Source organism: Camellia sinensis, chromosome 9 (genome assembly GCF_055761805.1).
Source record: "Camellia sinensis isolate YWXY chromosome 9, ASM5576180v1, whole genome shotgun sequence".
Classification (NCBI taxonomy): Eukaryota; Viridiplantae; Streptophyta; class Magnoliopsida; order Ericales; family Theaceae; genus Camellia; species Camellia sinensis.
The window spans coordinates 187031051-187103139 of NC_138969.1; the positions used below are offsets into that span (position 1 = coordinate 187031051).

A 72089-nucleotide genomic window follows, 5' to 3' on the forward strand; every position below is an offset into this window, starting at 1 on the left:
GAACCACTATTTGGATAACTGTTTTTGGCTGTAAAAGATTTATTAGAGCTAGCAACCTTTTTACGCTCCTAACTTTTCACCATAAAAGCAGAAGGTAAATCCCTATGGATCTACTTATTCAATTCTCCAACGAGAAGTTGGGTCACAACGTCCACAAATCAATGTTCCGAACTTATGTCAATTATAGCATAAGTCGAAATAACCTCACTCCCCAAGAGGAAGTCTTCTCATGGTCTACACTTTTCTCAATGGTGCAAATTTTCGGTATCTAGCGAGCCTTATGCCTCAACAATGACTATCCAAATTGCGTATAACTTTAGAACAGTTTCGTGTCATAATGGAAAGTCAACCAAATTATAGAAATGGTTAATTCACAAAGACTTTGTCTTAAACTGTGCAACGTTGATCCACTTTCTAAAAACAGGGGACTAAAACCTTTGGCATTATCCTAGGCTTTTTATCATCTTGCGGAGCAATCATGAATGTTTCCCTCTCAATCACCCAGTGATGATGTGAAAAATTTTTACATTCGCTACCACACAACAAAGAATGTAGAGTATTCTTCTCTAATGGAGTAATCCACTAGTAGGCACATCGCTCCCACTATCCCTAGGATATTGGAAATTTCTCTCAATTCTCAACTAGGCTACATAAAGTGCTATGCTTAGAATTCTCTATCTTATAGAGTTCCAAAACTCTATTCACGACACATTTACTAAGAAAACTTTAAGTGACTTAGTTACACTACCACAAAGCTACTTACCCATATGCACATGACCCGGAGGGTTTACATGACAGCATACAATAATGCGCCACATAACCCTACGTGCTTACAAGACAGCATACAATAATGTGCTACAGAACCCTAGGTCTTAACTTTGCAACCTTATGAGAAGTAAAATAAAGATAAGCTGCTTAACGGTTACAGATCGCCTATAGATGGCTCTCTGCTAACTCATTACTCAAATAGAGTGTAAAATCTGATATGGAGGGCACTTAGTTAGGGATATAGACAACAAACTAAAGTGCAATTCCCAATTGGAAAACATTTTGCGCCATCATCTACCTAACATTAACAATACTTAATTCCTTATCTCTACTACACCATGGTGTTGCCGAGTACTAGAAATAATCAATTTTCTAAGCATCCATTTCTCTTCACAGAGATTTCTAAAAAATAACTTAAACAGATACTCGCCACCTTGGTCAAAACTAAAAACACGAAAGCTCTTTTCTGATTGATCTCGACCTCATATGTGCAATGCCAAAAATTATCTTAAAACTTTTGACTTATGAAAGATCAAATAGTCTTGACTCAGATACGTATCGTAATCTATAAATGTGTCGAGATTGAGGCTAGCTATCATACCCTTACACATATCCAGTCACAAATATCATAATGGACTAAATGTGCTGATACAAATGCCCTTTTGCAACTTTCCTACTTACTTGTGCACAACCATTGCGAACAAATTTACACATTCACATGAGAGCAGGATGTCACAAGCGAGTGGGCCCGAGAGGGCCTACTCAAACCATCTATGTCATCTTCTCATTAATGTGATTAAGTATAATAAGCCACCAGTTCATGACCAATGTCATAAACTAATTCCAATCATCCTAATGTGTGAGTTCTCGAAGACAAGTTTAAAGGTTTAGGCCCAACTAGGTAATGATTCACAACTAATTCATATTCACTAGATCATAAAAGGATGTCATGGAGATATCAAGTGCGCCTAAGTCACAAATTTAACTAGTAAGTACTAATCCCCTGTACCTTCAAGTCAATTTCATTCTCTATACACTTTACTGCATCTAGTTGAAAGATGACGATACCCCTCTTGCCATCTCTGTTTCTTGTTTCATAGCTACTTGCAATTAATTCTACTATCCACAAGAATGAGAGAATAAGCTATCAATCTATAACAGCTCTTGAAGTAACTTAAGGTTGAATTAGGCTAAAGAGTCTAATTCAACACAATACTCTCACAAGCGATGTATCAAATTCTTAGAGTCATAACAACCTTATCGGTCTTCATCTTTTCATTACTATGCTGCAACGTCTGCGCTTAGTGTTAAACGTTATTCAAAAAACGTTAGTGTAGCTAAGGAATCGTACAAATAAGCCCCTCCTCATGTCTGACACTCAAGTGTGGAAACAGTAAGTGTCCAGACTTAGACAAGTTGGCAATGCTAATAGATTTTGCAGTCACTTAGCGCTAATCGTTTCACTTAGTGTTAATAGATTTTTCTGCTACTGCGCTAATCTTTTAACTTCAAGTGATACTTTAATGCACACTATTATAGTGCATGAAATTTTGCTTCATCATCCACTCCCAATAGTTGGATAGAGAGCAAAACACTGCTCATACTAGCTACTCGTCTTACACTTAATGACTAATTCATTTAAGCTCGCATTTCTTGGATGACGTGACTCTTGAATGTTACTTCATCCAATGACGCAACATTATTACAAGTCACATTACAAAATCAATCCGCCCAGCTCAATAGTCAATATCATATATAGATCTATTGAGGGCTTACTAATTTCATAACTCCAAAATTCACCAATCAAAACTACGTAGCATGCCGTTAACCATAGCGCACACATCAGTTTTTTTTATTGTGCCAAAACAAGGCAACAAAACCACAGCGACTTTGAGTCATGTTTCCTTACTTTGGCTCAATTAAGGTCTGACCTAAAGACTTCAAGACTTTTTGCTCATCTAAAGAATAGGATTACATTGTTCACATTTGAACATCTCTACTAAGTCTAGGTCAACCAAATTAACTTCCATAAACTAAGTCAATTTAGAGAGAAATTCGCATTGAGATTAATTTGATTAGCACAATATAATTTTGCCGCAAAAATCTAAATTAAATAGTGATAATATTACACAAGTCGCAAGATCGAAAATCCGCTATGCTCGTAATCATCTCTTGCGCCATAGGTGACAATTATCCAAAATTCAATTTAATTCATACGTAAAATATTAGTTTTCGGAAGTAAATCTACAAAGATTTCTCTCAACTGAACAACCTCCCACTGACTATAGCATGTCTAAAAGCATGATAAAATATTCTAATTCCATACAATAGCATCTTAATGTAGATTCACAATCAACTCATGCTATGTTACATTTAATAATGGAATTTAAATAAATAAAAAAAATTAATCATGTTATTCTAATCACAACATATTAGAAACTCTAGGCAAAAAGTAACAATATGTTGTGTTTAATATTCAGATTATGCCATAACAGAAAGTATATCACTTATGAAATTTTTCTAGAATTTTCTGGTATTTTTTAGAATTTTAAATAATTAATAAACACACAAAAAATCATAAATAAGCATTCCAAAATCTAAGAAAATGCAACAATCATACCAGTAAATAGTAAACCATTACAGTGGTCTACAGTAAAAATTTCAGCTCTGGAAACTTAATCATACAACACCGTATGTATTTTAAAGTAGAAATAATGAATTATTATTTTAGGAAAAATATTTTTTACTTTCATAAAATTTTGAAAATTTTACAAAAGATAGAAAACTTAATTTTGAGTCTAACAGTACCAACCACGCTTAAAACAAAGCTATAACGAATTATTTATGACCATTTAAAGCAATTCTGAATTTTTAAAACAGACAAACAGAACCTTATACCTAGCTGCCAAACCAGCCAAGCCGGCGCAAAAAACGGCGCGGCTCGGGTTGGCGCGCGGCGTAACGCAGGGCGCACGCATAAACAACGCATAGATGGCGCGTAGAAGACATGGACAGCGCGTGTAGAAGACGTGGACAACGCGCGCATAGACAGCGCGACTGACGCATTCTTGGCACGTGATGACATGTGGCGCGCACGTGGCATCACTGACGTCATTAGATGGCATGTCCGGCTCACGCGCCGCCTTCCAAGGTATTTTCTAGTCCGATTTTGGTATTATCGAACTCCATTTTTCAAAATAAAATCAATGGTGGTATCAAAAATTACATTTAACAAACCCTAATAATATGGTGTATTACACTCTCTCTCAAATGAGAGTGGAAGTGCAGAAACTCTGCACTTCATCTTCTTTCTTAAACCACCAAAATATAAAACGAACCCAAATTAGGGTTTACTTTTTCTCATCAGCCGTAAGTTAGAATCAGACCCATAATATACTATTTTGAAGGTATCGAAACAAGGATTCCAAATATGTAATTTTCAGAATATAAAAACAAAGCATGTAAAACCAGCATGCAGTCAAAATTACGAAAAATTAAATATGAATCTCCATTGTTCTCAAAATCCGACCGTTGGATTTTTATAAAACTTGGCAGATATATTCTACATGAAATATACTACAACATATGTAAATTTCAAGTTGATCGGAGAAAGTTAAGAAAAAATATTAATTTTTCATGCATATATCATGTGTATATATATAATTATATACATATTTTAATGCACAAAAAACAAGCACGAAAAAAACCTATTTAAAACTCTGATACCAATGTAAATCAAGTATAACGCAGCGGGTAAAAATTCTGATCATACTTAAGGTGATAGAACCTGAAGTGAAGAACCTTGTGGGTAAATCATGTGCTTCTTTGATCACGAACTAAGAACACACAACAATGGAGTGATACCACAGTATAAGTACCACCCATCTAATCACAGTGCAAAGGCTAGATCGTTCTCTGATATGAGAGAGGGTTAGAGAGAGAGTATGGGAAAAACGTTATGGGTAAAAAATCACATAACGTATCTGATATTCTTATATCATTCAGATACATATTATCAGATATATAACCATCTGTCCATATCTCCTATGAATAGGATAAAATCAGATATATAACAATCTATCCATATCTCCTATGAGTAGGATAAATGTAGATAGATAGAGAGTTATCCTAACAAATAGGATAATCAAGAAATCAAATTCAAATTACATGAATAATTTAAATGGGTCATGAGTCATGTCACATGAACACCCAAATCCGAGTTCAATATCTGGCCCAATTTTCAACCGTTATTGCCATATAAGATGTCACCTCAATCTCAAGTGATACCTAAATATAATCGGCACAACATTACTCTTCTTTGTAATAACCGCTATCAAGTTGAGCGGATTATAGTAACGAGGCTAATTCCCAAATTATCAAGTTCAAATAAATTCAAATCCCACAATGAATCCAATTATATAAAGGAAAATAATACACACAATCCGTGGGACGGGTTCTGCTGTGATGTTTTTGGGGTTCATCCCAGGCTTATTATGAGAAACATGTAACTTGTTGGTCCATGTAACTTGTTGGCCCCATGGAGCAATTTATTCATGAAAAAATTTAGATTAATTGGACATTCACAACCATATGCTCATGTTATATTTGTTTTTGAAAGAATGAATGACGGACATGATTTTTGATAATAAATCATTTATTTTTTTTAAAACAATTAGGATTTGATTATATAATTATTAATATCCGATCAATTTGATATTTTACATGAGTAATATGCATAATAGATTCTATAAATTGAACGATTCAACTTATCAAAATAAATTCGAAATGAAATCCACCAAAAGATCATAGCAACGGCACAACCGGATCCCTTTTCCCAACAATCCGTAGGGTTATTATTAACGTTAAAAAATGTGTTAGAAAATATATTAAAGTATAAAAATATATATATATATTTTAAAATATGTAAAAAATATATTGAGATTATAAATTTATTTTTATTTTGTGCAAAGTACACATACAAATCCAATTATAATATTGAGGCTACCTTATTTATTTAACCCAAAGCCGAGGGACAAGTCGCTGTCCCACCCTGAACAGCCCATGACTTCAGTTTGCTTTACCGCTCCTACCCTATAGATTAGGGAGTAATAATTTGAGGTGAAACCTATTGCGTGCACCCTTTAAAGACGTACACGATAAGAAAATTATTATTTTAATAATGTTTAAGAGTTTTAATTTGAGAATTTTAATATAATTTTACTGATATGGAGAGTGTTAATGTGAAGGTGAAGCTCACTCTCCTCTCTCTAGTCTCTCTCTTTTATCTCACTAGAGCCCTATTTAAAACTCTTAAATTAAAGTTATGTATCATTACTCGTATTATTTTTTGGAATAATGCTATATGAATATAGCACCACTATATTTTTTTTTGATAAAAGTTATGAATATTTATGGTGTGTTATGAGAGTTTTGTGGTAAAGTCACGAATAGTGAATTTATGATACGCATCTTAAAATTATGAATAATAAAGTTATGACACTCTATGATTTTTGTTATAGCAATGATTTAAAGCACTAATTTTAGTACTATAAGGGTGTGTTTGTTTGAACGGACTGGATAAGGAGGATTGTAATCTATCGAATTATTAGTCCCGGGATATATTGTCCCGGGACTATTTGGTTGTATTGGATTTGTATCCTATGTTTGTTTAGTCATGAGATTAGATATCTGGATTGGACTATTTTTAGTGAATCTAATGTTTGGTTAGACGGACTAGATAAAGATAAATGTTCAAAAGACTATTTTACCCTTGTAATCTATAATTTATAATTTAACAACACTAAAAAAATTTAATTTATAAGGCCATAATTTTTAATTTATTATTTTCAATTAAATTAAATTTATAATTTATAATTTATATTTTTTATTTAATATATAATTTTAGATTAACGACAATAAAAAAATAATTTTATTTAATATATAAATTAAATTTTCAACAACACGAAAAAAATTTAATTTATAAGGCCATAATTTATAATTTATTATTTTTAAATAAATTTAATTTATAATTTATATTTTTTATTTAATATATAATTTTAAATTAACAACACTAAAAAAATAATTTTATTTAATATGTAAATTTAATTTTTTAACAACACTAAAAAAATTTAATTTATAAGGCAATAATTTATAATTTATTATTTTTAATTAAATTTAATTTATAATTTATAATTTAAGTTTTTTATTTAATATAAAATTTTAAATTAACAACACTAAAAAAATAATTTATAAATGTTCAAAAGACTATTTTACCCTTTTCTAATTGTTTACTAAGTAATAGCATGGGAGGTAAAATGGACATTTCACAAAATAATCCCATGGGATACCAATCCCATGATTTCTATCCCACAACCCCCCATGGGATAGTATAGTCCCATGTTTGTGGGACTAATAGTCCGGGGGGACTATTAGTCCGGAACAAAAATTTTCAAACAAACAATGGACTATTAGTCCGGTGGGACTAATAGTCCAATCCCACCTCCTTATCTTTCAAAACAAACATGCTCTAATAGAATACTAATAACATGGCAAGGAGGGGGAAAAAAAAGTAAATAAACAAATCAAGACCAAAACATCATATCACAGTAGGTGAGACTCATTGCCAACTCACACTACAAGAAAAATCACTTTTGGCGACTAAATTTTTAGTCGCCAAAAGTCCGCTTTTAGTCGCCGAAAGTCGAGTTTTTACTTTCAGCGACTAATTTTTTTAGTCGCCCCTTTTGTCGCGCATAAATGGTCGCGAGAGGTATCGGCGACTAAATTTTTTTTAGTCGGCAAAAAAGAGCTCTTTAGCGACCAAATGTTTAGTCGCCATTGGTGCATTACACATTTTAAAAGCTCACATTTAGCGACTAATATTTTAGTCGCCAATAGTCCATGAATCGCCGACTAAACAATTTTGTCGCCCAAAATAACACTTTTGGCGACTAAAAGTTTAGTCGCCAAAAGTTCTTCCGTAAAAAAAAAAAAAAAAAAATTCTTTGGTTTTTCTGAGATTCGAACCGTGAACCATTCCAAGTGCCAACACCTTAACCAACATGCTCCCTCCACTATGCCACTTGAACCTCACATGATTATATATGCAATATATATTATTTATATACTATTTTGACCGGTATTTATACAAAACCATATCTGTAAATATAATTATTTTTATTGAATATAATTTATGTAAAAAATAAATTATTTATTAAAAAAAATGTAGGCCACTTTTGGCGACTAAATCAATTATTTAGTCGCCAATTCTATGATTTTTGGGCTACTAATTAATTTGTTGTCGCTAAAAAAATATGTTTAAATTAAAAATAGCACTTTTCGCGACTAAATCTATTTTTAGTCGCCAAAAACGTCCCGTTTTGGCTACTAAATTGAAATTTAGTCGCCAATTCACTGTTTTTAGCTACTAATTTTTTTTTTGTAGCCAAAAACCTTCATTTTCAGCGACTAATCTTTTTTTAGTCGGCAAAAGACCTATAATTGGCGACTAAAATGGTTTTTAGTCGCCAAAACCATAACTTTTGGCTACTAAATTATTTTAGTCGCCAAAAACCGTCGCTTTTGGCTACCAAACAACCTTTAGTCGGCAAAACTGCTACATTCGGCGACCAACAAACAGTTTAGTCGCTAAAACCCTGGTATTCGGCGACTAATTCATTTTAGTCGGCAAAAGGCTTCATTTTTGGCGACTACATCGAGTTTAGTCGCCATTTGGTCAACTTTCAGCGACGAAATTTTGAATTTTAGTCGCCATTTGTGCTTTTTCTTGTAGTGTCATTAGAGGTGGCTTTACAGCTCAAGAATTAGAGTTCCAAAGCATTTTTCTTTTTGTTATGACACTTGATGGTTTTTGTTAATATTTTGTAATGAAAAAGTTATGATTTTTGTGGTCATAAAATTATGACATTTTTGTGATTTTTGTTACGAAATTTTGTGAAAAAATTATGAAGTTAATACTATATGCACTATTTTGGGAGGGTACATTACTTGGTATTCAGGGTATTTCATATTGATAGTCACTGGACCAATAGTAAGGAATTAAATGAGTATATGTTCCTAAAGTAATGGAGAAGGTGGACAAATTATAAATATGATTAGCCAAGCACACGAGCAAGTAATTTTGCTGACCTACTAAATAAATTTGGGGGAATTATACTAACAGTCCTTATGCCTTGGGTTCATATCATTTTGGTCTCTGACTTTTTAATTGTGACACATTTGATTTTAAATTTTGAATCTTATTTTAAATAAGAACAATTGAAGATACTATTACTTAATTTTTTGGGGTAAAATCGTCAGTTTGATAAAATTTAAACTAATTTGACAAAATAAATGTCAAAAAAATATTTTTAAATTTTAAAAAATTATTTCTATCCACCAAAGATAAAATTATGTAAAATTAATAAATTTTTTAGACATTTATTTATTTATTTATTTTTATTAAATTAATTTTTATTATATGTTTGGATGATAATCATGTAATGGGTGATTGGTAGGATTTTAATGTGTAATCGATATATTTGATATATGAAATGCTTTTAGTTTTAGATCTTTTGATTTAATGAATTGGTTTAATAATGATATCAAAGTTGTTAAAAACAACCACCCAGTACATGATCATCATCCAAACACATAATAAAAATTAATTTGATAAAATAAATAAATAAATAAATGTCTAAAAAATTTATGAATTTTACATAGTTGGTAAAAATAATTTGTAAAAATTCAAAATATTTTTGGACATTTATTTTTTAAATTAATTTATATTTTATTAAATTAACGATTTTGTCCTTAAAATTAAATAATGATATTTTTAATTATCTTTATTTAGAATAATTTTCAAAATATCTATCATAATTAAAAAATTAATGATCAAAATGACACAACTTCTAAATTATATGGCCCGTTACTGTAATTGGCGCAATATTTTCTGGCGTAGGTGTTGGTTGTTGTGCTTCATGACGTATCACTTTCTTTTGCTATCTAATGAAATCTATATTGTGGAAAAGAAAAGGAAAAGGATAAAAGATTATAAAAAAAAAAAAGGTACAGGCTGCTACCACTCTCTTTTGCTATCTAGTCTAGGTCTAATGAAATCTATCTCGTGGAAAAGAAGAAGAATATGAAGAAAAATGTACAAGTTGCTATAAAGAATGCAAAAAATATATAGCGCCTAAGAAACCAACTAGCTAGAATTGCCGAACAAAACCAAAGAAGCCGAGATGAAAAGAAAAAACAAATACAGAACAGAAACAAAAAGACAAGTAAAAAGAACTCAAAATACCCAGGATCACTGGAACAAGTAGGAAGGTAATGGTTGAATGCTCTAATATAACCGCGAGACCTAACATTAAAGTCCAACGATTGGGCTAGACTGTTACGGGGAAGCCTCTAATGAGTAATGACCACTGCACCCTTGAACGGTTAAAACTTTACCTAATACTACATTATAGGATTAGGGGTTTTGGAATGTGAGGATTCTTTCATGAAATGTGAAAGGGGTTGGAAAATGGAGATAAAAAAGAGGAAAATCAAGTATTTGTTTTTTCAAGAGACCAAGTGTTCTGGTATTTCAATTGGAATTGAGATTGCTAATATAAGAACAATTTGAATGCAGTATTTTATTCACTTAATAAAATTAAATAATCATTTTTTAGCCTCTTTGTAGAATGATTATTCCCTAAAAATAGTGAATGATGATTTCATTGTAGTATATTTTTCATTATTTTTTTTTTCCCAGTGAAGCAAACAAGAAAGTAAACATTATGATGAAATAATTATTCACTTTATTTCATTGAACCAAACATAGATGGGTAAAGGCGAAGAATAGGTTGAAAGACAACTCCGTTAATGACTTTATTTATCATTTAGATGTTGAAGTGTGCAAGAGATCAGTTGTCTAAGAACCAATTTTTTTTTTTCTTTTTCTAAACCAGATGGTGGTTTTTGTTTTGTATTTCACACCAAGAGTTATAAAGGAGTGGTTGAGGGTTTTTTTTTGTTTTTAAAGTTGAATGTGCGTAGGGTCTCTGTTTCATACCAGGAGTCGCAAAGGATCAATGAGTGGTTGAGATACTTTTTCTAAAGCTGAATGTGTGTAGAATCTCTGTTTCATTCTAGGAGTCACAAAGCGTCAAGAGGTGGTTGATGTATTTTTTTTAAAGCTGAATATGCGGAATCTCTGTTTCATATACGAGGAGTCACAAGGGTCAAGGAAGGCTTGGTTTCTGTTTTTGGCGATATTTATGTTGTGTTTGATTGGAGGATTGGGAGATTTGGAAATGTATTTGGAAAAGAAAATAGAAAAGATGTGTGAAAGTATGTGAAATATAAGTATGTTTTATTTACATTTCGCTTACCTTTTTCTTTTTCCTTTTCAAATTTCTTTCCAAATCTCCTAACCAAACAAGTAATTTAGTATGCATCACCAAAATTAACTAAGAGCAACAAAAATGATTATGTTGAAAAAACTTAAACATAAACTTTTAACATCGAATTTCACACTAGTATGCATTGTTTTCTAATTGGGAGTTGTATCTGAGTGTTGTCTGTTCCATTTAATTTGTTGAGAAATGTGTTCGTATAGCGATTCCGGGTTTTACCCTTGTTGAATAGTGATCCGGACATGTGTCCGTGGATGTTAGTTGTGGTTTATTGTTTTGTTTGCATCCTCTTTACTTCATATTTGAGTTATGGGATGTGTTGGGTGGGTTTGTTTCAGGTTGGTTGAGTTTAGAAACCAAAACTAGTTGCCCAGATTTTTGGCCTGTCCGCTCGAGCGGAGATGTTGGCGCTCGAGCGGGGAATACACCCATCCAGTATTTGTTGTGCAGTGTTGTACGCTCGAGCGTAGGGTTGGGAGCTCGAGCGGAGGTCTGGTTCTGCAAAAGTGCTGAGCGAGTGCATTCTGCGCTCGAGCGGGAGGTTAGCCGCTCGAGCGGAAGTCTGTGAGTGGCCGCTCGAGCGGGGTGTTTTACGCTCGAGCGGAGACCTGGGTTAAAGTCCCGAATTTGTGACTCTTCAAATCACTTTTTGCTTTCTCTTCTCTCTCTTACTTTTCCAAAAAGTCATTTTCAGAGCTTCTCACTCTAAATCGGCCCTTCTCTCTTAGATTTGATCTAGTAAGGATCGTTTACTCACCTTTTGTCTTCACAAAAGTTGTGTTGATCGTCGAGAGCTTCCTTTTGATCTGAAAATTTCGAGGTTTGGAGCATTTTGATTTTGGTCTTCATCTCCTTTGGGGCTCCGAATTTGAGGTAGGGATATTCTACTCCTCTCTATGGATTTTTGTCTTTAAATTTTGGTATTTTGAGATGTTGGGGTTGGTTTGGTCATTTTGTGAGAGTTTGGGGCTTTTGTGCTATTTTACAAAAGTTGGGGTTTTACTCATAATAAACCTAGATGCATGTTTGGCTTAGAGAAATGGAATGAATGTTAAATCATTGATGAAAATGGGACCTAAGGGTTGAAATGTTAATTATGGGAATTGACCTAATTACATTGTTTAATTAATTGGGATAATTAATTGAGAAGAATAAGGAAATGAAATGTTGATTGAATATCCATTGTGCATTTATTTTCTGTTTAGAAATAACTGCTTGGGCTATCGGTGGAGGATAGTCGTGATTGTTGTAGACAATGCATGATGATTAGGCAAACTGAAACTAATCAATGGAATGTGTCATGGAACTTGACGGTTGATAGAATACATTAATTGTATGTATTGGGTGATTGTATATAGAACCATTGTGTTTGTATACGTTATGTGTAGAGGAGGAGATAGGGGATGTACTCCGCGGTTTAGGGGAAGATAGGGGATGTACCTCTAAACCGGATAGTGTTGGGAGAAGAAAGGGGATGAACTCCGTAGATACAGCTCATATGCTTGTCTAGAGAAGTGAAGATAGAGCTCATATGCTTATCTTTGTGAAGTGTGGATATAGCTTATATGCTTATCTGTGGATATTGTTGTTATACATATCTGTTGAGAATGTGGATATAGCTTGTATGCTTATCTGTATGTGGGATATAGTTTTTATACATATCTGTGGAAATGATGATAGAGCTAGCATGCTTGTCTATTGAATAAGGGAAAATGAAAAGTGACTTGGACTCATTAGTCAGTTGACATAAATGTGTGATTTATGTGATTGTATCAGTGTTGGCCATCTATCAATTGCTAATATTTTAGTCATTGTTCATGGTTGGTTTAGTGTATTTCTACTGGGCTGTGGCTCACCCTATATGGGAATATCATTTTCAGGTGCAGGAAGCATGCCACCTCCAAGGACATAGCTTGGGAGGCTTGAGGCGGACATAATGATGTCGTTTTACTTTTTGATGTATTACATGTAAATACAAGCCAAGGGCTTAATGTGTATGAGTTAGTACTCTTTTGTTGTAACCAAGTGTTAACTTGGAAAGCTGTAAGCCCGTAGGGCATTTTGCTTTTATTGTTAACATGTAATACTTTTTGTAATGAAACACTGATGAATAGAAGAATGTGGTTATTTCATATGTTAATGAATGTGTTATTTGATGGGTTTATTGTTATTATTTTGAGAGCGTTACAGTTCGTCTAGACTTTCAAGCGTCCTGTGATTATTTGACATTTTCGCCAACTTTAAATTTCAAGTTTCATGATTTTACAATTTTACTTCTAAAATCTCTAATTCTCATGGTCCTTTCAAGGGGTCTGTCTATTGGTAAAGTTTCATTGGACTCAAGTGAGATTCTCAAGCCTGTGTCCAGGCTAATGTGACCCATTTTCAAATCATTATAACATTAGTCCTTAATAATTAGAAATCAGGTTGTCTCCGGTCCTTTGTGGACTAGATGGTGTTGTTCGAGTTCATGAGACTCATCACTGATCCTATTTTCAAATAGAGTGAGATTCTCAAGCCTGTTTCCGGGCTAATGTGACCCATTTTCAAATCATTATAACATTAGTCCTTAATAATTAGAAATCAAGTTGTCTCCGGTCCTTTGTGGACTAGATGGTGTTGTTCGAGTTCATGAGACTCATCACCGATCATATTTTAATAATTTAAATCGTTTATTTTTTATGCTACAATGTTTATATCATTCATAAAAAATAAAATAAAATAATTAAATCAATTCGATAACCATAGCCACGTTTGTTTATGACATTTATTTGCAAAAAATAAACTATTAATTTTTTAAAAAAAAACTAGACTATCAATTTTTTATGGCACAAATGCAATAAGCTAACATAATTATGGTTATCAAATCAACTTAATTTTTTTTATAAATAATATATACATTATAAAATAAAAAAAATAAACAATTTTAATTATCAAAATAACACCCGTAATGAGCCCTACATGCCCAAACAACAGTATCTAATCCAGAAAATAGATGGAAGACAAGCTCAGCCTAATGATGAGGGTGACTTATGAGTAAGTTCCATTAGTTAGACTTAATACCAATAGGTCCTTTAAAGAACTAACGTCATTTTTCATCAAATGTAGATAAAAAACGTCACTAATTGTTATTTTTTTAGCGACAGTATCAATAATTCCTCACAAAAAAATGCCATTAATGGTTGTTCTTTAGCAATAATTTTTCAAACAAAACACTAATTATCAATTTTTAGCGACAGTTTTTAAAAACGGTCACTAATTGTTCGTTTTTAGTGATATTTTTAAAAATTCGTTACAAAAAACATTTTAGCGGTGATTCTTGCAGGACCTGATGAGAATTAAGTTCAATTATTGAGATCTATTGGTAATATTGCTTAAAAAGTAATTATTCATTTTCAATTGACGTCTAGAATATTATAAAAAGTCAACGACACCAGGGTCTTTGTCTTATGATTTTTCTTTTTAATATTCTAAAAAAAAATAATAATAATTTAGAGAATTAACCTACTTTTCAAATTATTTGAAAAACTAACTTGGTTTTTGAAATCGTATTTTGAAAATGCGATTTTAAAATTAAAATTATATTTTTAATTTTGAAATTGAAATTACATTTTTAACATGCAATTTCACTTTAAAATTGCATGTTGAAAATGTAATTTCAAAAGGTGAAATCCATGTCATTATAAATTCCATTTTCAACATGCGATTTCAAGTGAAATTGCATGTTGAAAATGCAATTTCAATTTCAAAATCGCATTTTCAAAATGCAATTTCAAAAAGCAAGCTAGTTTCTCAAATAGTTTGCACAGTTGGTCAATTATCTAAATTGTTTTTTTTTTTTTAGAATTTTTAAAGAAAAAAAAAATACTCTTACTCTTTGTCTTATATACTAGGTACCTCTTTGATTCATCCTCATGAAGGAAGAAAAGAAAATTATTCGAGGAAACAAGCAGTGGCAGTGCCCAAACCAAGAGGTGCGTTACCTTTGCTCGTCCCTGATCTCTTTCCAATACTCATATTTGTTACGTTGTCCATTCTTGTGATAGCTTTGATTTTCATCTCTCTATCTCTCTCTAGAAAAGACTTGGCTGTCTCTTAATTTGCAGAGTTGTTGTAAGGTAAGTGGTCCTTTATTTATATTTAAATCTTTTGGGGTTTTTTGTTAAATGAGGAGATATTGTGCATATATAGTAAAGTCAGAAAGTGATTATGAGGCATTAAGCTTGGGAAAGGCAAAGAGCTTAACTAATGTTTAACCTCGATTAGTTGTTTGTTCCATTATCTTCAGGGTGATTTGCTAGGGATATGAATACTTCGATTAGTTGTTTTTTTATTTTATAATCACAGATTAGTTTGTATTTATTCACCAAGGAAAGCTGCCACTACATCTTGTTTATTTATACAAATAAAAAGTTAAAAATATAAAGCCTTTTTAGTTGAGTTTTAAAATACTGTTTTTAGGAAAACTAAAAACTAGTTTTGTAAAAAAAAAAAAAAAAAAAAAAAAAAAAAAAAAACTCATGTTTTTGTATAATTTTCTGTTTCTTGGGGCAAAAATATATATTTTTTAATTTTCAATTTTTTTTTTTTGTGCGTTTATTTTCATCAAACTAGTTTATATTTTTTTAAAAATAATAAAACATAAGATAGTTTATGAAAATTCAACCACACAAGGTGATAGTCATTAAAAAATGTAGAAAAATATGATTATTAAAAAAATGTCCCGTTAAAAAATGTCATTGAAAAATTATAGTTTTTGAAAAAAAATATGATAGTTAATTGTATTTCGGAAATAAATGGTGAAAGAAATATTAATTTAAAGAAAGATAACTAAAATAGAGAGCATTTTTAAAGAGAATATTAAAAAAATAGCTAGCTAAAAAATATTTTGACTAGTATTGTTGGAGATGCTTTGTTAAGTAAAATGTTTAGTATATCTCACTTTTTAAATTCCAACACACTAGGTATATAATTAGTTATTTCGTTTTAATCCAGATTCACTAACTAAATGTAGTTAGCTTTCAAAAGCTAAACGAAATATTTTAGACCCTTATAATTTTTCCTTCCATCTTTATTGCTATTAAGGCATTTCATGAAGCGAATATTATTTAGATGAATAGTTAAAATAAATACCAGTGTTATTCTGGTCAGTTTACTACGCATCCGTTTTCAAAACTGTTTTATTAACATTATGGATGACAAAGACTGTAAAATAACACAAGTTTTGCAACTTTTTTTTTTTTTTAAGTGACTAAACACTGTGCTGAGTTTACTATCCTATGTGCTTAGTTGCTAAATGTGTGGTGTTTTAATGGAAGTGTTACTTGCAGGAGTGTCGATGGCAAATGTACCACGTCCAGAAGCGGTTTGTTTCTTAATTTTAGACTGATTCTTGAATTAAACTTTTACTCAATTTGGTTTCGTTTTCAGAATTTTTTTTGTTTTTTAAGTTTAAAAAAAAAATTACTAAATAATAGTTTGGTGGGGAAAAAAAAGTGAAAAGAAATCCAAATAGTGTGTTTGGTGGGGAAATATCATTTTAGTGTGTCTTTTGTTTTTGTCCAAATAGTTTCTATTTATTCAAAATAAATAAATAAATAACTACAGAAAACAGATTCTCAAAGTTAAATAAAGCATAAAGATATATCTTGTGCATTTATTTTTGCTTAATTTAATTTAATTTTTTTTCTCATTAATTTACAGATTGAAGGTGAGGTAGCTGAAGCTAGGTACCACATTGACAGGACTAGTTTTGACGTTAATGCTATTGAGCATGGTTGGATAAGATTAGGCGAAAATCCATTTGAGGTTGATGCGTCCTTTTTGTACTTTGAAACGCTAGAGACGGCAACAGAAGTTCACCGTAATTTGTTACGACTCAAAGGTGAGAGCTTCCTCAGGTCACACTTCGTCATTAAAAGTGAAATGAACATTGAAGATAAGACAGACGCCTTTGCACGGAAAACCGTCTATAAACGGCAAATCTGCTTCTGGGTTGCTGTGGAAAAAATTGACTGCACTTTAGAGGAGTACAAACGTTCCAATCAACCATTTTTTAGAACACGAACACGAACACGCCTCTGCTCACAGTATCAAAATATCATCCGGTAGGTCTTTTTATAGACTTTGTACAACCGGTAAACTGTTTCCGTTACACAAAACAATACGTCTTTTCTATAATCTTTAAGCAAACTATACAGCATTTGTTTATGTTTTTGTCGATAATTATTTTAGACAATTATATAAATTGCAGTGACACTATAAGAGGTATGTGTCAAATCCGACAAGAAGGCCTCACTCATGGAGTCTTACAAAGCAAACACGTTGTGATTATCAAAGCCCGGGCGAAATTTGCCTATATAACAAACAGAAATGCCGATACGCCAGCAACAGATTTTACAAATTTGAAGAACTTGTTCAAGATTGTTCTTGGTCAAGTAGGAGATATTCCCGATGAGTGGAAGCATTTTCCCGACATTGAAAACGTTAAAGAGGAGTTGAAGCATTTTCACCTCTGTGCAAACGTTAATGATGGGTAAGAAATCTTGCACTTTTGATCTTGAGAATCGTATGAATGTTCTTTCATTCCTTTTTTTCTTTTTTTGTTTTAATCCACTTGTATTTGAGATTGTTGGGGATAGAAGGACGATTTGGCCCAACCTTTATGCTGTGTTTGGTTGGAGTTTTTGAGGTGGGATTTGGAAAAGGAATGAGAAATGTAATCCTATTTATGTTTGGTTATAATAAAAAATATATGGGAAAAGAAAGGGAGTGAGAAATAAATAAAGAAATAGGATACCTTTTAGGACATCAATTCTATTTTATAACCAACACAACCAAACATAGTTGGGATTTGGAATTCTATTAATTCTTTCTCCTTTTCCTTTCATTTCCATTTCCCTTTCCATTTCCCTTCCCAAAACCCCCAACCAAACACAGCGTTAAGGTTTGCCGTTAGCGTTAACAGATTTGAGTCATAAAAACAATTGACAATATTACCAGTATGATCCAACAGTTAAACTTAATTCTAGTAAATCCTGTCAATTTGGCGTTGAAAGTCTTGTTAGTTCATTGCTAAGAATCATGGCCAAAGTCGTTTTTTCTGTTTTTTCTTTTTTTAACACAAATTGTAAAACTGTAGATAAAAAATGAAAATTAATTACGTTTTCAATGATGAATTATTGATGAAAAATGCCGTAATACTTCTACCGGACCTATTGGATAATAAGTCCAACTATTAGAACCAGCTTATAAATCTCCTTTTTATTTTTATTTTTCCACTTGTATCTGAATTATTTATTAGTAGCGGCCGAGCACACGTGATCCGTGTGCAAATCATTTAAAATTATGATATGAAATTCACATGTTTTGAAGTTCATATTTTTCTCTAATAGAGAAGCACCATAAATTATTTACTCTAAATAGCAAAAATCATAGAACAACTTGTAAAAAAAAATAAATGAATAAAATACATATGTATTTGGCAAAATAATGTATGATCTAGTTCGAATATTTTTATTTTTTGGTTTAAAATGTGGTTAAGCATAAAAACACTAATCCAAGCCTCTTAATCACTTACAATCAAAACAAATTTGAAGAACACTGAATTTTTTCTTAAAAAAACACAAGAAAAAAATTAAGAAAATAAACAAATAAATTTAAAAAAAAAAAGAAGAAAAATAACCCAAAAAAAAGATTACTTTTTTTTTTCTAGAACATTGAAATGTTTCTTTTTTTAAAAACTCACACACCAAAAAAAATAAAGAACATAAACAAACAAATTTTATTTTTTAAAAAAACAAAATTTATACACAAAAAACAAACAAAAGCTTAAAAAAGTGAATAATGAAAAAAATGAATATGAAAATACAAAAGCATACAAAATAGAAAAATATAAATCCAAAACTCTTAAAATATTATAATCAAAGAGACTTGATATACGGAAAAAAAAAATAATAATAATAGTGAAATCTATTAACATTAAAAAAATAATAAAACCAAAAACACAAACCAAAAGAAAAAAAAAAAAACTGTTTTTTTAAGAACACTAAATTCTTTCTTAAAAAAAAATGCACAGCAAAAAAAAAAAAAAAAAGAAAACAAAGAATTTTAAAAAAAATTACAAATTCAAAATTTTTAGAACACTTATTTTCAAAGAGATTCGATATACACAAAAGAAAACAAGCAAACAACTTTTTAACAAATTACAAACTTAGGACTCTTATACTGTTAAAGAGATTTGAATATAAAAAAATTAAAAATTAAAAAATAAACAAAAAATAGACCTCAAAAAAACTAATTTTAAAAAAATAAATAATTTGTAAGAAATATAGAATTATTTCTTATATTCTACTTTTTTTTTTTTTTTTGGTCAAAGAACTTGATAACATAATGGAACTTTTCAATGAAGAAAACAAAAAGTATAATTAATAAATATATAAGATTGCAATGTTCTTGAATAACCATAAGATTATGAATATAAAAGTGATATTTTACTATGAACAGATAGAAGTGAAGATAGTGAAAGTGAATTAAAATTATACAATAAAGCACGCATAACAGAAAAATATGAAGCCAAGACTCTTAGCCTCTGTTTGGAAAGTTTAGGTTTGGGTTTTGGCTAAAATAGTTACAAAAAAACAAAAATAGACTTTTTAGCTCAATAAGATAAAACATTATATTCAACCCATAATCATTACATTTTTTCTCTCACAAAAGTCAAAAAAGTCAAAATAAACTTATCCCAAATGAGACTTTTTAGCCCAGGCTAAAATAACAAAAAATAAACCAAAAAGCCAACTCACTTCCCAAACGAACCGAATATTATAATCAAAGATATTTGATATACGCAAAAAAATATAAAAAAAATAAAAAAATTTAATAATAATAATAATAATAATAATAATAATAATAATAATAATAGTGAAATCTATTAACATTAAAAAATAATAAAACCAAAAGAAGAAACCTTTTTTTTTTTTTTTAAGAACACTAAATTCTTTCTTTAAAAAAAAAACACACACACATAACACAAAAAAAATTAAAAAAACAAATAAACAAATTTTTAAAAAATCATAAATCCAAAATTCTTAGAACACTTATTTTCAAAGAGATTTAATATACACAAAGAAAAATAAACAGTAACAGTAAAACATATTTGATAAAAAAAAATTAAGAAAACAAACAAATAACTTTTTAACAAATTACAAACCTAAGACTCCTATATTGTCAAAGAGATTTTTAATATAAAAAAAATTAAAAAAAACACACAAAAAAATGATTTTTAAAAAATAAATAAATTTTAGGAATTACTGAATTATTTCTTATACTCTATTTTTTTTCTTCCCAAAGAACTTGATAACATGATGGAACATTTTAATGAAAAATTAAAAAAAATTAAAAAAAACAGATAATTAACAAATCTTACACTTAATAAGATTGTAATGTTGTTGAATAATCATAAGATTGCAATGTTTTTAAATAAAGAAGTGATATTTTACACAGAATAAAAAGAAGTGAAAATGATGAAAGTGAATTGAAACTGCACAATAATAATAATTATTTTTTAGTTAGGAACTGCACACTGTTTTAAGAAGAGAAAAAAAAATCAAAATAAATAAATGATGAGAGTAACTAATTGTGGCAGAAAATAAAGTCGAAAATAGTATGGAACTATTGGTTTGAAGAATGTGTTCAGTGGAAAGAACGTGAGTGCTTAATTTATTTTATTATTATTTTTATCTAAATTTTACGTGGCATAAAGTTTCAAAATACCAAATTAAGGGTGGGCTTTTAATAATACTCCATTCGTATTAAAATAACGATCTCTTTTGGGGAATTCATCTTTTTTTGATAGTATAATTATTGCCTTTGAAAAAAGTTGATTTTCCAAAATTATCCTTTTGATAGTATATTTTTTAGAAATATCAATATTATAATTGTACTTTTTATATTGTTTATTAATTTAAAAGAGAGGCAAAATAAGAAATTTATATTATTTTTGTACTTAATTTTTGAAGAGGGATTAATATTTTGGAACAATGAAAAATGGAATAAGGGACTAATATTTTGGGACGGAGGGAGTAGTATGGATTATTATTACTCCCTCCGTCTCAAAATATTAGTTCCTTATTCCATTTTTTATTGTCCCAAAATATTAGTCCATCTTCAAAAATCAAGTACAAAAATAATATAAATTTTCTATTTTGCCCTTCTTTTAAATTAATAAACAATATAAAAATATAATTATGACATTGATATTCCTAAAAAATATACTATCAAAAGAATAATTTTAAAAAATTAATTTTTTTTAAATACAATAATTATACTATCAAAAAAAAATTAAATTCTCTAAAAAAGACATTTATTTTGGGACGGAGGAAGTATTTTGTCCGCGTGTTTCACAAATTTAAGTCATTTTTCTGTTTGTAACTTTATTTTGGTTATAAAAATAGGACTAATCTGCGAAGACTGTACTTCCATCCCCTTCTAATGAGTTGTGGGGAAAGATTGCTGCTAGTCGTTACGGCAAACACCAGATTACGGTACAGGACGCGTCCAATTGAACATCAGATGTTTCTCTATGGTGAGGAGTTTGGTAAAGATTTGAAATGGATGGAAGACGTTACAGAAGAGGATGGTTACAGATTAGTTCTTGATGAAAGGCAAGAAGGAAGCGCATATCAAGATAAATCCTGGGATCAGTTCGTATTTGGGAGGAACACTATTGTCCACATCAATGAGAATATACGCAAAGAGAATATACGCAGAGAGAATATACGCAGAGCAAAAAATGGGCAAAACGCAAGGCTTCAGGTTATATTTATCAAATATTTTTGGGTTTATTATAGATTTTTTTTTTTTTTTGTTGTTGAACTGCAACGGCCATTTCATTAGTAAAAACTAGCCCTGAACGGGGCAATCAGCACTTACAATTGACCGAAGCTGGGCAGGGGTTCTAGACACCCAGTCAAGTGGTAATTCTCTATTGCTATTTTTGTTAGCTAACCAGTGTGCAACTCTTTTAGATTCTCTATTTGTCCAAAGAAACGAAAAACTATACAGAGAAGGTAACCAACGGATGTCTTGGATCACCGCCACGCAATCCCACGGTGAGACTTTCTTGGAAACGCTCAGCTGGATAACCGTCCGACTATCACTTTCAATTTCCATGTGAGGAAGGTTCAGCGCTTGAGCCATCTGGGATGCCAATCTTACCACATAGGCTTCCGCCTGGAGACAGGAAATTGCCTTGAAGGAAGCTGTCCTACCATCAACGAGGTTACCCAAATGATCCCGGAGTACAACCGCAACAGACGCTTTAGAAGAAGACTTGCTCCAGGCGGCATCACAATTAAATTTAAGCACTCCTGCTTGAGGAGGTCTCCATAAGCAGCTGCTACTCTTTCCTGGAACGCCATCCTCCAATGAAGACTGTGGATCCAACCTCAAAGCCTCAACGCTCTCCTTCCATGCAAAAACGACTTTGTGGATTATTTCTGCTGGATCAACTGGCTGATGATTAAACACAAAATCATTCCGAGCTTTCCAAATATTCCAACCCACTAAGGCAACCTTACTGATACAAGATTGTTGTGCTTCACTGAAGCTTCCCTCTCCTATGAGTTCCTGAAACCACTTGGCCACATTAGAGATAGATCGATTCTCAATTCTTAAATGCAGATCGCATCCGAACCAAATAGCTCTAGTCCAATCACAATCAAATAACAAATGTTCAACAAACTCCTCCTCCAAATTGCAGACGGGACAGCTCGCTGAAGAAGAACATTTCCTTCTATACAAGTTGGATTTAGTAGCAATGGCATTTTTGCAAACCCGCCACCAAAAACGTCTGATTTTGGGAGCAATCTTTAGACGCCAAATCATCTCCCACAAAGCATAAGAAGGAACAAAAAATGACGAAGGCCTGTTATGAGAGGAAGCACTAGATTGGGAAAGAGATACTCAGTAACCAGACTTTACAGTATAAACCCCGGTTGGAGAGTGATGCCACACCAATTGATCCATCCGTCCTTCAAAAGAGGCTGGAATAGCAGAAATTGCCTTTTGCTCTTCTGCAGTCAGGATATGCTGCAGCTTCCATAACTGCCAAGATTTGGTAATAGGATCGATCACATCTGACACCAAACCAATTGGACAACCCCGAGGTTTAGGCACACTCACCATGAAATTTGGGGATGTTGGAACCCATTTGTCATCCCATAAACGCACCAAAGACCCATTATGAATTTGCCATCTCAAACCATTAGATAAAATATCATGTCCTTTGAGTATACTGGCCCAAGTCCAAGAGGCCCAAGCCCCCTTAGCTACGTGCTGAAAACCTATGTTCGGAAAGTAGAGACCCTTATAAATGTCTGCCCAAAAAGCGTTTGGATACATCAGTAACCTCCACCCTTGCTTCGCAAGCATAAGCTAAATTAAAAGCTTGGAAATCACAAAATCCTAAACCACCTAGAGTTTTTGGCTCTGAAAGCTTGTCCCAGCACACCCAATGGATACCACTAGACTCCTGAGCTGCACTCCACCAGAACCTACTAACCATGGAATTTAACTTGGAAGTAAAGTTATAGGGCAATAAAAAACAAGCCATGGCATAGCTTGGAATAGCCTGAAAACTGCTTTTATTAAAACTTCCTTCCCTGCTTGCGATAATAACTTCTGTTTCCACCCATGCAATTTATCCTTAGTTCTTTTTAACAAAAAGTCATGGGCTTCCCTTTTTGATTTTCCCCACATAGTTGGCAGACCTAAGTACTTGGCTGTAGGATTGGCCTCAAAAATTTCCAACTCTCTGCGAGGATCATTCCAAACTGTACTAGGGACATTTGTAGAAAAAATGACTCTCGACTTATCAAGATTAAGACGCTGTCCTGAGGCAAGGCTATAAACCTCCAAGGGTTTCATCATATTCTTGCCTTCCTCTAAATCCGCCTTAAGGAAGAGTATGGCATTATCAGCAAAGAAAAGATGAGAGAGAGTAGGGCAGGTTCTAGCCATTTTAATATCAGAGTAAAGATCATTCCAAACACCTTGTGATATCATCTTCGAAAGCACATCTGCAACAATAAGAAAGAGATATGGTGACAATGGATCTCCCTGGAGAAGTCCACATTAAGGTGCAACTAACACTCTTTTTTCCCCATTCACGACAATTGAAAACTGTAATGTGGTCACACACTCCATCACCCACATGGAAACCCAGAACCGCTTCAAGGAAATCCCATTGGACTCTGTCATAGGCTTTATTGAAATCTAGCTTGAGTACCATGCTTCCTTGCTTGTCCCTCCTCTTAGTATTCAAAAAATGGAAAGCTTCATGGGCAACCAAAATATTATCCTGAATTAGCCTCCCAAGAACAAAGGCTGACTGGCTTGGTGATATGAGGTTACCAAGAATCTTTTTCAATCTGTTAGCCACGACTTTAGTGATGACTTTCACTAAGAAATTACACAGACTGATGGGGTGATATTGAGTAAGCTGCTCAGGATATGCCACCTTTGGTGTTAAAATCAAATTGGTTTTGTTTAACTCCCAGAGCAAAATACCACTAGAAAAGAAACTCTAGACAATTTCACAAATCTCTTGACCCACAATCCTCCAATGCTTCTAGTGAAAAAATACCTGGATACCCATCAAGTCCAGGTGCTTTAAGCGCTACAAGTTGAAATACTACCCTCTTGATCTCTCATGTGATACTGCTCGGATAAGTTCGCCATTCATGTCACTAGTAATTTTCAGCCCCACCATCGCTAGGGCTTCCTCCATATCTCTCCTTGGAAAAGCCTCAAACAGCTTGGTGAAGTAGGAAGCTAAATGGTCATTTATCTCTAATTCTAAAGAAAGTCGATCTCCCGTGCTAGATCTAATTTTGACCAATTGGTTTCTTTGTCTTCGCTGAATGACAGACTTTAGAGCTTTTTGCACCATTTTTCATCACCTTCAAATCAAACTTTTTGGCCCTTTTTACCACTGAAACTCAGAGGTTTTTTAGTGACAAAAACCATGTTTTGGGATCCAAAATAAGAGGGGTTGGCCTCCCCTCCTTGTGTCTTGATTGCATGAGTAAATAGCCTAACATGTGAGCATGATTTTCTACCATTTTGTGACTTGATCTCAGCATGTTTGTGCTATTATTTTGACTTGTTTTAGCTCAATTTTGAGCTAGTTTGGTCACTTGAGGCTTGCTTTGTATGCTTGTAGTGTAATGGTGCTTAATAGTCTAGTTTGTGCTATGTGTTGGCCTCTCATTGTAGCTATTTTTTAGCTTACTTCAAGCATGTTTTAGGACTTCTTTTAAATTGTTTGCCCCTTTTGAGCTTTGTATTGCATGGTTATAGTGTAATGCTCTTCACTAGCTTAATGAGTTAGGCTTTTAAGCATGTTGTGCATGAGTTACTTGCATGTTGTAGCATCATTTTACATGTAATTTCAGTGTATATAGCTCTGTTACATGCTCATTAGTTTCACTCTTTCATTGCTTTTTAGAGTTGCTTTTGAGCCTTGTTTGTAGCCTAACATGTGAACATGTTTTTCTACTCTTTTGTGCCTTAATCTCAGTAAGTTTCAGCCATTGTTTTGACATGTTTAAGCTCTGATTTGAGCTGGTTTGGTCAGTTGAACTTTGTATTGCATGCCTCTAGTGTAGTGCTCTTCACTAGTTTGTTGTTTTTAGCTTTTGAACATGTTGTGCATGTGCTGCTTGCATGTTGTAATATTATTTTTCATGCCATTTCAGCACTGAAATTTTGCAACCTCCCTCATTTCTTCACTTTTTCATTTGTTTTGAGGGTTATTCAATCTTAAGGTTGTGTTTAAGCTTGAGATAGAGCTTGTGCTCAATGGTTTTAATCCTCTTTTGAGGGTTCCTTCTAACCAAAGGCATGATCTCTCTTATGTCTTAAACCATCCTTTGGTTGACCCCTCTCTCATTAGAGGACACTCATTTTGGACTTAAACGGTTAAATAATGGCTTGGTAATCTTAAAATGAGTAAACACGAATTGGACAAGTAAAACATGACCAAGATAAGCATGTTGTGTTTGCATTGCATTGTGTTTAATCGGACGTTATATTGAACACAAGGTAGATTGGTCCATTTCATACTTGAAGTGATGAAATGAGTCAATCTCCTTTGTCTCCATCACCCTTGATCATGGATGATAGGGTGATGGTCCTTTGAGTCTTGTTTTTGTGCATTTATTGAAAGTTTACAACTTGGATCTTTGGCCATCATGCATTGAAAATGCTTGATTGGTGGTTTTGGATCCAAGAGTATCACTCCTTTGATGTTTTGAGATGATAAGGAGAGACACGATACAAACATATTCTTGGAAAACCCTCAATTTTCCTCTGTTTGTGCTCTGTTGTAGTGTGGTGATTCAGCACACCAGTGGCTGGCAGTGGCTCACTAATGGCCGGCAGTGCTATATCCTTGGCCGGCAGCAACCAATCATGGCCAGCAGGCCACTGGTGCAGTCCTCAGCATTGAATTGGTAAGGTGGAGCGGAAAGTTCTTGGTCAACCCTGCAAACAAAGCCTCTCAAGAGCAAACCGATGGGCTTTTCGGGACGAAAACCGAGTGCATGCATATTTAATTTCCTGAAGCATGGTTGAGATAGTGTAGTTAGAATTTTACATGCTTAGTTAGCATGGTTTTGTAATTTAATTAACTAGTTGTTAATTAGTTAAGTGTTGTAATAATTAAGTAGCTTAGCTTAACTATTTCTTTATTTTGTTGTGTAATAATTAGTCTAATTAGTTTGATAAGATTAGTTAGATTAGCTTAGCTTAGTGTAGCTTAGTTTATTCATTCGGACGCTCCTTCGCGAGGGAGCAATGTTGTAATAAGTGTGCATGCATGTGTGTATGTCTTCCAACCCCACGTCTTTCTCCTTTTTATTTAACCGCTTTCGATGATTAGATTAGGATCATTTTCAATTAGCCTACCTTGTACTTGCATGTTTGCATCATTCATTTGTCTTGCATGCACTGAGGCTCGGCGCATCATGCAAACTGCATTGCAATTTCAATACACTTCTTTGAATACGTGTATCAAATTGTTGCATTCATATGCCATCTGAGTAGCCGAGCCTATTTAGTTGTATTATAGCATGTGTTGCATTAGACATTTTGTATAGTTAGGATCATGTATTGTTTCTAAGTAGATTTTATTTTGGCTTAGAGTACACTGTAAGTTTTATGTTTTAGCATACTTGCATGAGTGTGAGTGTTACCATGATAGCATGCTTGCCATGAGGCTATTTGCTTAAATGATTAACTGCATGAATGCCTGTGGATGAAGGCTTTATTACTTGAATTGGAACAATTCATCAAATGTGAGTTTTAAGCCCACTTTGCGAAGTGGCTAATCATATGTTTTAAGCCCACTTGAGGTGGCAAATCCGCGCTTTAGCCTACTTGAGGGTGGCAACTTCAAACCATTTTCGAAAACAAACATGAGTTGTTTTGTTTCAATTCTTGCGATTTAGTCTATACTTGTTTGCGCGCGCGTCACGTAGTAAAGTTAGCTAATAATCGGATAAGAACACATGAGGTTTATAAAACAACATATCATGCTTAGTAGAGGCCGATCCTTTGATCGGGCGAGCGAGGGTGCTCATTTCATAACCTTCCTCCCTCGTACCCAAGTTCCCAAGCCGAGGTAACTTTGGTGATGACGGACACGCGGCCTTTGGCACGAGTCAGGATTTCTTAAATTTCTCCAAAATAAAATATTTAGGTGGCGACTCTGTAATCTAGCAAAGCAGTCCTGTTTGGCATTATTTAATTTAAAATCTAATTTTCCAAAATGATTTGTCGAATTGGACTCTTTGGTGTTTATCAGTCCCACATTGCACTTTATGAGATTAGATTTAGAACCGTGACAGGAGTCCGAACTGTAGGACCAATTCACGCCTCTCTAAAAGGGGGGTGCGCGAAGAAAGTCGAGTCTACAACAACTCAATAAAGACACCACCCTTGTTGTTGTATTTTTGAAGACAGAATACTGCGAAACTGTTGCTATACTTGCTAAAAAATGATCAATCTCTGTTCTGGAGATGCGCAAGGTGCTGGTTTGCACCAGAACTGATTTCTTCAATGAGTGGGCTCAGATTGAGAAGGAGCTCTATCGATCTTTTAAAACTAATATTTCTCTTAGGCCTTTTCAATTAAACAGAGCTCTGTTTGTTGCAAAAAGTAATAAGGAGCCTGATTACTATGGTGGTCGGGGATGCTGTTTCTTTGATAAGAGCATTGTAGTGAGTTTGGACAGCTGGTCTGATGAAAAGCACAGTAAGGCCGATGTCATTGTTTCAAATGGAGGATGGGTCTCTATTTGTGATTTACTTTTTAGTCTGTGAAACAATACAATTTTTGAATGGATTAGGACAAAGTATAGGGGGGTTAGTAGAGGTGGATAATAGAACCAGGTCTTTCGAAAATCTCTTTGAGGCAAGATTGAAAGTCAAAGGTTTGGGTAATGGGTTCTTACCTGCGTCTATTGAAGTTCAAGTGAGGGGCTATTCTGTCGTTGTTTGTTTAAAGGCATTAACAAAGTCTATTGGAAGACGAAAAGGTCACCGGCAATGGAGTTTCCAACCAGTTTCAGGCGATTCTAGTACCGGAGATAGGAGAGGTGAGGGGTCTCAAGAGACAGATATGACGCATGGCAGAATGGAGGTGAGAAGTCAGAATAGTGGACTGAACAACGTGGATAATGGCAACAAAGGAAGCGTAAGAGATGAAAGGGGCAATCAGTTGCATTGTTTGATTAAATTTGGGCCTGGCCAAACTATCGGCCTAACCCACGATTTGTTATTTCAAATAACCATATTAATTTTGTCTTTCTAACCCGATGGAGGTTTTAGGTTTGGGTTTAGGTAGGAAGGACAACCCGATTCTTTTGGCCTCACGGGTTAAAGATTCTTAGTTAGTCGGTGTCCAAGGGCCTCGCAGAATTTCAGCGACTGATGAGAGGGAGAGGGAGTAGAATCCTCACTTCTAACGCATCAGAACCAGTCGATTGTGCTCATCCTAGGTAGTCGATCATTCGCGAAGTCCTCAGCACAGAGGAAGCACAGCTAGGGTTGACCGATATCATGGATAGATCGTGTCAAGATTTTCAGAGATTAACTGTGGTGGCTGAGGACTTGATGGAGATTAATTTGGCTTCAGAAAAACTGGTTCAGGACTTGGAAGGGGGTCGTTTTGAACCGCATGAGGTATTGAAAGCTCTAGATGAGTATGGATCATTCGAGAGTTCAGATTCCTAGTCTGAAGGGGAAAGTATAAAGAATGAGTGTGATAACTCTAGTCCGTATTATGCTAATTAATCTTAATTATGATTGTGATTATGTGTTTGATATGATCCTGTGTGCCATTTATATGAATATATGTGGTTTTGAATTTTTATCTGTTCACCGTAGGAATATCTATTCAACTTACTGTTATAAACCGAAAATTGAAGGCCTTATCGGCCACAGAAACCAAAATTGATTACGTCTTTGTGATTAGCGTAATTTTTGGAGCCTACGGTGAAATTTAATTGGAAATTGATTCGGATTAGATTAAATAGATTAAATTGATGGTATAGTGTTCAATTATTTAATATTAATGAAATGTGTTTGAGAAGGAGCTTATAAAGGGCCAATTTACACCCTCATTCACTTGCTTTGAGCAAAAATCAGATTTTGCTCTCTAGAGAGAGAGAGGGGGCCGGATTTAGTGAAAGAGAGGGTGGAAGGATTGAAGCTTTGATTTTGAAACTTGGAAATCTTGAAGATTAACTCAAAGAACTTGAGTATTTGAAGCTCCTAGGTGAGTAATCAACTCTTAATTTATGAGTTGAGTGTGTAATTTTGTGAATTCAAGTAGTATGGTAGCTCATGGCAAAGATTGAGTTGAATATGAAGTTAGAATGCACATGCATGCATGAAATTACTATGAATCACCATGAATTGCCATGAAATTGCATAAACTAGCATGAATGATGTTGAACATGGAGAATTGGGCACCAATCCTCACATGAATGCATAATTTTCATGGGTTCCATAATGATAAGTGTCATTTGTATGATGTGAAATAGAAAGGAAGTCAAAAATTGACATGCATGTTTGATTATGGAAGATATGGAGCTTATATGAGGGTTGAATGCATGAGCCTTGATTCTACAAAAGAAATGTTGATTAATTTTGAAGATTTGACCACGATTTTGAGCAATTGGCCTTATATTGTTTGTATGCTCATGATATATAATGTGTTTCCCTATTTTGGTACCTTAATTCGAGCTTTGGAGCCTTTGAATATCAAGTTTGAGCCTCAAGAACAATTCTGGATTTTTCAGAATTTGGCATGTCCACTCGAGCGGGGAAAGCCCCGCTCGAGCGGGAAATGCGAGCTCCTAGAAGTTTTACAGACATGGGTGTCCACTCGAGCGGGGAGCCATGTAGTGGGACTTTCAGCTCGAGCGCCCGACTTCACACTCGAGCGTAAAAATGAGGCAACCAGTATTTTTACAGACCCAAGGGGTTCGCTCGAGCGGCCAAACCCATACTCGAGCGGAGACCCCTGTTTCAGAAAATTTGTAAAGGTGTTTTGTGTTTCATTTCCCGTTCTCTTTCACTTCTAAGTACTCTTAGGCATGTATTGAGCATTATGAATGAATTAAAAGAATAAGAAAGAGGCCTAAGAGGGATGTATGAATTAAGAATAGATTGAATCGTTTGTGACCCATATGTGTTGTGTAATGTGTAGGGTCGAGCTCAGGGGTGAATCCACTAGCAAAACATTGTGAGCAATATCTTAATAAAGATATTTGAAGTATGGTATTTATCCAATTGTCTACTCCCATGTAAGTCTTATAAGTTTGTCAAATTGAATTGGGGACAAATATCTGTTGTGCCATATGGTTGGGCCAAAGGCCGTTGGATACAATTGGTTGGGCCAAAGGCCGTGTGACCTGAATAAATGGGCCAAAGGCCGTATGAACTGAATGAATGGGCCAAAGGTCGTATGACATGAATGAATGGGCCAAAGGCCGTTTGACACGAATGATTGGGCCAAAGGCCATCGGACAGGAATGGTTGGGCCGAAGGCTGTCGGATATGAACGAATTGGGCCCGAGACCGTTTGATATATTTGGAACAGCAGTCACTTGACCTATATATATGTACATACACTAGATAGAAATATGAATTGGGCCCAAGGCCGTTTGATGTATGTCATTCTAAATATTGTTCGTGTATCATCTTTATTTGATATTATTCACTAGGCTTTCGCTCACGCTCATTCATGTGTCTGTAGGTGAGCCAAGGGAGGTCCAAGCCCAGCCTCAGTGAAGTTTGTGTGAACGGTCAAGGTTTTGAAGAGTCAGCCCATATGTCTCACGTACGAGACTTGTTTTCGCTGTTTTGTTATTTTGTTATATTTTGTCATATTGGCGAGAACTTTGGATTACGGTTGTATATAGTTTTGGTTGGCTGACCATGACTTGAATGATCCTGTTGTGTAAAGCTTCTGTGTTAACTTTCCTTGATGTGAGTTATTAATGTATGTTTGTAAAATGTTATGTCGTGCCATGTAAGCACAGCTCTATTGACAAAAGTTTGAAATTTCTTCCGTTTGGCCCCTTTACTCTGATGAGTTATGTCTTGTTTGGTTTGAGGCCGTAGGTAATCCCTTGATTACTGGCCGGTTATGTCCTTAACCCATAATATTAAATAATTGAGCACTATACTATCAATTTAATCTATTTAATCTGATCCGAATCAGTTTTCAATTAAATTTCACCGTAGGCTCCAAAAATTACGCTAATCACAAAGGCGTAATCAATTTCGGTTTCTGTGGCCGATAAGGCTTTCAATTTTCGGTTTATAATAATAAGTTGAACAGATATTCCTACGGTGAATAGATAGAAATTCAAAACCACATATATTACAAATGGCACACAGGATCATATCAAACACATAATCACAATCATAATTAAGATTAATTAGCATAATACGGACCAAGGTTATCACAATGAGCCAGCTGACCAAGATTAGGATGTCAATAATCTTTTCAATGCTGATTGTACTGCTGATGGTGAGGATATCGAGAAGGTTTCCAACTCTCTGAATCAGGTTAGTCCTTTATTTAACCAAGTTTTATCATCTTCATCTTCGCTTAAGGATGTACAAGCCATTCCAGATTCTTCTATTTCTGTAGAAAGGGCTTCAGATGGGGTTTCATTGTTTCATTCTTCTAGACCGATTTGTTCTGTTCCTCCGATTTCATCAGGTGATGTTCATGAACAAGGGGTTACCTTTGATATCCCAAGGGCCATTGTGAATAACACTACTGTTGTATCTAAGTCTTTACAAGCTAATATTACTCTAGGTCAAGTTGATGACAATCAGGGAGGGATCTCAGGTAAATCATGTTAACAAAGGGGGACAAGTTTCTAGTAACGGGGTTAAAGAAACGGAGAGTTGGTTGAAGGAATTAAGTAAATATGAGACTTGCCCAATTGAGGAGGAAGAGTTGCCTCATTTTTTGCAGTTACTTCAAGTTATGGAATTGTCATTAGTTAAAATCAAGGGGACTTTTGGATCACTTAGTCAAAATATTAGGTTCATAAGGGAGAAAAATAGTAGAAAGGTAAGAGAGAGTAGCGAAAAAAGGGTACGGGAGCTTAGGAATTTAGCAAGTTCAGTTAGTTATGAGAGGCGCCGGGAGGTATTTAAGGGTGAACAGGTTTCCCAATGAAGATTATTTGTTGGAATGTGAGGGGGTTGGGCGCTTGGTGAAAGAGGGGTGTTATTAAGGATTTGCTAAGGAGTCATCAACCGAACATAGTTGTTTTTCAGGAATCTAAAATAGAAGTGTGTGATAGGAGATTCATGAAGAGTCTTTGGGGAGTTAAACATAAGAGTTGGGTGCCTTTAGTTGGTAGATTGGGGGGCATTTTGGTGATGTGGGATGAGAGAGTTATTTCTCAGTGTGAAACTATAGTGGGGGACTTTTCACTATCAATTAGGTTTTGAAATCTAGACAATTCGGAGTGGTGGCTGAACAGGGATTTATGGTCATAACAGACCGTCTATGAGGCAGGATTTATGGGAGGTGCTATATGGGTTATTTTGACTGTGTTCTCCTAATTGGTGTTTAGGGAGAGATTTTAATGTGGTTAGGAAGAGCTCAAAGAACCTCAATGGAATTAGAACTACTAGAGGCATGAAGGACTTTGATTTGTTTATCACAAATTGTGAGTTGGTGGATCCTTCTTTGTGCAATACTCGATTTACATTGTCTAATTTGCAAGACAATTTGGTGTGTTATAAACTGGATAGATTTTTGTACTCCTTGGGGTGGGAAGGTTTTTTCCCCAATTTAAGGCAAGAGTCTGTATCGAGATTCACGTCAAATCATTGTCCTATTATGATCGAAATTTGCCCATTACAATAGGGCCCGATGCCTTTTAGATTTGAAAACATGTGGTTGGAGCACCCATCTTTTAAAAGAAAGTTTAGGGAATGGTGGGCCAATGCTAGTTGTTATGGATGGGAGGGTTTTAAGTTTATGAAAAAGTTGAAGGTGGTCAAGGAGAATGTGAAGTGTTAGAATAGGGAGGCTTTTGGAAACTTGGAGCTTTCAAAGAAGGAGGTGATGCGCAGAATCGAAGAGTCAAATAGGTTCAGAGAGGTTTAGCTGAGACCTTTAGGAGGGAGCGATAGTTGAGATTAAAATTGGAAGAGTTGGTTTTTAGGGAGCAAATTTTCTAGTCTCAAAAAGCAAAGGTTAGATGGTTGAAGGAAGGGGATGTGAATTCAAAATTTTTTCACGAGGTGGTAGATGAGAAAAGAAAGAAGAAGTTCATCAAGAGATTAGAAGTACGCCCTAGGGTAGTGGTGGAACGAGAGACTCAGATTGTCACTGAAATTTATGACTTTTATTCTAAGCTTTATTCGAAGGAGGAGATGAATAGACCAGGGATTGAAGGACTTGAATGGGGACCTATTGATCAAACAGTTGCATCATGGCTTGAAAGGCCATTTGATAAAATGGAAATTCGGGAGGCAGATTTTGATTGTGGGTCAGACAAAGCTCCAGGTCCGGGTGGTTTTTCTATAGCCGTCTTCCAGGATTGTTGGGAGGTGGTCAAAAAGGATTTGTTGGGAGTTTTCTTGGAATTTCATGGGTCAGGGGTTGTTAATTTGAGCTCAAATGTCATATTCATTTGTTTAATTCCTAAGAGAGTGAATGTGGTAAGAATTGGAGATTTTAGACTCATTAGTTTGGTTACATCACTTTATAAGGTTTTGGGGAAGGTTTTATCAAAGGGGCTAAGAATTTCATTGGGGGAGACTGTGTCAATGGCGCAGACGGTTTTTGTGAAAGGAAGACAAATGATCATGTGGACTTGGAGAAGACATAATCACGTGGATTGGCAATTTTTGGATTTTGTAATGGACAACAAGGGTTATGGTGGGCGGTGGAGATCTTGGATTCGGGGATGTTTGTTGACGGGCAATATGTTTGTGTTAGTTAATTGTAGACCAAGGGAGTGTTTTAGGGCTTCGCGAGGATTACGACAAGGGAACCCATTATCTCCTTTTCTCTTTATTTTGGTGGCAGATGTACTGGGAAGGATGGTTGATCAAGCTAGAGAAGTAGGCCTTTTTACGAGATTGGAGGTGGGGGGCATAGAGTTAGTGTCACACATATACCATATTTTTCTCAACAGGGAATGAGAGTTAGATAGTTAATCTTTATTCGATTTTGAGATTTTTTGGGGTAATCTTAGGCTTAAGGTTAATTTGGAGAAAAGTAGTGTGGTGGGCATTACTATGCAGCAAGACTTGCTTCGGAATAGGGTGGCTCTTTTAAGATGTGATATAGAGGCACTCCCGTTTAAGTTTTTAGGTCTTCCATTGGAGGGTAATCTGAGATGTGAAGCTTTTAGGAATCCGTTGTAGAGAAGATTGGTAAGAGATTGGAAGGATGGAGTAAGGCTTTATTGTCACGTGGGGGTAGATACATCTTGGTTAAGTTGGTTTTGAGTAGTATTCCTATTTGTTTTTTATCTTTCTTCAAGATACCGGTTAAGGTGGCAAAGACATTAGAAAAGTTGATGAGGGATTTTCTTTGGGAGGGCAAGGATGAGGGGAAGAAAGATCACCTGGTGAGTTGGGGTTGCCTAAGGAAAAAGAGGGTTTGGCTATTGGTAACATTTTGGCTAGGAACATGGCCCTTCTTGGCAAATGGTTATGGAGATTTCTACTTGAGAGTGATTCACTATGGCATTTGGTTATTAAAAGCAAGTATAGGACTCAAGACAATGGTAGGGATTCACGGGTGGTTCTGAGGGGTAATTGTCGTGTTTCTTGGAAATCCATTTTGCATATCTACACATGTTGGTCTTGTCATCTTTCTATAAAGGTGGGCAATAGGGAACTTGTTCGTTTTTGGAAGGATACTTGGTTGGGCCAATCTTCTTTTGCTTCTGATTTTTCACATCTCTATAGAGTGGCTCGATCTCATAACTCTTCTATAGCTTCCATGGCTTGTTCACATTTGGCTCCAATTTCCTGGAATTTTGATTTTTCTAAAAATCTTAATGATAGGGAGGCATTACAGTTGGCGTCTTGTTGTTCAGAATTGATAATTTCTCTTTGGCTCATCTTTTAAAGGACAAGAGGGTTTGGGCTTTCCATTCATCTGGGATATTTTCTTGCAAGTCTTTTTTTTATTAACTCATCAATACTCCGCATGTTTCTCAATTTCCTTTTTGCAAAAGAATATGGAAGGCTTGTGCTCCTCTTAAGGTGAAGGTGTTTATGTGGGCCTTGGTTCATGGAGGCATTTTGACAAATGATAAATTGCAGAAACGGAGACCTAATGGCTTTCTAAATCCTCAGTGGTGCATTATATGTTGTAAGAATGGGGAATCCGTGGATCATTTATTTCTGCATTGCTCAGTTGCTTTGACTCTATGGCACAAATTTTTTTTGTTAGGGAATATTATGTGGGTAGCGCCGCAAAGGAGTGCGCATATGCTCCAAGTTGACTTTCGCGCTTTCGGAAGATTGAAGAGAGCCAAAGTGCTATGGTCTTGTGCGATCTTTGCAACTTTTTGGGTTCTTTGGTTGGAAAGAAATGCGAGGGTGTTTGAAGATAAGTCCCGAGAGATAGACTATTTGTGGGATAGAGTTTGCCATTTAACTTTTTTTTGGGTTTTGGGAAATTCTTTTTTTAAAGGAGTCCCACTTTTTTTTGTTAGTTAGAGATTGTTTGGCAGTGTGTAATATGTAGGTTTTTGCTTTAAGAGGTTCTTGTTAGGCTTGTGTTTTGTGTTTTTCCTTTTCTTTTGTAAGAGGATGCATTATCCTCGCTTACTTTTTGATTTATCAATAAAATTCTTTGTTGTTGGTAAAAAAAAAAAAAAAAAGTAAAAGGCAATGATCTGACCCTGTAAATATCTCATGATGGACTTGGCCAAAAGGAAATTTCAGTCTCCACTCAACCGTGGCAAAAGCCTTATCCAAACGTTCACGAACGTGCGAAAAATGCCCCTGATTGTTTGTTCATGTGTACAATGCTCCTTTGAACTCAAGATCCATCAATTCACACTCAGACATAAGACTCCGGAACTACCCCCATTCTGCATGGATTGCCACTTACCACCCCCTGCTTCTCTCAAGCCATACCAATGTATTTTGACGCCGCCCCCCCCCCCCCCCCCCCCCCCCCCAACGGAGGGGCATAGACAAACGTTGCTAGCCAGTCTCCAATAAAGCTACTAGAAGAAATAATACATCGAAAGATATTAGGTGATTTATATCAAACCTGTAAGTGAATCTCTGATAACCACCAAACAGTAAGAACCCCTGATGCCCTAATTGGGTCTACATAACAACTATGTTGATACTGTAAGCTTCTCTGAATTCTCTTCAACCTTGATTGCTTATTTTTAGTTTCCATAAGGAAAATTATTACCAAACGATGGGCTCGACAAAGCCCTCGGAGGATCTGGACTGTCAAGGGTCGTCTAAGCCCCTAACAGTTCCAGTGAGAATTAACATGAAAGGTGTGGCTGTTTAGGGCTAGGCACCAAAGCCCACTCAGCATCAACAACACCCATTTTAGGGTAAGTACTAGGAATCTGTGATATAAAATCCTCACCATCGCACAAGATTGAGCTGACCTGTATTGGATATGAAATCCCTGCCTCTTTCTCCTTCTCAGTTTGCTGTACATGGATATCCACAAGTGCGAGATCACTTCCAAACTCCTCCTCCCATTGCTCATTTCTCTTAGTTGCTCCACGAGTTGATCTCCTCGGAGGAACTTCTTTTCCTTACCTTTAGATTAGCCTCTTAAAGACGACAGTCTCTTCTGTTGTTTGTGCACCGACACCTACTCCAATCTCTGGACTTTGCACAATCGCTCTAGAGAGATCTCCTCTTCTGGTGCTTTCCGTACCTCCACTGGTATGCCTCTGAGTGCAGCTCTTTTGCACGATCTCTCCTATGCAGGGTAGTGGGTTGTATGATTGTTGCAGGTCTACACCAGTCATTCCACTCTCCTCGTCGTAGTCACTGAATGGTACTTTGCATATTCCCGGTGAGATTCAAGAACTACATTAACTTCGTGCTCCAACTAATCCACTCTCATCCTAAAATGTTCAATTAGTAACCCAGAGCTCCTAGCAATACTGGTTCTCAAACTTGGCTCGTAGCTAGAAGCTTTCCCCTGCTCCTTTGAGACAAATTTACAAGTGTTGGCTTCATGTCCAATTCTGCCACAATCGTAACAGAAGCCTGAGAGCTTTTCATACTTGAACGCAATCCAAATGTCATTTCCTTCCTGATTCCTTTTCGACCATAAGCACTTAGGGATGGATAGATCAGTATTTATTTCCACTCGCACCCGGAGAAAACTTCGATAGAGAAATAGCCCCTCAGAATGGGCTTCAACCAAAACACAGCGATCAATCTTACTCCCAATCACTTCCCCACACCGTTTTGTCATTTTTTGAAATGGGAGTCCATGGATTTGAACCCAAAAAGGGCATGAAAGTCAGTCTCCTCCACCGTTTGCCCTGGGGTTAGAGGTTTCAGCACAAGCAAGGCTCTCATGACTGACCAAGGGCACTCCTTATGCTGTGTTTGCTTGGGGAATTTGAGGAAAGATTTGGAAAAAAAATGAAAAAGATAGGTGAAATATTTTATTCACATTTCACCTAATTTCACATACTTTTTTTCTTTTTCTTTTCTTTTTCAAATTTCTCAACCAAACACAACATTAGTATTCACTTATAGTCCTCCTCATCAGAAAACTGAAAAAGATAGTTATGCTCTCTCCAAGGGGATATCGAGAACTCACCTCTCACTTTCCATGCTCCGCGAAGTATGGTAGAGATCACATTCCGGTTGAGCAGTTTCGGGGCCATATTTTTTATCCTAATATTTTGATTTTATTGCACTTTTTGTGTGTGTGTGTGTGTGGTTCTAAAAATAACCCTCCTACTATTGTTGATTTTAAAATGTGATGCAGCCAGCACATCACCAGCACAGCAAGCAGCCAGGAATTTCGTGACCAGCACTTCCGTGACCAGCACAGCAATTCCGTGACCAGCACAGCAAGCAGCAATGGCTTTAGTTTATTATTATGTTCACTTTTAGCAATTGCCTTATTATTTGTCTTATGTTAGCTTTTCCTTGTTGCCTTAGTTTATTATATTTTATTACCTTTGTTGCCTTAGTTTATTATATTTTATTGCCTTAGTCTATTTTCAAACCCGTGTGTTGCTTTGTGGAGTTAGCCTCTGTTTTCTTATAAATAGTGGGTGTAAAGCCTTAGGGCTCTAGAGTTTTTTGATTAATATATTTTGAGTTTTATTACTCTTTGTTCCAACTTTGGTTAATTCTGTGTGAATCAACTTTGGTTGAGCCTTTAAACTCGGTATTCTTGGGGAATCAACGGGTCTAAAGAGGAGTCTTATTTCCGGTATTCTTGTGTGAATCAACGGATCTTAAGATTGTTACGATTATTTCGATTAGCACTGCATCAAAATGACTTTGAAACTAGTGATTAAAGTGTAACATGTCGTTTAGTTTGGGAGCCAAAAATTTTTTTTAAAAAAAATGGGAACTGAAGTCTGACAAATCGTATACTCATTAATGTAATTAATCCTACATTTTGAATTCATTATTAAACAAGGTTTTAAATAGCAGTCGAGATAGTCGTATTGGAAATCATCTTTTGTGGTGGTGATATATATATATATGTATTGAAACATTAGCCGCAATAGCCAAACCGACTGTATCGGTTGTGAACTGCTTGTGCATCGACTATAAAAAAATATGTATCACGAATCAAACAATACACAAACTATTTTTATTTCCACCCATACATTGATATATTACATACTACCTACGAAGAGACCAAGATAGACCGATATTTGGAACTTGCTTACCACTGTTTTGCTGACACTGTTCTCTGTTTTTACGACCTATGAAATAGGAAAAATCAGAGGCTGAGGTTGAGAGAGATTTATCATCAATGTTCCCAACGTATTTTACTAGAGTGTATGATTTCTTCAGGCTGCATGAAATCACACCATCTATTAGGTATGTGTTTTTTTTTTTTCTTTCCTTTTCCCCCCTTATTTATAAAGTAAAAGTAGTAGTATTTAACTTTTAATGGATTTGGTTGAGCACACAGACCTAATTCAGGCCCTACCTCTAACTAGAGCTAGAAGGACATCTTGTTCAAAATTTGATGATCCAATGAGAGAAACATGCATGTTAAGAACTTACATAACAACGTAAAAATTTTTGTTTTTCACATTTCAATTTTTTCCTTGAAATTTGAATTTAGTTCACACTTTTCCTGCTACCTGCCAATATTTGTTTATTGTTTGGAAATAAATTCACTCACTTTCCTCTCCCCCCCCCCCCCCATTACATTCTTTTCATAGAATTTATCGAAAAAAATAACTTGTCTCTAGTCTATATACGAATGTGGACTAGATAGTCTAGTTGGGCCCATGGCACCCACCACGGTCCCACTCTGATAATCCAAACCATTTGTTTTATAAGAAATTTCAAGTATAGGATTTGTTGTAACCTATCTAACATTGACAAAGTATGGACATTTTCATAGATTGAAGTGATAAGAAACTCATAAAAGGAAGGATCGAAATTAAAACAGACAATATTTAATAAATGAGAAATGAATTACGAAATTATAAATCAATGAAATGCGAGTGATGGCACATTTCACGCATGTGTTGAAGCACATGTCTCACTAGAATTGACAATTCTATTAAAAGCGAAATGCTTTTCTTAAAATGATAAATCAAAGCTGATGAAGTTTGATCATTGAGTGATTCAGAAGTCTTGCGATCATAAATTAGGGCATGAAGTAAAACCCTAGTTGTATGTATGTGAAGATATCATTAATTTGAAGGATTATAACTTTAGATGGATTGTTGAGGCTTCCTACATGGTTGGACCCATGGGAAATCGACTATTTCCTTTTCTTCTTCTTTGTTTTTCATGCTCTCTGTAATGGCTGGAAATCTTTCAAGATTTAACGCTGTGTTTGGTTGGAGGATTTGAGGAGGGATTTGGAAAGGGAAAGGGAAAAGTTAGGTGAAATGTGAATAAAATATACCTACATTTCACTTAGTTTCACACACCTTTTCCCTTTCCCTTTCCAAATCCCTCCTCAAATCTTCCAACAAAACCCAGTGTAAGTGAACCAATTAAGTGCCAGGAAAACTGTGTTATATTATTTATGTATTTGCAAATCTGTAATTGGTTTTTTAGGTTTCATATGGGGGAATTTGAATCAGAGTTTGAGAGAAATATCCGAATCCAGTAAATTTCGCTAAAAGGTAGGTGACCTTCTACCGTTTTTAGTGTTTTTATTCCTAATATTCAGTTGAAAATGCTCTAATTTTGTTAAAATGAATTGATTTACTACTTTCCATGTGTCCTTTTGTGAAAAACATGGATCAAGTATAAATTAACATTGAGTATGACAATATCTTACAGTGTTTTATTTAGGATATCGAATGTTTTATAATTGAAATTATTGAGTTTGAATAATACATGCATGGAGGGGAAAAATAGGTCAATTGATTAATAATTTTAATTATTCTTAATTAATTAACTCAATTTTAAGCCTTTAAAAGTTATACCAATCACCAATAAAATAATCACACAATGAACACAATGATCTATGCGGAAAACTTTAATGGTGTGTTTGGTTGGGGGATTTGGGGAAGGATTTGGAAAGGTAAAGGGAACAGGTGTGTAAAACGATGTGAAATATATACATATTTTATTCACATTCCACCTATCTTTTCCATTTCCCTTTCCAAATCCCTCCTCAAATCCCCCAACCAAACACAACATAAGGGAAAAAAACCACACCTAATACCCAACAACAATCCACTATGAAGAAACAAGAATACATGAAATAGTCAAGAAAACTTGTAACATTTCCTTGGTATACCTAATACTGATCCTAGAGTAACTCCACAAGTACAGCCTAACCTAGTCAACCCTCTTGATCTTCTGAATTCCACGAAGCTCCATGTCTCGATCCCTGCTCCTCGAATGGCTCCATCTCACCAATCGATCTTAGGTGTAAAACACAATAATGCAATGGTATGCATAGTACTTGAAGGCTTTTTTTTATATAACAAATTTGAAAAGCTTTTTCTCAAAGATATAAAAATATGCTTAAAAGTTTTCTAAGGATCACACTAAATTTTGATTGAGAGAATAATATTTGAGATACTGTATAGGAAAATAAGTTCTAAAAATCAATAAGGAAAAGGTTTCTAAAAAATCAGACTCGCGATCAATCACATTGGGGAAGCAATTGATCGTCACCTAAAAGGATCAATCACTTGTCGATCACTGGCTTCTTTCTCAAAAGCGATCGATCGCTCCAAGAAAGGGATTGATTGCTTGGTCAACTTGAGTCTGTTTTTCACAAGAATTTCAACAAATGTTTTGTATATGTTTCGAATTCTTTTTTGAAAAACACATTTTAATGAAATAAAAACATTTATGCAGTCATTGCCTTGCATGGAAGCAAATTGAATCCTTGTGTGACAGGCTGACTAAGTAAGATGATTTTACCCAACGACCCTCACACACTAACATGATCTAAACTCCATTGTTTTTCACTAAAAATAGTCAATACAAAATATTATATTTCAATGACTTGTATTGGTTTCATGCATTTAATTTAGAAAATGGTTCCAAACTAACTATGTCTTAAACCAAGTTATTAAGGGGTTTAAGAATTGATACAGAAACTAGTTTCTTCTAGGCTTAAAACACATAACCAAATTTGGTTATTAGCCATGCCAAAGGCAAATGTGATCATAGTAACAAAGATTTCTAATCAGTTGGATTATTCTATCAATGATTTCTTATCTTGTCTTGAGGGAGTAAAAAGCAGGAGGCTTAAATAGTTGCAACAGATGAATTTTTCTTGTTGAGTTTTCCTCCTTTTTCTTTTTATTTTTCTCTTTATATGTTGGTACCTTGCCTTCTTGCCCCTGTGTTTTCTCTGTTTTGCTTCCGTCATTCCACATGATTGGCTACCTAGGTCGTGCCAACATAGTTGGGATGATTCTTGGTAGCAATGATGCGAATTTCATGGCCATGGCTCGTCTCATATGTATACACATTCCATTCTATCAATAAAATTGTCTTTTTCTTTGCAGCTTAAAAAAAAGTCAGGAAGGCTTGGATTTGTGTTCGTTGAATTGTTTCGTGTTACACTGGCTTTGACGAATAAGTGGCCTACTGAGAGAACACAGGTCTTTGGGTGGGGAGCATTGAAGGAAAGTAAATTGTTCTTTCAGTTGTACAATTAGACTTTGGTGCTGCTTTTCTTTGTCTTCAAAAATTTGAGATGTTGGATTCTGGATTTAATTGTGGTGATTTCTCTTTTTTTGGCTTGGTTTTTGGATTTTTTTTTTTGGCTATTTGAAGTGTTTCTTGAACCATGTGTGTTCTTCCTATTGCTGTTGGTTTCCTTTCCTTCTGTTTTGTTGTTGGGAACTACAATGTTGAGTTGCTTTTTGATTGTACTAATAGGCCTTTCGCCTAGTAAAAGTACATAAAAAATACATTATGAATTTTGTCTAGCCACTTTGTTTAGTGTGCAATTCAACAACGCTCTCTACTTTTGAGATTGGATTTTTTTAGCCCTTCCCAACATTCCATGAAGTTAGTCAAAATAGGATTAGACGAAATGCCTACTGGGTTACTACCCTCTTAGTGACTTCATTTTGTGATGAAGTTAAGCAAAATACCTTAAAATACTCTAAATGCCTCTCCGAATGTAGATGCTCTAATGGTGATGAAGATGTGGCTAATAATTGGAAGTTGCTTACCATTGCATTTCTTTCTTTTGATTGTGAGTACAGAGTTGGTATGTTGCCAACTTGAAGTTGTGTTTTGTGGGTTTTTAGAAGAAGCTTCGGATTTGATATGGTATTTGCCAACTTAGTTGGAATGAGATATTTTTTCTTTAATTAATTTATCTCAATGTACTTTTTTATTGAGTTAATAAAATCTTATTTTGCCGATTAGACCAAAAACAAATGTATTTATTGGTAGTTGGCTCATAGGGGGCTGGTGGGTTACTGCATCTTTGCCTGGTCGATCAGCTCAGGGTCACGAAATTAGTCGAGATACGACACTCCAAAGGAATGGTAGCATGGACACTCGGTTATAAAAAATAAAATAAAAAAGTTGGCTCATAGGGGGCACTGCAAAGGCTAACTTTTGTTGGGTTTGGATCCTGACATATTTTGTCACAATAACTTGGAAATTTCGTCTCAATTTTGCTCATAGACTATTGCGATGGAGTATTTACCCAAAACTATTTGTGTCCACTTTTAGTGATGATTTTTTGTCCGATTAAAGTTATAATGATTTCACAGTAATTTTATGAAAATATTTTTTCATATATATTGTCAATCTATATGAATTTAACTAACAAGGTTAGTTTGTTGATTAGAAATCTTATATTTCACTATGAGATTAAAAATTTGACTCCTCTTGGATGTGGGTTTATATGTAATTTTGAGTTATGCTATAATTGTTGCATTGAGATGAATTGTAATCAGAAAAATAAAAATAAAAATAAAAACACAACAGAATTTATTCCTATTTTCAATATTACAACCATGTTTGTCATATATACAGTATAAATACCATCTATGGGGGCTGTATTTTCTCACGTTCTTCCAATCATTGCGATGGATGAGTAGATACTTGCAATGACCTGAAACACAATAAACGAAGAAAAACTCGGGCAACAGGAGCTGCCGGATGAACCCTTCGACGAGTTAGTCAGTTATCTTCATTAGTTTTGATTTGGCATAAGTTATTTTGGCTAAAATAATCTCAAAAGGACAAAATAAGTTTTTTAGTCTAATAAGACAGAATGTCACATTCAACTTATAATCATTATATATTTTCTTTTACAAAAATTAAAAAAATAAAAAATATCTATTCCAAATCAAACTTTTAATCCCAAATTACAATAACTAAAAAATTAAAAAGTGAACCACGTCTAAAACCCTAAAAAGAAAAGTGTATCGTAAATATGTGAATGAATAAGCATACATGTTTGTGGAAGTCTCTTCGGTATTTATAGGGTTCTCAAGAGTGTGGTATAGGATGACCTGACAGTGTCAGGAGTTATCATTGTCTCAAGTTGCGTGTCCTTCGTTGAAGTGACGCGCATCACAATTCGAAGCTGTAGAGAAATAACTTGGCAGAAAAAAATTACAGTATTCATTAGTCTTAGAAAAATATTTGGTGGCCACAATATTCGCAGTTCAAATGGTTCGAATTGACCAAAATGACGTTTTGTATTGTTTTGTGTCTAAAACGACATCGTTTTGATCAATTCGAGTCATTCAAACTTGATAAATTCGGACCCTCTACCATTACTGTTAGTCTTAGGACACCACATGCTGTTTTATATCCATCAAGTTATGCCGCATCAATGTCATGTGGTGCCACATTAATAATTTTGTCACATTATGCATCATATGACACAATCTGATTGGTGTGGGGGCACAACCTAAAATTATTCCAAAAACAATGAATAATTTCTCCTCGGTAGCGCTCGCCATCCCAACTTGATCAACAACCAAAAATTATTAATTTTCTTGGAACACCACGTGGTGGTGCCTCACACCAATAATAATATGCCATGTAATATATTATTATGCCGCATCAATACCATGTGGTCCAAATGTGTCACATGGCGCATTGTTAGAGCATCAACAGCATCAATATCTTCAAAATAATAAAAAGTTAAATTATAACTAATAAATCATTAAATTTTCCCTCCATCAATTTCAATAAATTTTTTCTAATTAAATTAATTTTTTGTTAAACTTGCTACAGTAACTCCTCTGATGAAGCGAGCAACTATTCATCGCTACTACACGCGATCTGGGTGTAACCCGACGTCCGCCCGGTCAACGGCAAATTTTTTTTTTTTTTTTTTTAGTTTTACCTTTTGTAAAACATAAGAATTGTTTGGTTGATAAGTCATCAATTTAATTATAAAATAAAAATAACAAATATTTTAATAAAATTAAATTAAAATAGAGAATTTGATGCAATAAGTGATTAGTTAAAATAAAAAAATAATTTTTTAAATTATAATTTAATTCAAAATTTATTGAAATTGATGCGGATACTCTTATTCGGAGGCCGAGAAGCCATCAATAATTTCTCATCAGCAACATCTACACTTTGTTCGGCTACATGCTTCTAGGATTTCCCGCCGTTCGTACATAGGAGTACGTGCAATACTTAATGCCTCCATGCCATCCTGTTCAACCATTACTGGCTGTCATTTTTCACCATCAATAATATTAGGGTGCCTGTTTGAAAATACTTACGTTTTTAATTTTTTATTTATATTTATAAAAATTAAAAAATTTCAAATAAAAATTTATTTAATAAAATTTTTGATTTATAAATCAATAGTCTCAGTTTATAAATTTGGCCAAAAAGTGAAAATACAAAAAAAGTGTTTCTATTTTAAGTTTTCAGTTTTTTTTTTTTTATCACCCAACACTAGCCACCACTCGCCACCATTTTCCACCACCGTCTTCCGCCATCACCACTCACCACTCACCACCCACCCCCCACCACCACCTGCTACCACTACTCACTACCTACCTGTCACCACCACCCACCATCCACCTGCCACCCACTCACCGCCACCGCCACCGCCACCACCACCACCCACCACCCGCCACTACTATCCACCGCCCGCCACCTACTTGCCACCACCACTTACCAGCCACCTGCCACCACCATCCACCACCTGCCACCACCAGCCACCCACCACCACCAGCCACCTGCCACCCATCCATCCACCCACCTGCCACCACCACCCACCACCCACCACCACCACCACCATCACCCACCACCCACCACCACCACCATCACCTACTACCACTCACCACCTACCTGCCACCACCACCCACCATCCACCTGCCACCCACTCACCGCCACCGCCACCACCACTACCCACCACCCGCCACTACTATCCACCGCCCGCCACCACCACCACCCGCCACCTACTTGCCACCACCACTTACCAGCCACTTGCCACCACCATCCACCACCTGCCACCACCAGCCACCCACCACCACTAGCCACCTGCCACCACCACCACCCACCACTCACCACCACCACCACCACCACCATCACCCACTCGCTACCACTTACCACCCGCCATCGTCACCTACTCACCCACCACTACCACCACCCGCCACCTACCCGCTACCACCCACCACCACCGGCCATCCGCCACCCATCTACCAGCATCACCCGCCACCACCCACCACCACCACCCACTCGTTACCACCTGCCACCGTCACCCACCCACCCAACATCACCACCCACCACCCGTCACCCACCACCCACTACCCGCCACCACCACCCACTTGCTACCACCCACCACCCGCCACCGTCACCCACTCACCCACCACTGCCACCCGCCACCACCCACTCGCTACCACCTACCACCAGCCACCGTCACCCACCCGTCACCACCCACCTGTCACCACCCACTACCCACCGTTACCACTTTCCACCATCGTCTTCCGCCGCCACTTGCCACCACTTGTCATTTCTCACTCTTTTTTATATTTTTAAATTTTTTTAAACATTTTGTCAATTACCAAACGCGTTTGTAGTTTATGTTTTTCTAAAAAAAAACAAAAATTAATTTATAAAATTTTTGTAAATATAAACTGAAAACGTAAACGTTACCAAACACACCCTGGGTAACTCAAAAAATATGTTTTGAATGATTTGAAATATTCAAAATAGTGTCGTTTTTAATGTAAAACGACGTCGTTTTGACACATTCAAACCATTTAAGTCATAAAAATTCGTGTCACCAAACATTTTCCTTTTGCCACCCACTCACACCATCATTCATAAATTGTATTTAGATAACAATAATAATACATTCTTTTAAAATTAGAATTCTAATTGAATTTTAATGATGTAAAATATATATATATAAGATTAAAACATTACATTAGATGAGACTCATACACACGTTAGAATTATTAGAGTTCTTTTTCTAGAGCTCCCAAACATTTTTCTTTAAATAATTATCTCAAATGCAAAAAAAATTCAAGTGCTGCACTTAATTTAAGCTTCTGAGTCTTCGTTTGACATTGGTTTTTTTTATCAATTTTTTTGTGTTAAGACTTTTTTAGCTTGACTTTTTTAGTCTCGCTTGGTTTAACTTTTTTGATTTTTTTGACTTTTGTGAGAAAAAAATATAATGATTATAATATAGATGTAACAGTTTGTCTTATTAATTTATTTAGCTTATTTTATCTTTTTGTGATATTTTAGCCAAAAAATCTTTAGCCAAACGTAGCTTAAATTCACTCAAATCCAACAAGCCAATCAATCGTCCGGACACTAAACATCCACGATGAATAATTCATTAACACAATAGGGATGTTTGGCAAGAAAAATTTTAGTCTAAATAGACTAAAATTCACAAAAAGACGAAATAAGCTAAAATAGCTTAAGCCTCGTTTGGAACAGGCCTTTTTGGTAATTTTTTGATTTTTTGACTAAAATGTGATGTAAAAAAAAAAATTAGTATGTTTGGGATGACATTTTGACTTTTAACGAAAAGATGTGCAAAAAATAGAGAGAAAATGAAATCTTTTGACTTTTTAGTATGGGTTGTTCGCTTTTTGGTTTGGTAGTGACTTTTTGACTTTTGGCTAAAAAATTCACTTGCCAAACGAGGCCTTAATAAAACAAAATGTCACATTAAATTCATAATTATTTCACTTTTTCTCTCACAAGCATCACAACTAACTATAAAAAAATTCAATCATCTTTCCAAACAAAAAAATTTTAGCGTACTAAAATAACCAAAAACTAAAATAGCCTACTAAAATAATAACTTTCCAAACACCTACAATGACAGTGAGTTGGCTTTTTATTAAGTTGAAAATTTGTTGAATAAAAATTTAAGTATTAAAGTAAAATAAATTGTGTGAAATGTATACGGTGAAATTTAAAATTTATTATTCTTTTTAATTTTTATGATGGTGGTAGTGGTGATTATGGCATCAATGGCAATGGTGGGAGAGGTGGAGGGATAGTGGTTGTGATAATGGTAGAGAGGTAGTAGTGATGTCAATGGTAGTAAGAAATATTTTGAAAAGATGATTAAAAATTATTTTTTATACTCCCTCCGTCCCATAATATTAGTCCCTTATTCCATTTTTCATTGTCCCAAAATATTAGTCCCTCTTCAAAAATCAAGTACAAAAATAATATAAATTTTCCATTTTGCCCTTCTTTTAAATTCATAAATAATATAAAAAGTACAATTATGACATTGATATTCTCAAAAAAGTGTACTATCAAAGGGTAATTTTGGAAAACCAACTTTTTAAAAGTACAATAATTGTACTACCAAAAAAAGTTGGATTCCCCAAAAGGGACCATTATTTTGGGACGGAGGGAGTATTTTTTTTTGAGAAAAAAATGAATTAAAAGTTAAAAAGTGACTTTTAATTCACTTTTCAAAATGAGCCTAATTATCAGGATCGACTCTGACATTTTCAGCACCCAAAGAGTACTAACATGGGGCCTTTCATGCGTTTAATATAAAAAATAAAAATAAAAAGTAGAAAACAAAAAATTGTGATATAAAGATTTTATATTCATTTTTTTTTTCTGTTTCTATTTGACAATACTTAGAAAAAGGTTACTTGCATATAATTATAAAAATTTATTTAAATATAAAACAAAGTTTATAATCAAAATAATGATCAAGCACCAAATAAAAAGTGATCAAACCGTAACAAAATATCACTTAAATATCACTATTCTCGCTTTTCTAGTTACAAAATTACTAATCAAGCTTACATAATCTAACTTATCAACCAAAACTTTTACAATGGATTAAATTGTTAATCCATTCAATATTTCTTGTGATATAATTGACCGAATATAAGATTTAATCAACTTTAAATTTGAAAAGTTTTTTTTTCTCCCAAAAACAATTGTAATTGGTTTAGTTAAACATATTATGTACATAATATATGCCTTTTGAAAACAATCATCTATTAATTTTAAATAATTTTCCATATTAATTGATTTTTTATTTTTTTTATTTTTTGGGTAAAAGTAATCATTCATTAGTTTTAAATAATTCACATCAACTATTTATTAGTTTTGAATATTCATTGAACGTTGTCACAACCTTTTAAATTTAGGTGAATTTTTTTTTGTGAGTTAGTATAATAGTTACAAAAAAAATAAGACCCTTTTCTTTAATCAAATCTTGAGGGCCTGAAGCAGTGACTTTGCAACCAACCATAGTAATTGTTGTGGCATAATGGTGGTAATGACGACAGTGACATAGTGATGGTGGTAAAACTATGGCAGAGGTGTCGATGGTAGTGGAAATCGAGAGTTGTGGTAAAGATATGGTGGTAATGGCAACGACAATCATTGTGGTATAGTGGTAATAGTGAAATGATAGTTGTAATTGAGACGACAATCACAATGATAGTAGCGGTTGTGATGGTGTCAGCAGTAGTGGTAGTGATGGCGATATCAATGGCTGTGGTAATAAGGGTGATGGTAGTGGTTGTGGTGGCGGTGGTGAGGTCATAGCGGTGCATGTCAATATTTATGCATAAGGAATTTTTAATTCAATCAGTTTTAAAAGTTACTTAATTTTTAAATTACATTTTAAAAATCACTCGAACTTTTAAGTGATACTAATTGTCATGATTCATGGCCAAGTTTGGAGTGAGAATTTTTGATACAGTATATTTACACAACATGAATGGAATATAAAACCAACGTGTTAGGAGTAAGTAGTTCTTGGAACGAACCTCAAAGTGACATGACAAGATAATACAAAAAATAAACAAGTCAAGTCAGCGTTAAGTTTTGGGTGAGTATTTTTTATACAATATATTTACATAACATGTGTTGCTTCAACCCCCATGCATGCATATAGAAGATGGCGTAGGAAGACCACCATTGGAAGTGAAAGTCTATGCTGAGCATATCTGCAAGCTTCTCCATTCCTTTCACGTTGTTGGCATTGTTGAGACTCACCATTAACCATTAAAGAGGGTAGAAATTTTTGGTGGATTGGTATCTCTCTCTCCCTCTCTTTGTGTATAAATAGAGATGGGAGGGACATGATGAATGATATCAGAAATTTGAGAGAGAAAGCTATGAGATGAGTGAGAGTTTTATCTCCTCCTCTATTTTGTATTTTGCTCCATTTTAGTGAAAATTCTTATTTCTGTCCGTGGATGTAGGCATTGGGCTGAACCACGTAAATATTGTGTGCTCTGTGTGTGTGAGATTATTTTCTAGGTGTGTTTGATCCTAACAAAGTGGTATCAGAGCCGGTTTTGTGCATTTTCAAAAAAACAAAGCGTGTTCTCAAAAATTGCCCAGAAATAAAAGTGGTCGAAATCCACTTTTGATCGCATCATTTTTAAGCTCTCAACGAAACGAGCACAACCATGAAAATCGCGTTGAAAACGGAGCTCGGACGACTTTGCGCGAGCCACACGTGCCACTGACGCTGTTCTCACGCGCTCCCATGTGCCCACGGGCCGCACGTGCTGCCAGAGGAAGAAGACGCATGATCTCACACACAATCACGCACCACATGGGCATACACAGACGATCTGACATCATCCGCTAATGTCATCCGAGCTGAGCCGCCGCGCCGCGCCGTTGACCAAGCTTCTAAGCCGATGATGTCATCCTGACACCAGCCGAATCAGAGAAATTATCAGGTGCTTCTCAGCCGCACCAGATTTCACCGATCTGAACCGTTCAACTTGTTTTGGCTTGATCAGAGCCATTTGAGGTCCGATTTAGGCGATCCAATAGTGCTTTCCAATTATTTAGAATATTCCGGACACATCCGTACGGTCTAATTTTTCAAATCAGATTTCAAAATTTTGCAGTTTTTATTTTGGCAATCCGAAATGCTTTTCTGGCTAATTTGACCAGTTCAGACTCCATTGCGAAACCTATTTTTTAGACAGAGATCACTTTCTGTATGATAGAGGAACCAACATCAACTTTAGGATCCATGATCAAGCTAAATGCTTCCAACTATGCCATTTAGAAGCCCAGAATGGAAGATGTCTTGCACTGTCGAGATTTGTTTGACCCCATTGAGCTTTATGGAGTCAAACCAGTAACGAAAAATGATGAAGACTGGAAACAGAAGAATCGAAAAACCATTGGCCAGATCAAACAATGGATCGATCACAGTGTCTTCCACCATATCATCCAGGAGACTAATGTCTATGCTCTCTGGACAAAGTTAGAAGGCATGTACCAGTCAAAAACTGCTCAAAACAAAGCCCTCCTGATGAGAAGACTTGTGAATTTGAAGCTAAAAGGCAGTACCTCTATTGTTGAATACACCAGTGAGTTTCAAAATCTAGTAAACCAACTGGTAACTGTCAAAATGGAGTTGGATAATGAGATGCAGGCCCTATTGTTGCTCAACTCTTTACCAGACAGTTGGGAGATGTTGGTGGTGTCCCTCTGTAACTCTGCACCTGAAGGAAGACTGACCATGAACATGGTCACTGATGCTTTATTTAGTGAAGAGGCAAGAAAGAAAGACATGGATGGAGATCAGTCTCATGCCCTCGTGACAGAAAATAGAAGCAGAGGTAGAGACAGGGGAAGAAGCAAAAGCAGAGGATGCAGCAAAGAAAGATCTCAAGACAGAAGGAAATCCAGAGAAGGTACGAGCCGGCCAAGGTTCAAGTGTTACCATTGTGGCCAGGAGGGTCACATAAAAGAAATATTGCTATGCCTTGAAGTGAGAACAAAAACAAGGCAATAGACAGCCAAAGACCGAAGATGGGAACACTACAGTTACTGTTTCAGAGGATATTGCATTATTCTCTGTTGAAGAAAAAGAATGCCTCCATATGTCAGACAACGACACCAAGTAGGTGGTAGATGCAACAGCTTCTTACCACGCTACATCCCAGAAGGAGTTCTTCAATACGTACCAAGCTGGAGATTTTGGTACAGTGGAGATGGGTAACTCCAGTTTTTCGAAGATTGTGAGAATCGGTGATGTTCGCATCCAAACCAAAGTTGGGTGCACGATGATGTTGAAAGATGTCAGGCATGTTCCCGATTTACGCTTGAATCTTATCTCAGGGATAGCCTTAAATCGACAAGGCTATGAGAACTACTTCGGCAAAGGCATATGGAAGTTGAAAAAGGGATCTCTGGTGGTAGCCAGAGGACAGACAATTGGCACGCTGTACAAGACTCATGTAGAGGTGAATTCAGACGGCCTCAATGCAGCAGAAGATGAGGCATCACCAAATTTGTGGCACAAAAGGTTGGGTCACATGAGTGAAAAAGGGTTGCAGATTCTGGAAAAGAAGTCTTTTATTCCCTTTGCCAAAGATGTGAAATTGAACCCTTGTGACAACTGCTTGTTTGGGAAGCATCATAGAGTCGTTTTCCACTCATTATCCAGAAGATAATCAGAGTTGTTAAGCAGAGTATACTCTGATGTTTAAGGTTCCATAGAAGTGAAATCTTTGGGTGGTAGAAAATACTTCCTGATGTTTATTGATGATACATCACGGAAGGTATGGGTTTATGTCTTAAAGACCAAAGCTAAGGTGTTCCAGCATTTTCAAACATTCCATGCTATGGTGGAAAGGGAGACCGGAAAGAAGATGAAGTGTCTCCGAACAGACAATGGAGGTGTAGACGTCCCCGAATGCCCCGGGAGGGTGAAGTCCCGTTCTGTTCATTTGGGGTCATTACAGCTCGGACTCTCAAATGTCATGGTTCTTAATCTGAACCAAAAAGTCCAAATCCGGCAAATCGTTTTGAGAAAACAGATTTTTAGAAAAGAAGTGCCAAACATGGACTGCTTTGCCAGATACAGAGTCGCCACCTAAATATTTTTTAATGGGGGAATTTAGGAAACCCTGACTCGGTGCCAAAGGCCACGTGTCCGTCATCACCAAAGTTGTCTCGGCTCGGGAACTTGGGTACGATTGGGGAAGGTCACTTCGTGAGCACCCCCGCTCGCCCGATCAAAGATCGGCCTCTACTAACCATGATATCAAGCTTTGAAAACATTGTGTGTTCTTATTCCGGTTATTAGCCTAGATTTACTATGTGATGCGCACAGCATACAAGTATAGACTGGGTCGCCTGAATTGGAACAAAACATTTCATGTTTGTTTGAAAGATGGTTTGCTACTCGCAAGTAGGCTTAAAATGCAGATTTTGCCACCCTCGGGTGGGCTTAGGAAAAGATGGTTTTGCCACTATCTAGTGGGCTTAAAACACACATTTGATGATTTGTTCCAATCCAAGTAACCCAACCTTCACCCACAGGCATTCAGGCAGTTATATCACATAAGCAGTTAGCCTCATGGTAAGCATGTTATTCATGGCAATCACTCGCATACATGCAAGGATGCTAAAGCATAAAACTTACCTAGTACTCCAAGCCAAAACAGAAGCTGATTAGAAATCATGCATGATCCTAAATATACAGAAATGCCTAATGCAACACATGCAAGAATGCAACTATGGCAGGCTCGGCTATCCTAAACATGGCATATGAAATGCTACAGCTAATATGTATTCAACTTGGAATTGAAATACAAATGCAGTTAGTATGATGCGCCGAGCCCGGTGCATGCAATACAGATGAATGAATGCAAATATGCTGTCATACTGTATGCTAATCGAAATATGCCCTAATCTAACCATCATAAGCAGGTAAATAAAAGGGAAGAAAGACGTGGGGTTGGAAGACATACATCACACGCACGCACACTTATTACAGTTGTGCCCTCGCGCAGAGGGTCCGAATAAATAATATACAGTCCCAAATAATACAGTCCGAATAAATAATACAGTCCAAATATGTACAAAAAATCCTAATTAATTTACAAATTTAACTAAGAAAGCTGTAAACTAGTATGCAAGCCAGAGACTGTCTCGACTCTGATGAATGATGTATGTTTGGGCTGCCTTGCGCGGAAATCCACCGGGATGCCCCAATTAGCCTCTGTTTTGCAATTATTCTTGGAAAGCGCGCCAAGCCCCGGAAGACTGCTGATTCTTGATTTGCTACAACAGAGAGCAGGAAAGAGGCATAGCAATGTATTTTCACAAATGTATGCATGCCTCGATCCTCGTGCCACCAATCACGCATCTCGATGCAGAATGGCCGAGGAATCGAATTATGCAACTCAATATAGAATGAATGCACATGAAAACACAACAAAACCTAGACTCCATCATGGGTAATCCGGAGTGTCGGCGACTGGAAATTGAGACACGTTCCGTCACTCGGAGTACGAAACATACCTCGTTTCCCGTGCTCGGGCTAACTCCTACCCCAAGCACAATGCAATATGCATGACATGCATGAATGCAACTAAGATACAACCTAACATGCACAATGTTACGAAATGGCATACACGATGCACGAGGTAATATGGCATACACAGTGCTATGGAATGAAATGGCATACGCAATGCATAATGGACTTATACTAACATGAGTGGACCTCAGCCACGCTCACATAAGAGGCCATTAGATGAAAATGAGACAACTCGAAATACGCGCACGCATGCACACAAACCGAGGACCAATCCTAAGGCACCAAATGTCACTCTAACAAGACATGGCAAGGCATGGAATATGATATGCTAGCATGCAAATTTCAGTAGCAAAATGCGAGGCAAAACGGCCCCGAAACATGAAGAAATGGCATCCGATGCATGACATGCGACCCGAAACATGAAATTAGGCGCATGCATTGGCCTACAGCTATATAAAACATGCATTATTTGAACATGGAATGTAAATACAGAGTCAAGAAAGCCCAAAAATAAGCACATTTACAGTTCTAAGCAAGGTCAAACAGCGAATCCAAATGAGGCTAAACTAGCATGCAAAAATGGCCCCGAAAGCAAGCTAATGAAGCAAGTCACAGCTGCAGGCCTCAAACAGATGAGGGCCTTTCAACAATGTTGAAGAGGGGCCCAAAATATGATACTTTACAGTTCTGAAAAGAGCCCAAAAACAAACACAGGTATGGCTAAGTTCTCATGCAAGAAAAGGGCCAAAAGATGGACAAAGAAGCAAGTGAAGGTTGCTGGCCTCAAACACAAGAGGGTCCTTCAACAAAGTTGAAGAGGGACCCAAAACATGGCATTTTACAGTTGGTGGACAGACCCAAAACAGTATATATACAAGCCAAAAGTACTGTGCAAAATATGGCCAAAAAGAGAGATATAACACAAAGTACATAAAATATGCCTCAAACAGTGAAATACCCTTAATGAAACATGAATAGGGGGTCAAAATAAGGCCATTTTTAGTTTGGACCAGAGTCTAAAAACAAAAGCATCAGGGGCTGCCAAAGCATGCAAAAATGGGACCAAAAAGGGAATATAAAAGGAAGTGGCAGCTGGAAGCCCCAAAAAGCAATGAGCCCTTCAACAATGTTGAATAAGGGCTCAAAATAAGTTACTTTATAGTTTATGACATGCCTAAAAACAACCTATATATAGGCCTAAAATAACATGAAAGATAAGGCCTAAAAAGAGAGGTAAAGAAGCAAGTGCATAAAGGAAAGCTCAAACAGGAAAATACCCTTAAACAAACATGAAAATAAGCTCAAAATATGACTGTTTTCAGTTAGGGTCGGAGCCCAAAACAGCAAGCAAGAATGGCTTATGTATTGAGCAAAATAAGGACCAAAAGAGGGGAAATGGGAGCTTACCCTTGAAGACTAGTCTTTAGCACTCTTTTGGCTTGAAATACAGCACTCCTAGGCTCTGAAGAACCACCTCCAGCTGCTGGAATGGAGGATGGAAGGTGGGGCTATGGGTTGGTGAAGGAATGAGTGTGGGACTTGAGGGTTTGGGGCTTGGAAATATAGAGAGAGAGAGAGCTTGAATGCAAGAGGCTTGGGGGGAATTTTTGTAACCCTAATAACATAGCTGGAGCTGCTGTTATATAGACAAAAAGGGAGGGAAAAAGGGGGGAAGAAATGGAGGGAAAACATGCCAAGTTTCCCTCCAAAATGCACCCCCCCGGATACAGATTCTGGGGGGAAAATGAATACACAGCTGCACTGTACTGGGTGTGAGGATCATGACCTGCCAGCTATTGTAGAGCCAGGTGGCCCGTCGGCTACATCCCATGGCCGGTCGGCTAGGGATCAAAACGGTAAAGAAGGATTAGTGGCCGGCCACCACAGAAAGAGAGCCTCTGATGTGTGCTTAACACAACCCTGTGGTCAAAAACTGGAGACAGTGAACCAGGAGAGAGAACAACCCACTTTTCAAAGGGGTTCAAAAGGGTCAACAACAATTACTGGCCGGCCACCAAATATTGGTCGCCTCCCAGATGTGTACATCACAAATATGGGGTTCAGGGTGCAAGAAAATGGCCCAAGGGTGTTCAACATTGGCTTGGAAGTGAGAAAAACGGGCGACGGAGGGCGACGAAGGAATAAAACTGGTTGCTAGAACAATTACTGGCCTCCCACCCTACTACAACCTTTCTAATGATAAAACAGAGGTCCCCGCCAAAAATGAGCTCAAACCGATGCAAAATGAAGGTTCGGGGGCCGAAACGCGCAGTTCGGGGCCCCGAAAACTGACTGTTAGGCACCGGGAGTGGGGTTCGACCACGAAGTTGGTTTCTGGACCCTCAGTGTCCCTGAAAAGGGAGCAAATAAGATGCATGCCAAAAACCGAGGCAAACGGAGGTGGTTAAGCGGTCCCGAACCGAGGCACACGGCCAACGGCTCCGAAAAACCGAAAACCAGACTCCAAACGGGCGAAAATGGCCTACGACCACAAAACGTAGCCTACGGCCACTGAGAGATGGTCTACAAGACCTCTCCCTCCCTTCGGGAAGAGAAACAGAGAAAACCGAGCTTGGTTCGCAAACCGAGGCAAGGTATGAAAGAGTCCGAAAGTCCGAAGGCAAGGCTCGCAGCCAAGACTTTGGGACTTCTGAACGAGCATGATATGCAACATCACCAAGCGCTCAATCGGTGACATCTGAGTCTTAAGGTCGGTCAAAAATGGGGTGTCTACAGTTGCCTCTCTTTGACAGAACTCGGAAGTCACAAGTGACGGGAGTGAATGTCAAAGCCCAGAGACGACCCATTTTTGACAAGGCCGAAGACTTAGACAAACATACCGGATAACAAAGAAATGTGCCTGCAGGCATGCCCGCAGGCAGGGGCAAAACTCAAAAAGATATGCACAAATATTTTTGAAGATTGGACTTATACGCTACGCGAAGCCGGTTTGATAATTGGACTTATACGCTACACGAAGCCGGAGACCACTCATGATCATGCAGATGCAGCGAGCTGTAATGAAGCAAGTATTCGCAAATAGATGCACCAGTTTTAGGCAAGAATGCAAAGCAACAACTATATTTCAATACAGTTGGGAATGCCGAGAATTATTCAACTCTCGTCGCGTCTCACACGGAGAAGATACGATACCTGCGCAATTCGTCTGGTCGCACCAGCCTCAAATGAACCGTACATACAATATCGTTCCTGCAAAAGAAAGAAACTCAGCAAGCACAACATATTTAACAACATATGTTCAATGCGATATCAAATGCAGACAATCGCGGTACTGATGGAAAAGTGCGTCGCAATGCGGGGATAGACGCGCGTGACAACGCGAGTTTAAGCGCGGAGGCTAGGTGATACCAAAGAGACGTGCATAACCATGCAAGTATATGCCTGAGAATGCAAGTTATGTACATGATAACGCAGAACAAGCGGAAACCAGGATGTGTGTTTGTCACAAAACAACGAGCAAGGAAATGCGCGTTTTGGCGAGGGCGACTCGATCGTAGCCTCCGGTTCACTTCCTGGGGGGGTCGTAACTTGTTCGAAAAGGATACACCTCAACTTCGATGAATGACGACGGCAGACGCGCTGAAAGTTGGAGTTGACGTTCCGGCGGAGCGAATTCGCGACGGAAAGTGCACTTTTCTGGTACTTTTTCAGGTCCCGGGGACTCCGATCTTCCTCAAAATTTGCAGGGACCTAGGTAAGCCTCTTGGGAACACCACCGGCCAGTTTTCTGGCAAGGGGGAGGCCACCGGCCGGTTTTTGAAAAAGCAGCAGCCGGTCGGCTAGGAAAGAGGACCGGTCGGCTACTTTGCCCAGATCCGGGGCAGTTTTGTCTTTTCAGCTCCTTTTTTTAAATACAACCATCCAAACACTTCGGGCTCACAAGTGCTGGTCCGACATTGTCTCCTCTACCTTCCCAAACCATTTTCTCTCTCAGATCTGTGCTCCATACGCGTTTTCCAACGTCCCACGCAAGTTGTTTTCGCGAAATCTTTCAGTTTTAAGCACTTTGAACCGATTAAATTTGGATTTCGGGGCTTCTTTCCTCATTTTCGCCACTTGAGGTGAGTTTGTCTCAACATTTGGAAGATTTTCTCGGGAGTTGACTTTTGTTGACTTTTTCATTTCCCGAGAGTTGACTTTTGTTGACTTTTTCCAATTTTTGGCTCATTTTGCTCATTTTTGCTCCTTTTTGCAGATTTCTTGAAATTGCGGGTCACTTTCCCCATGGCGGAGGTTCTCCAGGCGCCGGAGGCGAGCCTGACATCATGTCTTTGCATCCGAGGGTTCGCCCCTTTATCCCCGAGAGGTACGCCCCACCGGTACATGTTCTCCCGCGGGCCGTTTTCTACCACTTTACTGACTTCGACGAGCGAGCACCCGGGGATCTCCTTCTGCGGGAGCCAGAGTATCACCTCTCCCACGAGGCCCGAGAGGTATTTACTCCGTTCTTATCTTTTTTGCAACATAATATGAATTTTTCATGCATTCTGAACACACGGTTCAATCACTAGAATTCTTGAACACTCAGCCCATAAATTGATTGTGAACACACGGCACACACTGATTGAGAGTTTGAACATGCAGCCCAAACACTGATTTTCTGAACACACAGCCCAGATTGAAGGTGAGCACACAGCCCACGCTAATTGAGAATTTGAACACGCAGCCCAAACACTGATTTTCTGAACACACAGTCCAGATTAAAGGTGAACACACAGCCCACACTGATTGAGAGTCGAACACACAGCCCGAACACCGATTTTCTGAACACGCAGCCCAGATTTGAAAGTGAACACACAGCCCACATTGATTGAGAATTTGAACACGCAGCCCAAACACTGATTCTCTGAACACGCAGCCTAGATTTGAAGGTGAACACACAGCCCACATTGATTGAGAATTTGAACACGCAGCCCAAACACTGATTTTCTGAACACGCAGCCCAGATTTGAAGGTGAACACACAGCCCACACTGATTGAGAATTTGAACATGCAGCCCAAACACTGATTTTCTGAACACACAGCCTAGATTTGAAGGTGAACACACAGCCCACACTGATTGAGAGTCGAACACACAGCCCAAACACCGATTTTCTGAACACGCAGCCCAGATTTGAAAGTGAACACACAGCCCACATTGATTGAGAATTTGAACACGCAGCCCAAACACTGATTCTCTGAACACGCAGCCCAGATTTGAAGGTGAACACACAGCCCACATTGATTGAGAATTTGAACACGCAGCCCAAACACTGATTTTTTGAACACACAGCCCAGATTTGAAGGTGAACACACAGCCCACACTGATTGAGAATTTGAACACGCAGCCCAAACACTGATTTTCTGAACACACAGCCCAGATTTGAAGGTGAACACACAACCCACACTGATTGAGAGTCGAACACACAGCCCGAACACCGATTTTCTGAACACGCAGCCCAGATTTGAAAGTGAACACACAGCCCACATTGATTGAGAATTTGAACACGCAGCCCAAACACTGATTCTCTGAACACGCAGCCCAGATTTGAAGGTGAACACGCAGCCCACACTGATTTTCTGAACACACAGCCCAGTTTGAAGGTGAACACACAGCCCACATTGATTGATAATTTGAACACGCAGCCCAAACACTGATTTTCTGAACACACAGCCCAGATTGAAGGTGAACACACAGCCCACACTGATTGAGAGTTTGAACACGCAGCCCAAACATTTCATTTGTACGCAGCTTATTCATTTCATTTAGCACACAGCTTATTTATTTTCTGTTGAAACATGTATTCCTTCTGAATGCAGGTGACTTCGCGCACTGTACGGGGATACGGCTCTACTGCGGCGAGGGACTGGTACGCCGAGCAACCGGAGGCTGTTCGGGATTTAGTCGGCTTGGCCGGGTTTGGGCCCTTCTGTACTGGGCTATCTCGTTGCCCTGCTAGGAGGACATTGGTGGCCGCTTTGGTGGAGAGATGGTGGGACACCACCAATTCCTTCCATTTCTCTGCCACGGGGGACTTGACTATGACCCCGTTAGACTTTGCTGTACTGACCGGCCTCGACGTGGGAGGTTGGCCTATCCCTTATGACGAGGACATGGGCCAGTGGGAGGCTGCTTGGACATATTTGTTGGGGGCCCGCCCGCCTGTTGATAGTTCTTTAGGGAGAGTCCGATACACCTGGTTCTCTTCCCATTTCCGGCGGGTGGAGATGGAGCCCGGGACTCTTGATGAGGCAGCCCAGTATGCCCGCGGCTTCCTGATGTTCCTCTTCGGGACTACTTTGTTCACCGACAGGGGAAACACCGTTGGGCTTTATCTGTTGAGTGCTCTGGTGGACCTATCACAGGTCAGACGATATGATTGGGGTGGCGCCGGCTTGGCTACCCTTTACTGCTACATGAGTGCGACCTCCCGCGGACGGGGGGATTTACTTGGTGGCTACTGGAGGGCCTGGGTGGTACTTTCTGTCCTCTTGATTTACATTTCTACTCCTCGTTATTTGCACATTGCACACACGGCATACTTTATACTCTATATCATTCACTTTGCCCTCAGCACTTCGTATTTTGCATTACTTCCCACAGTTATGGGTCTATGTGTATTTCCCGACACTGGCCCCGGAGTTGGTGGTAGCAGGACCTCCCGTGACCCCATACTCGCTTGCATTCGAAGGCCAGCACCGGCCAAGACCTCGGGAATCTCTCTTTTATTTGCGGTAGTACTTTGATACAGTGCGATCATCGGAGGTATTTCAGAACTCTCAGTTCTTTCTGTTTTCATCTTTGATTTGCCCTGCACATTTTCGATTATTGCTTGGCTTATGCGTCTGTTATCTGCAGATTACATGGCAGCCCTGGGCACCCTTAGGTGAAGGTGTTCGATTCCAGTTTGCCGGAGGGTGGGGCGCCTCTCGATACAGGATCCTGTTTGAGGGGCCACTTGGTAGGGCCTGGTTTTTGGGGGAACACTTCTTGCGTCAGGTCTGGGGGTACACTTCTCAGGACCCTCCCTCAGCACCCCCAGTTGATATGCGAATTGCTGATATGCTCTTTTCCCGGGACGTTGTTAATGCTATGCTGGGCACTGATGCTTTGATACATCTTGAGGAGGGGGATTACGCTACTTATCGTCACACCTACCTGATGCCTCCATTGACGGGAGTTCGTACTCCGACGATGAGGCCTGTTGGCATGCCATCTTCGAGCCAAGCCCGGGCTCGGGCTACAGACGCCCCTTCCACCAGTAGGGCTGGTACATCGAGAGGTGGGGGTGGAGTGGTTTCCCCGATTCCTCCGACTTATCCTCATCCTGGATGGACGGATATGCCGAATGAGTTGGTGGAGTGGCAATTTGGGACTACCTCTCCGATTCCGATCCCGATAGAGCCTCCGATGCCCGGCCATCGATACGTCAGGGACCCCGACTCACCACCGGTATGTTTTACAGCTTTGATTCATTGCATAGATACTTGGATGCTCATCCCTTTATTGATATTCTTGTCTTTGCATCTGCAGCCCCCTGTTGAGTACATAGATCAGGTGCTTGAGATGGTAGCCTCACTTGAGGGGATGGTCTTGCGGAGAGAGGCGCAGTTGTCCATCATGGGCTTCCAGGTACCCTTTAGTTTTCTGGCATTTATCATACTTCTGATGACATGCTGATTTCTACTGCACTGGTAGGCTATTTGTGTAGAGCACATCTGACACACACCTCACTTTTACATGTACCCACTTCATGTAGTTTTCTTGTATCTGCATCTGTTACACATATCTAGACTGATGTATTTAAATTTAACTCTTTATTTTCAGATGCCTCCAGTATACGCTCAGCCGCAGGCAGGGCCGCCTGGGCCTTCTGGGAGAGGTGGACCATCCGGACCTTTTCGAGGAGCTAGGCCGTCTGGGCCTTTTCGAAGAGCTGGGCCATCCAGGCCTTTTCAGGGAGCTGGGCCATCTCGGCCTTTTCAGGGAGCTGGGCCATCTCGCAGACGCCGAGCTCGCATTGTAGAGGAGGAGCCCAGTGAGGATGAGAAGGAGGAGGCTGCAGATCGTCAGTCAGAGACATCTGCTGACGGAGAGGACGGCTCCGGTCTTGGTTCCGAGAGTGGAGGCGAGGCTGAGGGGGACTCCGAGGATGACGACTCTGGTGATGACGATGGCGATGGTGGCGGAGAGTCTATTCTGCAGAAGAGGACGAAGAGGGCCTCTTATTCCTGCTCTTGAGAGCACAGATACAGCTATTTCCTGTTTTAGTTATCTTTTTGCTAGTAGTTGTAGCACATTGTACATTATTAGGCAGTTTCATTTTTGCAAAACTTGTGCCTTAGTCTGTAAGATGTTGTAACAAGTGAAGCATGATGGAATGAAACAGCTTTTGAAAAAGTGTTGTATTTTAAACTCTTAGTATCATATCGCATCATTTTGCACCATAATGAGATTGATTAGAAATGTGCATTGTGCATCTTGCCCAGTCAGGTAGCGAACCGACGCAACAACTTAACTTCCTAAGATATAACAAAACCTTAGCAAGTTTATAACTCGATAAGCAAAATACAAAAGTGCTAACAACTCAATGAACAAGACTCAAATAAAAACTTAAACAAAGAGTAATAATTCAGAAATACGAAACGCGATAGCTCGACAAACAACTCGATAAGCAAAACGACAACTCGATAAACAAAACAACAACTCGATAAACAAAACTCAAAGTGTACTTCGGACGATCTGGGCAATGGGACGCATCCGAAACAGAGGGAAATAGAGGCCTTCGGCATACCCGTTGCAGGGAAATGCTTGGAACCTTCTCCTGGAGGGTAAAACAGGGCTGAAGATACACATTGGAGCATGGTCGGCTACTTTTGGGAACCGGTCGGCCAGATTTATTGCAGAGGGGAGGCCACCGGCCAGGTTTTGAAAAAGTAAATGGCCGGCCTGCCAGAAAAAGTGGCCGGCCGGCCACTCAACTCAGCAACCGTCCAATTTTTGACACTTGTCCCCCTGAATAGTGTTTTTCCCTCTTTAAAAGCCTTAGCTCCGTGGTTCATTCAATTCATCTTAGTCTTGTACCAAAATGGAGGCGTTTCTTGTCGAAAATCTCACAGCTTGGATTGCTTCTCTAGATGGCTCGGAAAAGCTGAACTTCCGGGGCTTCGACTTGAATGCACTATTCACGTTGAGCCGCACTCCGCTGCACCTTCCTTTCCTCCATGCTGCGGCGAGGTTTTGGAACCCAGTGACGCACGTCTTCAGCTTTGGCGGGCAAGAGGTATGTCCAACTTTTGAAGATTTTCAAATTTTGATGGAATCTGAATGTCATGAACAGATCCTGCCCCAGTTCCGCTTTGGCCATGCCCAGGCTTTAGGGCGGATGTGTGGACTTACCACGCATGATGCTCGGTCTCTGATCTGTAATGGGGAACTGGATATCCTCGGTTTGATCCATCGCTTCTCCGACGCTGGTGATCGCAGCAACCATTATTGGCAAGGTTTCCGGCAACACGCTCTTTGCTTGTGCCTGCTGTCTCACTTTCTGCTTTCCCCGGGCTTTGGCGGATCCAGTATTCGTTTGATTGAAGTTGCCGAAGGCTTGAAGGAAGGAAAGAGCTGTATTGCCATGACGTTAGCCGAGACACTGATGGGTTTAGATGCTTTTCACCGCCAGGAGACGACCAGGTTCGCGGGGAGTCCACTACTGCTGCAGGTAATGCTTCCCACCCAATCTCACATATGTATTTCTCACATCACTCGGCTCTCGAGCTCGGTTTTTCTCACAAAACCCTTGTCTCACTTTTCTCTCACCGTACATCTCTCTATTCTTTATTCTCTCGTTTTCATCCCTCCCCAGGTATGGTTGATGGATAAATTGCAGGTTGTGGACTCTTGCCCATCCTACTCAGCTCGCGGCTACTTCTTTCGACAACGCCTAGTCAATGCCCTTGATGAGGGATGGTGGTACAGCTGGATATGTAATTTGTCTGCGGATCGCATTGCTTGGCGTTGTCCTTGGCTCAATCTCCCTGCAATGAGTTATAGCATGTCCCGACTGACCGGGATCCAGTTGATTGGTTTGACCCACTGTGTTTTCTACTTTCCGTTTCGGTTCCTATGCCAGTTTGGTCATGATCAGATTTGCCCACCAGAGGGGACAGAGTATCCGGCTTCATTCCCAGTTCGAGGCGCACATCTTGCCCGGTATGCCACGGCATGGAGGACTAGAGAACTCTTGGCCCCTGCTCCCACTTTCAATTGCACTTTGTCTGACGAGTGCTGGGACTGGCTTAATGAGGAGGCACAGGTCGGGCCCAGCTTGGCATCAGAGGCTTCGACCAGCTCTGGGAGGGGGCGCAGAGATACTTGACTTGACTATGCCCCAGATTTATTGCTTTATTAGTACTTTCAAGTTTTTCTTTATGCATGTAATAAAAAAGCAATTTCGATTATATGTAAGAGCAGGAGAACTCTGTTTTGAAATCAATGAAATTGAAGGTTGTGGTACTGAAAATTTTCCGCTTTGGTCCAAAAATGGTCTAAGTTGTAGAAAGATTAATTTGAACAAAGTCAACTTTTATTAAAATTTTTCAAAACCATTTTCGGTATGGATCAGAACTGGACACGCCTGAGATTTGTCACTGAGATGCACAACCCCGGATCTTTTGCAACTGGAAAGTTGCCCCTAGTCTGAAGAACAATGCGGCACTGCATGGCAACGGAAAGTTGCCCCTAGTCTGAATAACACTGCACCGGAGATCACGATGAATGCTGATGGATAAAGATGACTGAGGTGATCAAAATGGACAAAGTTGATCGGGGAAAAGTTTATGGCTGAACTTCAAGATGAAGTTGCCTACGTATCCCAAAGATGGGAATCAAGCCTTACGTAGTTCAGGCTTAGGTTCACTCGGGTATTTTCACTCTCCTTTTACGCTCTAACTTTTGCCAAGATCGCCCTTTGCGGGTTTTCAACCTTGCGAGCTCAGTTTTTATATTTCAAATTTTTCATGCTCTAAGTTTTGCCTAGGTCGCCCTTTCGGGTTTTCGGCCTAGCGAGCCTCTCAGGGGTAATATTTCTTCAACTTGTCTATATTGATCGGTTGTGAGAGCTCCAAGCCATCTAGATCCATCAGAACCACAGCTCCGCCTGACCAGATAGACTTAATGATGTAGGGACCAGTCCAATTGGGTCTGAACTTGCCCCTTGGGTCGTGGATGGGAGCTCGGTTGTCTTTGAGCACCAAATCTCCTTCTTTTATATTCCTGGACTTAACTTTCTTTTTGAAAGCCCGGGCAATTCTGCGCTGATAACCTTGAACATGGTACAGTGCTTTCAGTCTTCTTTCATCAAAAAGCATGAGTTCCTCAAACCTGCTCTGCTGCCAATCTGCCTCGGCTATTTGACACTCGGCCAATACTCGTAATGACGGAACCTCAATCTCAATAGGTAGAACGGTCTCCATCCCATAAACCAACGAATACGGAGTCGCCCCAGTAGAAGTTCTGATTGAAGTCCTGTAGCCCCACAGAGCAAACGGCAGCTTATCTGGCCAATCCCAATAGGTTTCCACCATCTTCTGCAGTATATGTTTGATGTTCTTGTTGGTGGCCTCGACCGCACCATTGGTTTGCGGCCGGTATGTAGATGACTTATGAAAAGCCACGTTGTATTTCTCCAACAAGTCAATCACTTCTTTTTTGAAGTGAGAATCATTATCTGAAATGATCTCGTTTGGGACCCCATAACGACAGATGATCTTGTTTCTGATAAACTTCGCGACATGCGAAGCCTTCAACACTGCATAGGACTGGGCCTCAACCCACTTTGTAAAATAATCTATTGCGACTAGGATGAACTCATGCCCATTTGACCCCTTTGGAGTGACAGCCCCGATCACATCAATTCCCTAGACTGAAAATGGCCAGGGTGAAGTCATGTTGTACAGCTTCGACGGCGGGATATTCATGCGATTTGCATGGATTTGACACTTGTGGCATTGCCGAACAAAACCAATACAATCCTCTTGCATGGTGGACCAGTAGTAACCCTGTCTGAGGATCTTCCGCGCCAACATTACTCCGTTCATATGCGCGCCGCATTCCCCTCCATAGATGGCCTCCATCAGGCGCTTTGATTCCTCGGCTTCCACACACAGCTTATGCATTCCCAGATGACCTCTCTTATACAGCTTACCCCCACAGATGATGAACTGAACGGCCATTCTCCTGATTGCCCTTTTATCCTTGGTGTTTACCCCTGGTAGGTATGTTTTCTTTTCCAAGAAATTCCAAATATCATAATACCAGGGGTTTTTGTCCTGAACCTCATCTATAGCTACGATCGACTCATAGGCTGGCGCAAATTTATGGTCAATGATGATTGGACGCATCCGGACTCCGAACGGGATGTCTATCATGGAAGATAGAGTTGCTAAAGAATCTCTGAACCTGTTGTTCTCTCTTGGAAGATGAGCAAAGTTCAACTTCTCGAACCTAGGAATTAACAAGTCCAAGGTCTGGTGATACATCATCATCTTCTCTTCTTTGACTTTCCAGTCTCTTTTTGCTTGAGACACAACAAGGTTCGAGTCACCGATGACATCCAACCGTCTTGCCCCTAGTTCCAGAGCTGCTTCTAGACCGGCAATGCATGCCTCATATTCTGCTTCATTGTTGGAGACTTTGAACCGAAGTTTGAAGGCTAGAGGGATACGGGACTTGTCGGGTGCTATCAGCAACACTCCTATCCCATACCCGTATTGATTTGATGCTCCGTCAAAGTACATCGTCCAATATTCGTCGTCGATGTGCAAAATGGCTTCATCTGGAAATAGGTATTCGACTGTCTCAGCCCCTTCCACTGGATGGTCAGCTAAGAACTCTGCCACTGCCCTTCCTTTGACTGACTTGCGTGCTACATACTTCAAATCAAATTCGGAGAGCAAAAGCAACCAACAAGCTAGCCTACCCGTAAGTGCTAGTTTCTCGAAGAGATATTTGATGGGATCGAGTCGTAAAACCAACATTACGGAGTGAGCTAACAGGTAGTGCCGCAGCTTCCTGGTAGCCCATACCAAAGCTAAGCAAGCCTTCTCCAATGGCGTATAGCGGGTCTCATACTCTAGCATTTTCTTGCTCAGATAGTAGATGGCCCTCTCCACCTTGTCATCGGATTCCTGTGCGAGCATGCAGCCCATTGTGGTCTCAGTCACTGATAGGTACAATATCAACGGTCTCCCCGGTTCTGGTGGTGACAGCACGGGCAGGTTCTGCAAATACTCCTTGATTTGTTCGAAAGCAGCTTGGCATCTGCCGTCCCATTGGCATTTCTTGCCTTTCTTCAGGAGACCAAAAAGTGGTTCACAAGTCAAGGTTAATTTTGAGATAAACCGTCTTATGAATTGCACTTTACCCAGAAAGCCTCGCACCTCCTTTTCAGTCCTCGGTGGGGGCATTTCTAGGATGGCCTTGATTTTGGAAGGATCGACTTCGATGCCTCTCTGTGTAATCAAAAACCCCAGCATCTTTCCCGCTGTAACACCGAATGTACATTTCTGAGGATTTAACCCCAACCGGAATTCCCTGATCCTTTGGAAGAATTTCTGTAAGGCGGTGTAGTGGCCCTCTCTTTCTTTGGACTTGACAATCATGTCGTCCACGTACACCTCGACCTCTTTGTGGATCATATCATGTAGTATTGTAGTCGCGGCCCGTTGATATGTAGCTCCAGCATTCTTCAGCCCAAACGGCATCACTCTGTAGCAGTATGTTCCCCACGGGGTGGTGAATGCAGTCTTTTCCCGATCTTCTGGTGCCATCACTATCTGATTGTACCCTGAGAAGCCATCCGTGAATGAGAGCAAAGCATGCCCTGCTGTGAAATCCACCAACTCGTCAATATGTGGCAAGGGAAAGTCGTCCTTCGGACTAGCTCTGTTCAAATTCCTGAAATCCACGCACACTCTGATCCTGCCATCCTTCTTCGGCACTGGAACAATATTGGCCAACCAAGTCGGGTATTCGGATACCAGCAGGAAGCCTGCATCGATTTGCTTGGTGACCTCTTCTTTGATCTTGAGAGCCCAGTCCGGGCGGATTCTTCTAAGCTTCTGTTTGATAGGTCGGGCCTCGGGGTCAAGGGGGATCCGGTACTGTACAATCTCAGGATCGATTCCAGGCATGTCTTCGTAGGACCACGCGAAAACATCTTTGAAATCTTTTAATAAAGCGACTAAGCGCTCGCGTTCCTCCGAAGACGGCGTGGACCCGATCTGGACCAGCCGCGGGTCCTCCTCAGTACCAATGTTCACTGTAGTGATTTCATCCATTAAGGGTTTGACAAACCTCTCCTGCTCCTGCTCAATTAATCGTTGCAAAATCGGGGGAATTTCTTCCCCGTCGTTTTCATCAAAATTTTGAAAGTCTGAATTAATGCAATAAATCAAGGGCACAGAAAAATACTCAGAAACCATAGTTACTTGATTCTCATTAAGCTCATCCAAATCGTCCGAATTCTCGGTTATAACAGACTCAAACGAGAAAGAAAAAGACGACCTGGACATAACTGTGGCATCCGGGTTATCATTCCTAGGAATACCAGACTCAGACTCAGTCGAGCTGGAACCTGATTCCGACTCACAGGACTCGGTGGAATCAGATTCCAGCTCACTACCTGACCCGGTGCTGCTGGATAGAAATCCCTCTTCGTATTGCCAAGTGAGAGAGGGTGCGATAGATGCATCCAAGATAGTTGCTGATAGGCCCGCAGTCGTTTCATCCCTAATCATGGAAACCATGAAGTTATCCTCTAAGCACTTTTGGTCGATCGAAGGATCTGAGAGTAGACTCGCCAGTGCTACCCCCATTTCAATTTCAGTGCCCTCGGAGTCCCTGGCCTTACACTGCTCAACCTCAACTGATGGGTCTGTCTGCTCCTCGGCAACGTCATCCCCAAATAGTTGCAGGTCGAAGAAGATCTCGAAACCAGGCACGCGTTTCCCTTCCGCGTTCAGCCATGGTTCTGGGAAGCCATAAAATGGAAAGTCTTCCCCCCTCCCGGACGAAGCGTCCGTTCAGGGTACCCTGAATGGGCCTATGCATTAATTCGAAAGGCTTCCCAGCCTTCTTTGCTCTGGCTCTTCCGGAAATTTCTTTACCCTTTCTCAGCCAGTCCTCTTTGGTGGGCAGATAACCCAAGCCGAAGGTATGAGGATTGTGTGGCACTTCGGCCAATGTTGCGACGCCTTTCCGGCCGCTCCTCCCTAATCCCATCCCGGGGACGTGTTGTAGCTTGTTCATGAGGTAGACGGATTGAGCACTAACGTACACTCCCTCATTCACAGCCATAATATTCTGTACCACCCGAGCTTCGGCCAAAGTGAACCCCGATAAGAACACATCCTCCGTGCCATGCTCGATTTCCAAGACTAGCGTAGACACTTCTGGCGGCGGATGGATGGATGAATTTTCAAAAACAATAGCTACCCACTTCCCGTGAGGGTACTTCAACATCTGATGTAAAGTGGAAGAGACTGCCTTTACTTGGTGCAACCACGGTCACCCCAGAAGTAGGTTAAAGGTTACGGGAACGTCCAAGACATGGAATTCAATGTTGTGTTGTCCTGGACCAACCTGGGTCTGGATTTTGACAGTCCCCATCACTTCTCTGCTAGTATTATTGTATGCTCTGATCACTTGAGTAGTCGGAACGAAGTCCGCGGGCTTCAACCCAATTGCATACGCTGTTCTGGCTGGGCAGACATTGATGGCGGACCCGGTATCAACAAGTACCACCGGTATCCACTTACCTCTACATTCCACCGAGATGTAGAGGTGTTTGTTGTGATTTACGCCCTCAGGCGGTAGTTCTTTATCTGAAAAGGTCATCGTCGGGGAACCTCCTCCCGGAAAGACCAGTCCGACCAGCTGCTCTGGTGTGGTATCTATAGAGAGTTTGGCCTTGTCCATAGCAGATAGGACAGCCTGTCTGTGCACTCGTGAGGCCATAAGCAGTCCCCAGATGGAGATGTCTGCTTGTATCTTCTTCAGCTGTTTCAGTACAGCTTCCTCTTCGATCTGCTTCTCTTTTTGCCTCTCGGCTTCCTTATCCTTCCCTGATGTCTCGGGTTGGTCTAGGTGTGGGGGTTTGAAATACCGCCTACTTCTTGTCATGTGATTGACCTCATCGAGATACCAGGTGTCATCTGGTTGATTGCTTCCCCAATCTTCATCTGTGTGGACAAGACATAAGTCATCGTCTTCCCACCACATCCCGTTGGCGTCCAAAAGGCACCTGTCTGGTTCTGGCATGTTTGTACCCACAGTACTTTCAGCCTGTATGCTCACAGCATCCTCTGTTCTCATGCCCACAGCACTTTCAATCCCTTCATGGATTTTGGCTTTCCTGGTTCTCTCAGAACCCTGTTGTTCTCCCTGCATTAGTGCAGCTTTTTGTTCAACTTTCCCTGTGTCCTCAATGTTTCTGTCCCGAGCGAAATTCTTTGTACCGGCGCTCTCCGGCAATACATTCTGATTCCCGGCCCTTCCGGCCACAACTGATACTCCCGCCCCTGCCGGGCCTTGTTCTAGTCGGATTTCTTCCACAACATCGGGTTGATCATCTAGCCACCCGGTAGCTCCTGCCGATTCCTCATATTCAAACCAGTTGACTGCTGCGTCCCCTGATTCTTGGTCATTGAAAAACTGGAGGTTGGCTAAGTCCTCTTCCACTGCCGTCAGATCATCTGCCTTATGCTCAAACCCGCTCCCTCGGATCATACACAGTTCTGCACTCTCCGACAACCCTACACTCAGCTCGGATTGGCCTACTGACAAGATGTACTTGCTTGGATCATAGGCTTCCCCAGCAAAATTTCCAGACTGTTCAAACCTTGCCTCGACCATTCCAT

General features: G+C 38.3%; 1 protein-coding gene across 3 annotated transcripts; it reads left to right on the top strand.

Annotated features, from left to right (window-relative positions):
• Window positions 1-21629: 21629 nt before the first annotated feature.
• On the top strand, window positions 21630-43353 carry LOC145798894 (uncharacterized). Of its 3 annotated transcripts, none has more exons than XM_082888205.1 (4): window positions 21630-21986; window positions 39699-39805; window positions 41009-41076; window positions 42928-43353. In XM_082888205.1, exons 1-3 carry the CDS (start codon window positions 21663-21665, stop codon window positions 41061-41063), a joined length of 486 nt encoding a protein of 161 aa, XP_082744331.1. In that variant the 5' UTR covers window positions 21630-21662; the 3' UTR covers window positions 41064-41076; window positions 42928-43353. The 3 variants fall into 3 exon arrangements, 1 of the variants encoding a protein (XP_082744331.1); XR_014340729.1 differs by having other exon boundaries at window positions 21638-21986; window positions 38730-39805; XR_014340728.1 differs by lacking the exon at window positions 21630-21986 and adding an exon at window positions 36919-37102 and having other exon boundaries at window positions 38730-39805.
• Window positions 43354-72089: the final 28736 nt, after the last annotated feature.

Excerpts from the sequence above, each read along its gene's own strand:
- LOC145798894 (XM_082888205.1), top strand. The coding sequence starts at position 21,663 with ATGAGTTGTGGGGAAAGATTGCTGCTAGTCGTTACGGCAAACACCAGA. Across the intron at positions 21,987-39,698 it reads GGCAAAACGCAAGGCTTCAG|GAAAAATCAGAGGCTGAGGT; the intron begins GTTATATTTATC and ends CCTATGAAATAG. Across the intron at positions 39,806-41,008 it reads GAAATCACACCATCTATTAG|GTTTCATATGGGGGAATTTG; the intron begins GTATGTGTTTTT and ends TTGGTTTTTTAG.